Source organism: Pogoniulus pusillus, chromosome 2 (assembly GCF_015220805.1).
Source record: "Pogoniulus pusillus isolate bPogPus1 chromosome 2, bPogPus1.pri, whole genome shotgun sequence".
In the NCBI taxonomy this organism is placed as follows: Eukaryota; Metazoa; Chordata; class Aves; order Piciformes; family Lybiidae; genus Pogoniulus; species Pogoniulus pusillus.
The window spans coordinates 14127384-14199472 of NC_087265.1; the positions used below are offsets into that span (position 1 = coordinate 14127384).

General features: G+C 40.8%; 1 long non-coding RNA gene across 2 annotated transcripts; it reads left to right on the plus strand.

Annotated features, from left to right (window-relative positions):
• The first annotated feature begins 30469 nt into the window (after nt 1-30469).
• Nucleotides 30470-34254, plus strand: LOC135182644 (uncharacterized). 2 transcript variants are annotated; one of them, XR_010305262.1, is made up of 4 exons: nt 30470-30670; nt 30961-31057; nt 31689-31893; nt 33931-34254. It is a non-coding gene; the product is annotated as an uncharacterized LOC135182644 (long non-coding RNA). The 2 variants fall into 2 exon arrangements; XR_010305258.1 differs by lacking the exon at nt 30470-30670 and having other exon boundaries at nt 30824-31057.
• Nucleotides 34255-72089: the final 37835 nt, after the last annotated feature.

Sequence of the window (72089 nt, forward strand, 5' to 3'; positions counted from 1 at the left end):
TTGAATAATTTTTTGTTTTCCATGGTTAATTGCTTGAGGGAACACATTCAAAAGCACTTTTCATGCATTGTGCTGCAGAGCACTTCTGTGATCATTTTAGTTACTGGTAACTGAGCAATGAAAAGGTATGAAGACAACATGTACTGCAGAAGATGCCAACTGGCACTCATGCTTCAAAAAAAAAGGAAAGTTAGACTAAATAGTGACTTCAGTGATGTAGAATGCTTTTAAGGCTTGGCCTGGATTTCTTATTACTCTATGTGCTACTCATGCTCAGATTTAAAATAAGGTTGATAGTATGAATGTGGACAGGTTTTTAATTAATAATTTACAAGTCATTTCAATGCAGAAGCAAAGCAAGATTCAGAAGACTGTAGTGTGGATTAAAGACAAGCTACAATAAAATCTACTCTAAAACTCAGGAGAAGAGCAAGTATCACAGTATCACACAGTATCACAATATCACCAAGGTTGGAAGAGACCTCGCAGATCATCAAGTCCAACCCTTTACCACAGAGCTCAAGGCTAGACCATGGCACCAAGTGCCACGTCCAACCTTGCCTTGAACTGCCCCAGGGGCGGCGACTCCACCACCTCCCCGGGCAGCCCATTCCAGTGTCCAATGACTCTCTCAGTGAAGAACTTTCTCCTCACCTCCAGCCTAAATTTCCCCTGAGAGCATTTATGTTTGCTTCTGTCTCAATGAGGGAAAATGTTGCACCATCTGACTTGAGTCCTATTCATCATTACAATGTTAGTTCTATCAAAGCATGAGTAACTACTGGAAAATGGTTTTGGCGATAACAAGATGTGAGCAGGTTTATAATGTGTGTCTCTCAGAAGGAGGAGAAATGAAGAAATAGGAAGGAGTCTTTGTTACAGTTCTTTGTTTTGTACTAGGGCATGTCAATCAGAGCTATTAAATTCAAGGAGGAATAGTGTCTCAGAAAAGCATGGACTTCAGAGCTGAAGGATCAGACAAAGGACAGGTAGCTGTGGTGCCTCTGCTTCTGTAGCCAGGAGATGGCGTTTGAATGAGCAAGGCTAACAATAACATAAACAGCCATAAGACAGAAGAACAGCTCAAAAGGGAGCTCTCTCCTCTGTATCCGAAGGCCTGTTCCACACCTGCTCTTTTATGGTAGTCATGAACAGCTTAAGATTTTTCTTTTGCTGTACTGTAAGTAGTTATAAGTTGTTTTACAGTGCATTGGCAGTATTTCCAAAGATTTACAGTTGAACCTTATGATGCCAAGTTGAGAAAAGTACAACTGGTTGGGCTGAGGAGCTTTTCTCAGAGGTAGCAAGCTGGTCATAGAGCTGAAGAAGTGTTCACCAGAACTTTCCAGCTTAGCCAGCAAAGCTGGTTTTGGGTTCTGCTTCTCACTGTACCAGCCTTCAAATATAAGGGACATATGAAATTTATATACTCAACATGAAATTATTACTCCATGTTCAGTAATAGCTGCTGTGAAACACCTCTCCTATTCCAAGGATTAACTCTTTGAGAACTGTCCAGCAGTTGCAACTTCAGTGATGATGGCCAGAGAGAAGACAGAGGAGATTGATTTTTCCTGTGAAGCTGGTATCTGCACTTTCCAGTGATGTGAAAAGGAGAGGAACTCTTTAAACACATTTCATCAAGCTCTTAACAGTCATTTTCCTTTCCTCTTGCTTATGGAAAATAAAATAATTCAGGGTATCTGTATTCAACCCATATACAATTCCACGCTCTAACTTCTTGAGCAAAGAGTGTCTATAATCCTGTTGTCTTCTCTGAAGAGCTGGGGAATGCTGATGGCTCCCTGCAGGCACGAAGGATTGCTGCCTTACTACTGTGTCGAAGTCAATCAACTTCATGCAGAATGAAGATGCTTTATTCACTGAAGTGAGCCCAGTGCTGCACCTCTCTGTGTGTGTAAATAAGCTACCTGGGGCACCACTTGTCAAGTGGCAACATGATTCAGCTCTGTGTGGAATGAAGATTGTGCAGCTCATGAGGCATCTTGCAAAATGACAGCAATTGCTACTGGTAACCTCAAGTACCTTTTAAAGTCATTGGCTTACACAGGTGCCCTTAACAAGGGTGCTTGGTTTGGTTTTTTTCACCTAGAATAGAAACATTTCCCTGGTTAGAATCCAATTGGTTAGGCCAGAGAAACAATAAAAAACAAGCATGTGTCACTTCCAGGGTCTCCCCATTTAAGAGGAATATTAAAAGTCTGAATAGGCCATCCAGGACACATCTGCACACCTACCACTGCACCAGAACCAGAGGAGCTGAGAATGCGAAGTCATCTTTTAGGTATTAAGGACACTAGATGTGGAAAACAATTTGATCTAAACACAGAGTGAGCTCTAAACCACCTTAGCTAGGTTGGACTACCTGCATTAGTGATCTATTTCCCATTAAGCTCAAGCAGCCCACCTTTAGTGGTTCGTTATCAAGATTAATACACATACTGCTAGAGGTTAGTGTCTGTCTTCCCCAAAATACAGGGAATTCCTGCAGTAATTTAATTGCATAACAAAATCCTAGAGTTAATTTTCCTACAGGCAGTCAGGGATATTCAGTAGTTATGAGTTGAGGCTTTTGCCTCTAGAGCCTCAGGCACAGTAGAATCAGACAAATAACAAATGAGGTCTTACTGCTGAGCTTACTTTAGCTTATTTGCTTCCAAGGTGATATGAAGAGTGACAGTAATTTCCATGACTTCTTTTATGATTTGAGCTGTAACTGGACAGGAGCCTGAACAGAACAACCTGTCCTTTTCCCCAGTGTTCAACTACTGTTATGTTTGATCAGGTCTTTCTTCAGCATTAGAGAAGTTTATGCTTCTTCAGTATGTGCACACATAGTACATGAACTGAGAAATCTTTTTCATGAAGAAGAAAACAGTTTTCCTAGGTTTTTAGTCTCCAGATTTTCTCCCAGCCTGTGAAAATGGACTGTTCCTGCAATCTTGAAGGCTTTTAAATGTACTCATCTTACTTCTTTTCATCTGTCATTGCAGTGTTGGCAAGGGAAAGGTACCTCTCTGTAAGCAGTCTGCATCTTCCCTTACAGCCCTGTTAACATGTAACGGGAGTCTTCAAAGGCTTCCCTGTAAACTATGGTGCAAGTGTGAGGAGAACATTCATCAGATATGAGTTAGTCAATCCCCATGGTCATGCACTGCCTTTGCTTCCAACACTTGACAGAAGCGTCATGGTCTGGATTTCTGGAAGAAAATCATATGTATACAAGATATATCAACTACAAACATCAGATCCACACAGATGGTGTGGTCATACCTAAATGCATCTTCAGTGAATGCTTTCCCATGCTGTTTGAAGATGAAACACCAAGCTGAACTGAAAACCAACTGTTTTTGCAGACATACTCTATTTATTAGGACAGAGTGGAGATACTATTACTCCATAGGGTCTCCAGTCATACTCTTAACTGTCCTGGTCACACTCAAGACTTCAGCCACAGTGCATAACCATGCAACAACTCCCAGACATGAAGTAACATCATAAAATCATTAAGATTGGAAAACCTCTAAGATCTTCAAGCCCAACCTTCTTCCCAACACCTCCATGACCACTCAACCATGTTCCAAAGTCCCACATTGTCTCGGTTCTAATTTAAATTCCAAGAGACTCAAATATATTTGATAGAACCAATACAAATTTTTATGGAGTGCCCTTCTCTCTTCTCCCTTCTTTCCCAAAGGAAGGAATTAGATGGAGAGAGAGAGGAAAAGGTAAGCACACAGAAGTAAATAATCTCACTCTGATTTGGAAGTTAAAAGGAAAATTTAACAATAAATTAAATATGTATCTGAGGTGGGGAAGTTACAAAGGTATAGGGAAGGGAAAACAAATATAAAATGTGTAAACACAACCAGATTTTTGATGGTAATGGGTTTGTCTGCCTCGTGGGTGATGGCCACGGGGTAAAACAAAGAGAAGCAGGAACAGGATGGTGATGCTGGTAAGCAGGGAGGCAGGGAGCACAGAGAGAGAGAGAGAGTAGGAAGTCCCCCTGCTTTTATAGACCTTTAGACAGGGAAGAGGGAGTGGGCTAACCATGAATCACCTGATGGTGTTCAGACCCACCCCTGGAGAGGGGTCAAGACCACCTAGGGTCAGGTTCAAGGTCACTCCCCCTGGAGGGTTAACCCTGTACACACATCTGCTCGTTCTTTGAACACATCCAGAGATGATGACTCCATCATCTTCCTAGGCAGCCTGTTCCAATGCCTCATCAATCTCAATAAAGAATTTTTTCTTAATATCCAATCTAAACCTCCCCTGGCACAGCTTGAGGCCATTATCTCCTGTCGTGTCACTAGTTACTTGGAAGAAAAGGCTAACACTGGCATCACTGCAACCTCCTTTCAGGTAACTGCAGAGAGAAGAAAGGTCTCTTCTCATCATTCTCCAAGCTAAACAGTGCCAGCTTCATCAGTCTCCCCTCATGAGACCTGCTCTCCCAACTCCTCACCAACTTTCTTGCCCTTCTCTGTACCCATTTCAGCACCAGTGTGTCATTCATAGACTGCAGTGCCCAAATCTGAGCACAGTACTTGAGGTGCATTCTCACCAGTGCTGAGGACAGAGGCAAAATCACTTCCTTGCAAGTTCACCAGCAATGACATATGCTGCAAATTTCCTTTTTGCAGCACGTGAACATCCATTACGGAAGTTTTTACACTGTGCTCCAAAGACAGCATGAAAATTGTGCTTCACTGAGTGGAAAAAGAGCATCTTAAACTGGTTAAATTCTAGTGGTCATCTGTGCTACATTTACTGTTATGTGGTTTATAGGCCCTTAAAGCCTTTGCATGTTTAAAAAATACTTAAAACTATTATTTTGTCTAAGATTCTTGATTTGTTCAAACCCATGATGTATTCTGACTACTTCTCTGCTACAATCATACAGCCAAAACATATATTTTCTTACTGCCTCCTCCCAGATTCTGTTCTGTATTTAGAAGTCTGCAGTGATGGTTTTAGACTTGCAATTATGATATTAAGCTAAGTTTAAAATATTTTTCTTGGCATAATCTAGAACATAAATAGCTTTAATATCAGTTTCAGGTTCTCAATTTTCCCCTAGGGAATGGTAGTCCTCCTTCATAATTAGTCTCAGAACTAAGATCATCCCAACATCGCCCTTGCCCCATCATCCCCTGTCCAAGACACACAAGTAAAGCAAGGACAAGAACTCCACTCTGCCCACCAAGACAATACAGAATCACTGCTCTGCAGATGTTTCCACACATTCCCTCAACCTTCAGCCCCCTTCCCTCCCAGTCTGCAGAGATGCTACAATTCACCAGGACACTGAGCTCTCTCAAACACTAGCATTGTCTCCAACGAAAGTTTGCAATTCGAGGAATTTTTCACCATGATTTCTTTTATGTCTCACAATAGCCCCTGGCCAGGCCTTGAAATTTAAGAGCTGCTGATTTTCACTTTCCTTCTGTAAAAAGCACAAAGGAAAGTTGACATTCACAGCAGCTTTTAAACCATGACCTTCTGTGTGAGAGACTAGTGGAGCCTTCTTGTAAGTGATGAAACTGAAGTGATTCTTGCAACAGCCACTGACTAAGGAATGACAAGCTCATCAGATTTTGAAGGGACTTCTTTCAAAAGCACTTATTTTTTAAAAGCCTATTAATCATCAGTCCCATTTGCTCAGTGTAATGTATACTGAGCAAAAGTAGGCACTCACCTGTTTAAGCTTCCTAGTTCTTCCCAGAAACATTCCTGCACAGAGTCCTGCAGCTACTACTACGTTGTTTAGAAGCCTCTGAGATGCTCTACCTCAAGGGGTCACATATACCTGCCTTCACTCTGTAAGTGTAAGCACCAAAGCTGACTTTGATGTCAACTGAGACAACAGCTGGCAGTGTGTGTATGGGCTGAAGAGTCACAGCCCAGCCCCATTCATTCACTGTTTGGTGAACCAAGCTAAACACTCTTGTGTATAATTGTCTTTGCTCCACTTTTGTCTCTGCCATCCCACAGCCTGAACCTAATCCTTGAACAAGGGGTTGTGGTGGAGGGGCAGCAGCCCCAAAACTGAGGCTTTTCTATGCCTCTGCATGCCCAGACATGTTCTTCTGCCAGGACCCATGAGGCAGCAGACAAGTTGCATAACACACACACACACAGCCCGTGTACCCTTGAGGTCCGGGCAGGTAATCCCCATTGGGAGGGTCCAGGCATGTCTCTACTGCCTATTGGGGCAAGGTTTGGCTTACGGCCAGCCTGATTGGTCATTTTAGATGTCCAACGAGCCACGAATCTCGGCCCAGAGCCTATAAAGAGGGGTGCATAGCAGCACCACGTGTTCAGTCTGTTCAGACGGTCCAGACTGTTTACCAGTTCAGAAGCTTAGAGCATTTTAGACTCAGCTCTGATCCACAGCAGCATCCTGCTGCACTGACCTGCTTGCATTGGCCTAGACAAAGGATCAGACCTCACTCACCTGCAAGCATTACCAAGGCCCAGACCTCATGCATTGGTCTCAAGGCGCAGTCACGCTACCTGTGAGCCCTTTGAGAGGCAGAGCACATTCATGCCTGCACCATACATATATGGGGAGCCAAGACCCCTGCCTAAAGCCTAGAGCTATCTTGATTCACCTACCGAGTTAAATCTCCCTGCAGCACAGCATAGACCCTGCTTGCCCAGCATAAATACTACTTGCCAGCTTTTCTGTAACTCTGGAAAGACCCAGAGCCAGCAGACCCCTTTCCAGATGGTCTGCAAACCTGCAAACGCAGCCTGCTAGCTACCAGACCGTGTCAGAGGTTACACGGGCAAATCCTTCTCCTGCACCTGGAATCCTGCCAGCTGACCATCCCTGGACACACGGCTTCCAGAAGCAGCAGCTCTGAGGCACAGATCACCCCAGGAGGAAAGGCTAGAGAAACTCTATTTACCCCAGAGATTGGGAAGACTGGGAAAACCTTTATCATCCCTGCAAGCTGGGACAGACTCCAGCTTCAAGACCCCAAACACTGGGCACACGCTGAGACAGATTCCCGGGAGGGTGTTCAATGATTAATACTTAAGAGCAGCACACCTAAGTAAGCTTTGATACCTTTGTAATATAAGTTATCTCTATCTAAAGAGCACACACAGTTACAGCCCTTGCTGGGCAAACACTAGAGTGGTTAAGAGGCATTAAGCCTAGGAAAATATTTCTCTCTGTCAATAATTGTTAATAATTTGATATTCCCATTTAATAATCAATCCTTGTAAATATATCCCAAAGCTATTTTCATAACTTTGCATAAGGAACTTGATTTCATAGTGGTTGGGGGTGGTACAAGTTTGTAAATATTAATTTAAATAAATAATTTTATAAAAAATCAAACTCACCTCAAATTAATTCCTCACCTCCCCCTAACAGAGGAGGAACAGAGAAATCCCCTCCACGACAGGGGTTAATATCTTTGCCTGGGAAAGAACCAGCTCCAGATCAAGGCTCAGAGTGCACTCTCTACAATCAACCCTCTCTCCTGGCAGCTGGCTGTGGCAGCAAGAGCAGGAATCATCACCACAAACCCACCAAAGAGCCTCAGACACCATTCATCCAGATTCTCTCAGGCTATGTACGGAAGAGCTGCTATTGTTAGTGCCACTCAGGAAATATTCTAGGGAGTGTGTAATTGTTTACACTCAGATTCTTTATCAACACATAATTAAGTGCAGCTACAACACATGTTCACCATTAATATTTTAAATTACTGAGATTTTAAAAAATCTGTTCTTAGAAACTTCCACCAAAGGTTCCAAAACTGATAGGACATAGTGCTGCACTTGCAGACCCTTCCTGCTCAAAGGTCTTCAAGTATGGTCTTGCATGGCTTCTACATTTCATGCCCATGACAGTACAAAAGAGAACATTTCTAAAAGTTATCTGATGCTGATTTAATTTTCTTCCTCTGTAAACAGCTCTGGGCATTTCTAAAAGCCAGCTCTTCCCAGCTACAACACAAGCTGTTGTCATCCTGCCATGATGTAGAAAGTGGTTACTTTGGATTTGGCCACATCTTCCAAATACACTGTTTCATCAGTCATTTCATCCCACAGAAGCCACAACGAGAAGAAACATTTTGCTTCTAAGATCCAGGGACCACTTCTAAAAGTCTAGAAATTTCCCCTCACTTTGCTACTTCAGCTGGATCCCCTCTGCTGAAGTAACAGAGCAGCAGCTGCTTTGCCTTTTAAATAGGAACACACCTAGCCTAAATATGCTGAAAGACTAGTTTTCCTTTTACAGAGACCTGGAAGATCTGCAAATGAAGTCCTTTCTCAGTCTCTGGGTTTTGTTGAAAAAATAGCCAAGCCTCTGAAAATTAGCAAAAAAGCCCTTCTCCTTTTGAAGATTACAGGCTTGCAGGAAGATTCATTACTTGGGTCACAAGGCTTGAAACTGATCATTCTCAGCCTATGCTCTAGACAGTCTGGCTGTGTAGTATGCCTAGTCATTAAAGATTTCATACTTGTGGTTTTGCAGGATTTTAAAGGAGTTATTCTGACAGTTTAAGAGGACATTAACTGGTCTTGTTATTCCCATCCACCTCTTGCAAATAATGATGATTAAATCAAGGCTATGACAAATGCAGTCCCTCTGCGCATTATTGCACGTACAGTTGATTAAACTGGGAAACATAATTCCATTCACTCTGAGAAGACAGTTGGTTTTTTTCTTTTTCTGTACTAGTTGTGCATTTCTTGGTCTAATCTTAGCAGTTTCATGCTTATATATTATAGCCTCTCCCTTTCCTTCCTGCTGTGCTTCTCTTCTTGCAAATATGCTGCACATGGTTCTGCTCCCATCTTCTTTCCAATGCCACCTTTATTGGGATAAGAGTCTTCCTCCATTACCCACTGAAGGAAACAAATTCTTGCCCAAATGTTATCTGAATGTCTGTGGATAGTTCAGAATAAATCATGGCTCAAGCTTTCAGCAGCACTCTTATTTCCAAGCCAAATTATCCAAAGAACACTCATAAAAGTCTGAGTGCTTAATATCTGTGTAAAGATCTGGGCTCTAAGCCTGCAAAGGGAGTCTGCATCTCAGTTTTAGCATCAGGACATGTATTTGTTGGATTATTCAGTGATTACATTATTTAACAGAGAAATTAATAGCTGAAGGAATGCTTTGACTAAGCTCACAATTATTCTGTTCTTACTCCATCTATAATGGATAATAAACTGCAATATTCTCATCCTTCCATTACAATATATTTACTGAATCACACAGAATCACAGAAACATTCTGGCTGAAAAAGACCCCCAGGATCATCAAGTCCAGCCATTATCCCTGCTCTACAAAGTTCATCCTTAAACCATACCCTCAAGTACCATATCCAAACAACTTTTAAACACATCCAGGGTTGGTGACTCAACCACCTCTCTGGGCAGCCCATTCCAATTCCTGACCACTCCTTCTGTGAAAAAATGTTTCCTAATGTCCAGTCTAAAGATACCCAGTCACAGCTTGAGGCTATTCCCCTTTGTTCTGTCTCCAGTTACCTGTGAGTAGAGACCAGCATCAGCCTCTCCACAACGTCCTTTCAGGTAGCTGTAGACAGCAATGAGGTCCTCCCCTCAGCCTCCTCTTCTTCAAAATAAACAGCCCCAGCTCCTTCAGGCACTCCTCATAATATTTATTCTCCAGGCCCTTCACCAGCTTTGTTGCCCTCCTCTGTACTCACTCCAGCACTTCCACATTCTTCTTGTAATGAGTTGCCCAACACTGAACACAGTACTCAAGGTGTGGCCTCACCAGAGCTGACTACAAGGGGACAATCACCTCCTTACCCTTGCTGGACACAGCATTTCTAATACAAGCCAAGATGCCATTGACTTTCTTTGCGACTTGGGCACACCACTTGCTCATATTCAGTTGTTCTACTACAATCCCCCAGGTCCCTTTTTGCCAGGCAGCTCTCCACCCACACTTCCCCAAGCCTGTAATGTTTCTTGGGCTTGTTGTGGCCCAAGTTCGGGACCTGGCATTTGACCTTATTGAAGCTCATTCCATTAACATTGGCCCATTGATCCAATCAATCCAAGTCACTCTGTAGAGCCTCCCTACCTTCCTGAAGATCAACACTGTCACCCAACTTGGTGTCATCTGCAAACTTACTGATGACACACTCTATGTCTTCATCAAGGTCATCAATAAAGATGTTAAACAGAAGTGGTCCCAACACTGAGCCCTGGGAGACACCACTTGTAACTGGCCATCAGATGGGTTTAACTCCATTGACCACCAGCTTTTGGACCCTTTCATCCAGCCAGTGCTTTATGCAGCAGAGCTGTGCTCATCCAAGCCATGAGCAGTTAGTTTGGCCCCAAGAATTCTATGGTGAACAGCGTCAAAGGCTTTTTGGAAGTCTAGGTAGACAATATTCAGAGTCTTTCCCTCATCCAGTAGCTGGATCATCTTGTCATAGAGAGAGATCAGGTTTGTCAGGCAGGACTTCCTTTGATCTAGAGAGTATTAAGGCTGCTATTAGAAGGATATCTAGATTTTAATGGAAAGCAATTTTTTTTTTCCACAGACCAGGAATTACTTCTGAGACAAAAAGATGTTCCAGAATATTTAAGCAGAAAGGTTCAACTCCATAGTTATTATCTGTCCCGGTACTAATTTTAATTTCCAGAGACTCCGATAAATTGGATAGAACCAATAACAATTTTGATGGAGTGCCCTTCCCTCTTCCCCTTTCTTTCCCAAAAGAAAGGGATTAGATGTAGAGAGAAAGAGAGAGGAAAAGGTAAGCACACCCAAATAAATAATCTCACTCTGATTTGGAAGTTAAAAGGAAAATTAACAATCACTTAAAAAGGTATCTGAGGTAGGGAAGTTACAAAGGGTATAGGGAAGGGAAAGTAAATACAAAATGTATAAATACAACCCGATTTTGATGGTGATGGCTTTGTTTGCCTCATGGGTGACAGCCACATGGTAAAACAAAGAGAAACAGGAACAGGATGGTGATGGTGGTAAGCAGGGAGGCAGGGAGCACAGAGAAACAGGAAGTCCCCCCCCTGCTTTTATGGATCTTTAGACAGGAAGGGGGAGTGAGCTAACCATCACCTGGTGGTGTTCAGACCCACTCCTGGGGAGGGGTCAAGACCACCTAGGGTCAGGTTCAAGGTTACTCCCCCTGGAGGGTTAACCCTGTACATTATCTTATTTTGCTGAGGACAGGAAATATTTTATCTACAGATAGAGCACAACCAGCAATAATCACCACGCTGAAATCTGTGCACCCCTTGTATGTGTGCTCTGTTGTTTGATTCAGAATCACTGTGTTATCCTTTTCTCATCTCTTCCCCAGAGGGAGCAGTACCAAAATGACATTTCCTGATCCATTTCTTAAGAGATGGAGCTTTCCTATATACAGAGGAGGTTAACACAAATTAACAAACACCTGAGACTTTGTGATAAATGCAGGTTTGTGTGTCTGGTGCTTCTAGAACCAAAGAAGCAGTTCACTAGTAAGAAATGTATTTAAATCAATCATTACTTACAAGAATGATGGATTGCCTCTGCACAGCCATTATGAATCTGCTCTCAACGAGATCGAACACTGATACTTAGTGAAGCTAATTATGATGCAAAAAAACTTAAGAACATGAAGCATGCCTTTTAAATAAAAAGCTATCTTACCCTTTTCAGTTCTGCACTATCTATAGCCAGTATCTAGTAACAGAAAACCAGTTTTAAAGGGGTACTGTAAAAAATCACCTTTGCAGTGTGGCATCACTCTTACAAGCAAGAGAGTTTTATTTTGGGGGTTTGAAGACAAAAGCTGCTTTCCTGGCCACATACTCTGTCAAGTAAGACATATGCAAATTACTAACTATATAAGGACAAACACAAATTACTACCTCAACCCTGATGACTGAGATAAGCTCCTTGAGTACTGTGTTCAGTTCTGGGCCCCCCAGTTTAGGAGGGACATTGAGATGCTTGAGCGTGTCCAGAGAAGGGCAACGAGGCTGGTGAGAGGCCTTGAGCACAGCCCTACAAGGAGAGGCTGAGGGAGCTGGGATTGTTTAGCCTGGAGAAGAGGAGGCTCAGGGGTGACCTTATTGCTGTCTACAACTACCTGAGGGGTGGTTGTGGCCAGGAGGAGGTTGCTCTCTTCTCTCAGGTGGCCAGCACCAGAACGAGAGGACACAGCCTCAAGCTGTGCCAGAGGAAATTTAGGCTGGAGGTGAGGAGAAAGTTCTTCACTGAGAGAGTCATTGGACACTGGAATGGGCTGCCCGGGGAGGTGGTGGAGTCGCCGTCCCTGGGGCTGTTCAAGAAAGGACTGGACGTGGCACTTGGTGCCATGGTCTAGCCTTGAGCTCTGTGGTAAAGGGTTGGACTTGATGATCTGTGAGGTCTCATCCAACCTTGCTGATACTGTGATACTGTGATAAAGATAAGTATATATTAACAGTCAGAGCAAATGAGGTTTCCTCTTCCATATTTCAAAACTAAGCCATTGAAACATATTACTATATCTCTGAAGTGCCTTTATACATAACTCAAGAATACATACTACTTTTCACTAAAGTTATATTTCACTAAAGTTATATTACAGTGTATATTATTACTAGTGAAGCAAAGGCTTTGACAATTAAACAAAAACCCTAGAAATACAGAATGAGTGATTGAAAGGATGTTAAAATCCTTACCTCTAAAACAAGCCAAGAAAACATAAAAAAGCTTTAACTGCAGCAACCAATTTCTGGAATTTAAACCTTCTTTGACCATCCCTACAAAATAATATATAAAATAAAGCCTAGAGTATCAACTTTGTGGGTTTTTTTGTTGAGATGGGTGTACATCAAAACACTTTCACTCCACCACCTTCTTGGACTGGTAAATGCCAACATCACTACAGGATCCCAGGACTTAGCATTCAGCTACTCTTGGTAATTTTGTATTACTGTAACTAAGGAATTCTGTCAATATTCCCACTTTTTTCCAATTAGTCTAGGCAAGGAATTATTGTGAATCTCCTTGCTGACCTCCAGCTTCTATGTCTCCTGTCTCTACTTAAAGAATTTTCAGTCTGACTATAGTGCTTTGTGCTAGTTTGAGGCTAGCTAGAATGTTTTGATGAGAAGAATCAGCTTACAGGCTGTGGAAAGGGAACAATGGTGATGTCTACTTCACTCATAGGATTACTGAGATGTAAAAGAACAACATAAATACAGATAACAGAGTTGCTCTCTGGGCTTTGTGGGCTGCACTTCTCTCTAACCTAACCTGCCATCTGTGTGACTAACCCATCTGCTTCCTGACCCCCCTATCTGACTCTCCAATCTTCCTTGGGCATAAGGTAACATCTTGAGTAAGGTAGAGGGGTGGGAAGAAGGGGTAAGGGTGTTTGAGAGCCCCTCCTGAGGACTCAGGTTTCTGGGAGGGCTGCTGTGTTTCTGTATTACCTTTTACCTTGTGTATTTCTGTATATAAATGTATATAATGTAAATATCTGCTTGTATATTGAGCTAAGCTGTAAATATAAAGCTTCATTCAATTTCCAGAGCTGCTGAGTCTAGTCTGAGTCATTTTCCAAAGTGTGGGGGGGTGGGTAACACACAAACCATCACATGCTTCTGTGCAGCTAGTGGTAGATACTGAATCATGAGTTTATCCCCTCTGTGTGCTTATACAACCCATAAGAAAAATAGGTAAATTCTTAATACAAGAGCAGATAGCAAATTGTGGGTGTGTTTCTTTTAGTCTTTTGGCTTCAATGATACAAGACAGTCATTTGGAAACCATTTATATTCTGTGGTAACAAGTGGGATTTTGTTAAGTTATAACTAAGTTGCCTTGAAGTTTTTGTTGCTATTCTGTAGTTCTACACTGGCAGGCAAGATAATAGGATAGCCTGACATGCTTTCTTTGCCACACACATAATTTCACAATCCTACTGTCCTTTCTTAATTGCCTTCTTTCTGGACTGCATACATGCATTACCACATTCAAAGCAGATTAGAGAACTTGAACAGAAATGCTAAAATTTGTTATTCAACTTTATTGAAGTCAAATGATAAAGCTGATAAAGATTGTGTGGGAATCATAGAATCATAGAATCAACCAGGTTGGAAGAGACCTCCAAGATCATCCAGTCCAACCTAGCACCCAGCCCTAGCCAGTCAACTAGACCATGGCACTAAATGCCTCATCCAGGCTTTTCTTGAACACCTCCAGGGATGGTGACTCCACCACCTCCCTGGGCAGCCCATTCCAATGCCAATCACTCTCTCTGGCAAGAACTTCCTCCTAACATCCAGCCTATACTTCCCCTGGCACAACTTGAGACTGTGTCCCCTTGTTCTACTGCTGGCTGCCTGTGAAAAGAGGCCATCCCCCACCTGGCTACAATGTCCCCTCAGGTAATTGTAGACAGCAATGAGGTCCCCCCTGAGCCTCCTCTTCTCCAGGCTGAACACCCCCAGCTCCCTGAGCCTCTCCTCATAGGGTTTGTGTTCCATGCCCTTTACCAGCTTTGTTGCCCTTCTCTGGACTTCTCAGTTGCAGATGGAAAGCCTAAAGCCTCAGGTAGAGGTGTGTTCACAGCAGTGAGTCTGCTAGTCCTTAGTCAATTTTCAATATACAATGAAAGCAGGTATACATATAAAGATATGTGGATTGAGATCTGTTAGATTAATTTATGTTTTTAACCTATCATTGCATTTGCCTTAAGGAGATTAACTTATTAAAAGGCACATTTCCATTAATAAACTCACTTGTCTATGTGTCCAGATCTTTAGACACATAACAAATTATATTTAAATGTTCTCAGAGGAAAAAAATATCTAGAGAAACTGCTAAAGCCTTTAGTACATGATTTGTTGCAAATCATTTAGTACTTGAATGCCTCTGCTGATGAATAGGAGTTTGATCTGAGTCTTTACATTGTTCTGCTAATTACTTAAGGCCATTTTTCTGTGAAATCAACATAGCCATTCATAGAATCATAGAATCAACCAGCTTGGAAGAGACCTCCAAGATCATCCAGTCCAACCTAGCACCCAGCCCTAGCCAATCCATTAGACCATGGCACTAAGTGCCTCATCCAGGCTTTTCTTGAACACATCCAGGGATGGTGCCTCCACCACCTCCCTGCACAGCCCATTCCAATGCCAATCACTCTCTCTGGCAACAACTTCCTCCTAACATCCAGCCTATACTTTCCCCAGCACAACTTGAGACTGTGTCCCCTTGTTCTATTGCTGGTTGCGTGGCAGAAGAGACCAACCCCCACCTGGATACAGCTTCCCTTCAGGTAGAAGTCTGCAAATTACATTCTGTTTTAGGAGATCAGGGATATGTATAGATGAAAAGACAGCATAAATCTTGTAGTCCTGGTATCTAGTACAAAACAGTCAAAGAACATGTGTAATTAATGATTATTGTAACCATTTAAGAACAGGGAAACTGAGATACAGAAAGCTGCCCAAATCAAATTACATTGTAGGCCTGCAGTAAAGAAATTTAAATGTTTCTTGAGCTGCATAGCTATGATGAAAACTTCAATGTGATTAAACTGCCTCTGGTTTCCCATATTCAGCTAACATGAGAGACACATTTATGTCACTAATGAACTCGTACTTCAGGATAAAAGCAAGATGTGCTACACATAAACATGTTAAACAGTTCCAGCTGAAAATGAAACTGGCAGCAGAACATCTATGCTGAAGGTTTTTTATTTTTTCTGTTGTGTTTTCTGGTGGTAGTTTGGGGGTTTGGGGGGAGTAGTTTATTTTGGGAGGTGATTTTGGAGTAATTTTTTATTGTTTCTAAACCAAGTCTTTTGGATGTTTCAGGGTGAGGTGAATGCAGTAGTTTAACTTAATTATGAATGTTTTCCAATTTATATGTGCTCAGAGAAAGACAACAAGTAGGAAGCCCCTCCATTTTTCATTAGGGGGTAAAGTTGTGTCTTAGAGTCAAGTATAGCCCAAAATTCCTCTCCCTCTGTGGTTTGAATGGGAGAGGAAAAGGCGCAAAAAAAATGTTTCTTCCCCCTCCCAAAATGCAAGCATCTGGCCAGCCCTTTCTCAGCCAGCCTGACTCACCTGTGAGTAAACTTTTGGCTCAACCTGATTAATAGTGGAGAATGCTATGTTTAGTGGCTTAGCCTTTTCCAACTCCTGACTTCTAAAACCATCAAATTTATCTATGGTACCCTTGTAAGATCTTCCCTATCTAACTGAATCTGCTAATTAAAACTAAATTAATTTCTGTATATGGTTTTGGGGGCAGGTTTCAGGAAAATAAAACAATTCTATTTTTATATATATTCCTGACTTGGCCACATTAATTCCCTGCCTCCACAACAAGTTGTAACTGATTTTTTGCTGTGGGGTATTTTTATGTCTACAAAGGCATTGGGAATTGTCAGATCTGGAGGCTGGGAAGGTGGCCCATAAGGGTGCTAAATCAGTAGTGCTAGTGAGATAAGTAGTCTGAGCAATAATCCAATTTAAGAATAACTAAGATGTACCAGAAATACTTCTAGACCTTAAATAAAGGCCTACATAAAGCTATCAAGGTACCTTTCAGGAGACAGTTTCTGCATAGAAACACTCTGCATTACTGCGTGTGGAAAAAACACCGAATCTCATTTGTTCCAGCAAGCACACTGATAAACAGCCATACAGTACCATAATTTCTCTGAATCTGACACCTTTACTTTGTCTCATTTTGAGACTGGTTTTATTTCTTCATCTTTATGGCAGACTTCTTGCAAAACTCCAGGAGAAACATTGATCCTGAAGAAATGACACCAGAGGTCTGAGGGTTTAAGAAATCTGTGGTTAGTACATACCTGAAAATTTGAGAAAATCCTAACAGCAGTGTTTGTTGGGAGAATATTTTATGGTATTTCTACTTGGTTCTGCTCCACTCCTTTATGTTCACCAAAACATGTTTAGCCCTTTGAGCTGTCACAGCCATCACTCTTCAGATACTTCAAGCTCATTCAAAAGAATTGTTTTTAAAAATAATAATCAGAGCTGACATTTGCAGTGTAATGGCATTTTAGTCTGTTTTGGAGGTCAAAGAGGCAAACCAGCAGCCTTTTTCCAGATTAAGATCTGGAAAGATCTCAGTCCTCCCAGGCAACCAGCAATAGAACAAGGGGACACAGTCTCAAGTTGTGCCAGGGAAGGTATAGGCTGGATGTTAGGAAGAAGTTCTTCACAGAGAGAGTGATTTCCCATTGGAATGGGCTGCCCAGGGAGTTGGTGGAGGCACCGTCCCTGGGGGTCTTCAAGAAAAGACTGGATGAGGCACTTAGTGCCATGGTCTAGTTGATTGGTTAGGGCTGGGTGCTAGGTTGGACTGGATGATCTTGGAGGTCTCTTCCAACCTGGTTGATTCTATGATTCTATGATTCTCTACTTGTTGACTACATAGTGCTTTAGTGCCAAAGACAGTCACACACATGTATGTGTATTTATGCATGTATGCAGCTAGAGACAAATCTAACACCCACAACATGTTTTTAAAAGACACTAATATTTTGTTAATCCTTATGGAGAAATAACAAAGCACTCGTCACAGTTGGGTTTTTTTTATCAGAAGCACTTCCAGAAACAAAAATCCACAAAGTACACACTTTGACCAGAGTCAAATTCTAGCTCCTCTAGCAGGGATATACACTGAGTGTCTTAATGAATGCCAGGTATGGAATACCTACACACAGCTGCCTTCCTTTCCCAGCTAACAGCTTGTGTTGGAGCAGCATCAAAGCTGGCTACAGGCATGGAGAATGTAAGCACCTGCACAGAATAATTACCAAAGCTAATGCCAGAATGTATTAGCTTCAGTATTCTTGTAAAAAAAAAGTATTAGCTTCAGTATTCTTGTGGAAAAAAAGTATGGATTAACTCACACAGCATCCAGCTTATTATAGCTGTCTCACTGCACAGTTTTTGTGAGCAATAATAAAGCAATATGTATCTATGTCCCTTTTTTATTTCTGGTGATGGAGTTCTTCAGCTGTGACACTGGAGTGTACTTCAAAGCTGCTCCTTTGCTTTTCTCCCTCTTCTTCTAATTTCAAACTCAGCACTAGTTTGCAGGTTACAGATCATATCTTGCCAACAACTCATACATCAACTGATCTATTTGCAACTTTTACATGATGTCTACTTTTTAATGTCTTAGTGCTCATTTTTTCTTCATCATCTGGTTAGCCTCAAAAGATGATTTGGAGATTGCTTCTAAAAATGAAAATGGTTTTGACAAACAGTGCTGTCTGCAGTGAGTATCCATCTAATGAGAACTGACACCTGTGATTTTTGATCAGTATTGGTCTATAATGGAATAAATCTGGCAACACAGAAATGAAAAGCTGCTAATTCTGTAAACATTTGCTTGATCTGTCCCCCAAACCACTTAAAACTATTTTATTGTGAATTAACAACTTCTTTGTAAATACAAAAATAAATTTCAGCTCTAAAACTCTGCCTGCCTTGTGTATGCCTGTTTTGTCTAAACTGTAAGCAATGAGAACCAGACGCCATCTGAAATGTTCATTTTGTTTATTAAGGAAATGAAGCTTACATAATCCTGGTATCTGCCTGTGTGCCCTTAATGACTTTTGAACTCACTGTCTGACAGAAGTGGGAGAACAACAAGATAATTAAGCTACTACAGGTTTTGTGAAAATCAGAAGCTGGATTGAAGAGTGAAAAGACTGTAAATGCCCTGGAAGCCTGCTGTAAGAACATGTCTGTAGTCTGAGATTAAAGCATCTATACAGTAAAGATCTCTTATAAATTTTCCCTCTTCAGGAAGAAAAATCTAGAATCTGAAAATGCAGTTGGTCAAGAAATACAAATATGCAGCAACCCAAGCTTTGTTAGTTTGGTGCCCAGGGAATATATCTGCTTATCTGCCTAAAACCAGCAATGCATCCTGTGATACACAAAAGGAACTAGCATTGAAGAGTGACAGGGATCAGATTGTCCTGCTGCTGGGCTGAGGATGTGCCACAAAGGCTGGGGTGAGCAACCTGCAGAGCTGGTATAGCTTGGACCAGACATCAAGCTGCATAAAGGCTTGAGGTGAGGAGAAAGTTCTTCACTGAGAGAGTCATTGGACACTGGAATGGGCTGCCCGGGGAGGTGGAGGAGTCGCCGTCCCTGGAGCTGTTCAAGGCAGGATTGGACGTGGCACTTGGTGCCATGGTCTAGCCTTGAGCTCTGTGGTAAAGGGTTGGACTTGATGATCTGTGAGGTCTCTTCCAACCTTAGTGATGTTGTGATACTGTGATAAATAAGAGTGTTTACTGTAAGTGTAGTTGTTGAATTTGGCTGCTGAAAATTGTGGAACTATAAGGGCATAAAACTGCTTGTGACAAAATGTAGTCCTTGTGATCAAAGGTGACATGAATACCCAGTGTTTCACTGCAGGGCTGCAGAGAAAAGAGATGCCCACTTTGATGTGTAGAGATTCCCCACTGCAAGGAAGACAAGCTATTCTCAAGACATTTTTCTTATCACGGGTGAAAGGAAGAGCATAATTGGTAATATGAAGCTGGTCCTAGATCTGTAATTCAAAGTGACATTGTACTAGAAGAGCAGTGCTGTGAGTCAGTGTGAGTAGATATGGTATATTTTACACAGAGCATGTGGGATGGGACTATAAAAATGAACAGACTAAAATCTGAGGGAGGAAAAAAAAGTTACATTTCTTTTTGGTACTATGTCTGTCTCTGAGCTTTTACTCATTTTTGTCCTCGGTCTCTCTCCATTTTCAGCCCAAAAGTTCAGGGACACTCTGAAGTCATTCTGTATTTAGCTCAAGGGTGAACACGTGGCAAAGACAGCTGCTTTTCATCTGCTTTCCTTCTCCCTGGGGAGCCTTGTTCAGCTTATAGCAGAGAAAGGAGCCCTCCTTATTAAGATGGAGGAGAAGGTCTACCTTCAGGTGTGAAACTTCAGCTGTACATAACCTGATGGTATTTTGCCAGGCTTGCAGGCTCATGAAGTAGCTCGTTAGCCCCCCAAAAAGATGCTTCCTAAATGTTATATTAAAAATGCAGAAGCTGTGTCCCCTGTGACAGCTAGCCATATAATAATAATTCTCACGTAGAAAGCTCTGATTGTTGTGATTTTCTGGGAGATGGAGCTCACCGATCCCTTCTGTCAGCCAGTTACTGACTTGGACGTTGTCTAGACAGGGAATGATTTTATTTAGAGTATAGTTAATTAATTTTCTACCCGTCACGAAAACTAGCTCGCCCCATATCATCTTCAAAGCTCTCTGCCGATGTAACACATCCTATCTAGAGGACCACCTTGGTTTTAACCAAGGCTTTTTATTCCATCGGTCAGGAGAGGGCACTGTTAAACGTCATCTCCTCTGCGTGAGAGACCCCTTGCGAGAATATTACTGAGTTTGTAGTATCTTAATGCCTTGGAGCTATGGCAAACAGTTCTACTTTTTAAAGTCATGATTTAGACCCACCTCCTCTGGTGGTGCAAGATGCTGACAGCAGAAAGAACCAGTAGTTGTGTATTTTCAGCCCTACATCCAGATTCTAGGCATCTGTTAACCCTCCTTAGGGAGAGGGGGGATGGAATAGGGTGTTGTAAGAAGCAAAATTTAAGCCAGCATGTACTACCCTTCTGATTATTTTTCTTATAAATGTATTGGATGGGCAGTAGCCAGTATTAGTTTAAAATACATTTTCCCAACACAAGGCTAGATTATGGAACTCCCTGCCACAGGACATGTTGAGATCAGAGAATCAACATGACTTGAAAGAATTTATATGTGCCCATGGACATCACCAAACCCCAAGCTTTCAAAATTAACATAATTAATACTGTAAGAGTATTAGTAATTATTTTATCATTTAAGACATCTCTTTAAAGAAGCCACATAGGGGCTTGCTGTTTCATGTTGCTTAGTGCTGCAGTGGCAGACTCTCTACCCAGCTCTTACTTTATAGTGCAACTTAAGCAAACACTATATCCTGCATATCCTTCTTTTAAACCTCACACCTAGACCATCACCTCAAAGGTTCTGAGGGTAACAAATAGGGAACTGGCACCCACAAGTTTCTAAGGAGCCAGATTTGTTTCCTGGTTGGTAAAATTTCCTTTCTGGTGACTAAACTCATAATGCAGAGTAAGATCAAGTGAGTTCTAGATATTAAGCAAAAAGAAGCAGGGGCCACAACATTCTCTATTGCTTTTACTTCTTATTATTACTAGTTCTCATTTTAACCAACTGAAATGCTGTTTATACTACTGCCCATGTGCCAAAGTTCTTAAGTAGCTGCTTGTTTGTCCTGTGAGCAAATGGAGGTCTTCACACTTAGCTCTCCAAGTGCTTTCTCCTCCCTCATTCCCAATGGATTGCATATGAATAAATCATACAAGTGTCCACCATAAAAATGCTTTGGAAAAGGTTGTGTTTAGTATGGCAAATGGCCTCACTTTAGGCAATTGGTTATTTGTGCTGCAGGAGACCTGTGAAGCCCTACCAGGCAAGGTTTCCATTTTCACAGGGCTAAAGAGAGGGCTCTGCTTTGGATGGAGCTGGGGAACACCTTGTGTCTTGTTTGTGTTACAGCCTAGAAGTGTAGTTTGACTCTGAATTGCCTTTTTTTATTTGAAGTTAATAAGCTCAGATAAGTGGTCATATTATAATTTTCTTTGGTCTCCCAAAACTTTCCTGTAGTTATTTCCTTGCTTCATGTCTCCAGACTATACTGACACAAATAGGATTAATTTCTGGCTTCTGATGGTTGCTAGCAGAGCTGAGAATTGTGTATAATGCCTTTAGGGCTGCTATGATGGTCTTACTCTTTCAATGAATTACACTGGTTACTGTGCTTGGCCATTCACTGCATGAGAAAAAGTACAGTAAGTAAACAGATCATGGCTTAAAGTAGATGAAACTTCATCTTCTAGCTATAAGAGGAAAACCTGTGAATGTTTGTAAACATCTTTTAAAGAAAATCTTGATCCTGCAGATGGAAGCCAGAGCCCAAAATAGAAAGTAAGTGGGAATTTTGAGGCGGGAGGAGTCTCCAGATGGACTCTCAACTTCTAACCTGCTCTCTAGGTTTGAGAATTTATGTGTCTATGGCAAGTGTTTGCTCACTGGCTACAAGCTTCTAAATGTTGTTGTGGGAGAAGTGGATTTCAAGCAAACATAAAATGTTCATGTTCTTGTGTAACTCTTGGTATGCTGGCAGAGCAGTAATGAAAATGAAAGGCTGTTTCAGCTGATCAGTTGGAATACAGATAGAGAATGTACACATGGTAAATAGATCTGCATTCACTCACTGTCCTACCACAGACTGACTGCAGACAGGACAATTACTCTGTGCCTCAGTTCCCTAATTTAAGACAGTAATATTCCTTTGTCTGACTTCTTTACTTATATGAGATGCTCCTTAGGACACTGATTGCATCTTAAAATGTTTAGGGTTTGGTGGCTTTGTTGTTGTTGTTGTTTTTGTTTTTATGTTTGTTCGTTTAACAGTTCATACAAAGCAGCTCTGATTATCTGAGTGCTACTAGAATTCTGTGGCTCCTAATCAGAAGTGGTAAATTAGTAATTTGTTATCTCAGGATTCCATTTTTGTTTTCTTTATCTAATCTTGGAAAAAATGGTTTTATTCCTTGAGTAACAACATGGCATGGTACTTCAGTAAAACTGTCTCACATGATGCCTTTATTTCTCTTTAATAACATTCCATCAAAGTTGAAGAATGTCTGCAATGGCAGTCCAAATTCCCATACTAAACCACAGACAATTTTTTTTCTTAGACTAACATTTTTTTTTCATATATAAAAACCCCAAATATGATTGTCACTGCAGAGCTATTTCATTGCCATTTAGCACCCTATGCATAGACTTGTTTTCAGAGTAAATCTGAGATGCCAAAATGTCACTAACCTAGGTAAATTTAATGTGGTCTCTTGTGCATGTGTGTAATTCACATTAAAACATACCACCCTGGCACAGAAGCCACTCAGGCTTACTTAAAAATGTTTTACCCGATAATGAGTAGACCTAACAGTCACTGGATGCATTTCCAGCTTGGGATATTTCATTAGACCTTATGACTGAAAATTCTTAGGATCTTCTGAAGATCAACATTCCAACATATTCCTAGTTATGTTTGTTAAATATTCCCTTTTTTGGTCCTAAGTGTGAATGTTTGGGGAGAATGTTTTAAGCTAATATAACCCACTTGACTACACTGGCACATTTTACAAAAGGAGGAAGAAAAAAATGTGGAAGCCACTGAAAACTAAAGTGTTCTTGCTTTGGAGAAAAACAAAGTTCAAGTCAATGCTACAGACTGGTTGGAACTCTTCCACAGATTGAAAAGGGAAAAAGCCTATTGAAGACTCTCTTCACAAAACTTCTTTGCTTCCTTTGAATAGAAGAGGAACCAAGCACACTTAACACTGTGTAAAACACATTTCTTTCAGAGAAGCCAGCTTTATTTTTCAGGCCTCAGCTGGTTAATCTCTTCAAACTCATTTTTACTTAAAGTCTCAGAAATTTGACACACCACAGGGACTTAAAGTTTTTAGTCTAAATGGAATTTGCTGACAATACTCTCAGCTGAAGCACTGATAGAGTAGGATTGTTTTCTCTCATGTTTGAAAAGAAGGAAAGGCCAAGTAAAGAGTTCATTTTCTCTCCCTCTAGATCTGCCTGGCAGATACATCTGTATGGCATCTTCAGATGCATAAGCCATACTTGAATGATATGTAAATATACATGCTCTGGAACTGTGTGAGAAACTGTGAAACATACCCCATCCACAAGCTGCAAGCTTTCATCTGCTCTGCAAGGTCTGGCTGCAAATCCAGAAGGCTACATATATCTACAGTGTAATTTGGGTCAGTTTCCAAAATACAGATAGTAAACTATTTGTGTGGGACTCCTGCTGTGGGTGATTGGCAGTTCCAGATGTGGACTGGGCATGGTCAGGCATGTTTTGCATTTCCAAACAACTTGCATTTCTGCTGTTTGAGTATTGGTCGATAATTGCAACACAATTTCCTTAGGAAACATTTTAGTTACAAATTATACGTTACTCGCCTATGACTGTTGAACTTACCTGATCTGAGTCTGTCAAATAACAACTTTATTGACATGAATTAGGCAGCCTTCTTGATTTATCATGCTTACTTCTTTAGAGTACAGAATCTGTGCTATAAGAGACTTACTAGCATTTGTTTCTGTGACACTGCTCTTACCTTTCATTTCTAAGGGTTAGAGTATTTGTATGGGACTCTTAATCTTTGCAGCAAGAAAAAAAATTAAACAAACAAAGGGCAACAAAGGACAGGGAAGAAGAAAAAGCAAGGATACTGTGCATCTCTGTAATCATGCTGTACCCATGTAGCCATTACCAGTACTGCTTTCTTTAGGCTAGAAATTGAGATTAAAGACTGAAGGTTGTAATAAAAGTAAATTATACTCTGTAGCTTGGTTGGTCTCCGTACAGAATAGAAGTGGGCACTAACTGCATATGTAATGGAATCTCCCTAGTTTTCAGCTCTTACTTGAGCAGAATGGTAGCATACTCTGTTAGAAATGGCTACAAGCACATTTGCTGAATTTTGTGATTAATCTCAAAACCTTCCTGTCAGGTTGAGCTCAGTTATGCTGCAATGAATGGTTGAGGACAAAAAGCCATGTCTTCCCTATATGTGCAGGTACTATCTTCTTTCCATTGCATGAAGAAAAGGATAAATTATGCCAGATGCATGATGCAGAGTAGCAATACTGTCCTTCTGTTGGTTGTTTATGTGGATCCATTCATTTGTAGGGTCAGTCTAGCCTCAGTTGGTACCCATTTCTCAATGTCTTTATACTGAACACAGAGTAACTGCTGCTTTTGTCCAATCACTCAACAATAGTCAATAGTAGTCTGCTGATGGATTTCATTCAGCAAGTCAGCAGTAGTTATTGTTTCCAATGTTTTAATATATGAAAATGCATTTCTATGCCATGCCACTAGCTTTAGGAAAATGATGGTGCAGAATATTTGAAGTCCAACCAAATATTTGGTCTACTAGTCTGGACTGTTTGTTTGAAACACAAATTGTACATCTTAGCTGCCATTAAAACCAGTGAACTTGCTGGCTTTTCTTTGTTTATGTCACTAGGTTATACATCATTTCAGCCTCTAAATATAAGAGGATAAAACAGCTGCTCAGCTTCCAAATCTGTAATTTCCCTGACAGCAAAATGCTTGCAGTCTTGTTGCCTTTTTCCAACAAACCTAAAAGTGTAAAAACTCAGACACCTCTACATGTTACCAGATATGTACAAACTGCCTATATGGTCTTTTGCTGACACATCTAATTGATTTTTTCTTGCTCCTGAGCAGAATCAACTAATGCTGGCCTGAACATTATATGTCAATGTTAGTACTACATTGTGTTTAACCTCTTGGCTTCCTCCCTGTTTAGGTACTCAATCTCTGTTTACAGCACAAAACTCACTGGCTTCTCAATGGTTTCTGTGTTCATGGTCAGCAAAGACCGGGGGGGATGGGGCCTGATAATGTAGTCTGCCTGCAGATTTGGGAAGATATTATAGTGGCTGCCTTTTAGAAGATTATCTTCTAATCTCAAGAAGCTGCATTGCTTTTTAAAATGAGTACTTACATTATGCAAAACCAGGCATTTACATGCCAGAAAGAGAAAAGAAACTGGCTCTGGGAAACAGATGAATGTGTTCCTTCCCAACAAGCTGGCTTCCTAAGCAGCTGATCCTACCAGTTTTCCCGCCTAATAAGCCATCATATCCAGAACAAGCCTTATACTTAAGCAATTTCTGGACCAGAAGTTGAAGTCAGAGGAAAGCACACATAACAGTGCAGCTGTGTTTAGGCACCTTCTGAACTTTATCCTGAAAGGAGTCTGAAAGATTTTACAGAAAAACTGCAAGAGAGAGAATGAATCAGGAAGAAAGCACAAGGCAAAAGAAGAGGTTATCTTTACTCCTTTCATGCAGCTCTGCTTCTTGTACTCGTAATCACCTGATAATCATCTGAACCCTATAGCTCAGCTTCAGCTGAGCCAACTTTTCCAAATACTTCAGCTAGGTAACTTCATCCTTCATTTGTTTCTTTACAGAAGCTATACAAGCTCTCTGAGGGTTTTCCTGGTTCCAGTCTGTGCCTTGTAAGCTACAACCTCTAAATGCAGGTCAAGATGAATTGAAATCTTTTTTATACAGACAGATTTTGTTTCCTAAACATGTCCCTGGAGCAGCTGCATGAAGGATGTTTACCCTCAAGCAATAATGCACAGGATTATTTTAGCTGGTAGCATTCATTAATGTCATATTTGAACATTCATTATCTTGAGCTTGATCGGTTTAGTGTAAGCATCTAAAGAAGTGGCACTATTGACAATCAGTATCTTAGAGGGTTCTGGAATAGAAAGGCCCAACTAGAAGATAAATAGTCGATTTATCAAGGACTCTGGTGACAAAGTCTGACTGCATATGAAATGTTATGTCATACTGGCTTCTCCTGGGATGGGAGATCCTTCACTGTTGGTTGGTTGGTTGTTTTTTTTTCCTTCTTGATCTGACTTGTGCAATCAAAAAAAAAGGGAAAAAGAAGAAGGAAACGTGAGCTGTGTTGAGAAGGAGTAAATCCCTTGAAACCCCTCTCTCATTTTAGATCTCAGTCGCTTTCATCCTAAGTCTTCTACTTCTCCCTCTCAGCTGAAGGCAGATATGGGATCATAGGCAATACTGAGCCTTGCTTTTTGTGAGTGTTTAAGGCCTGAACAATCATTTCAAATTGAAAGCAGAGAGGGTGATGCTACCACAATATTGTCTAGAGCAGTGATTCCCAACTGGCAAGACATAAGAACATTCACAAGTTGTTTCATGAGGTCTAGACTTGAAATCAGAAAAAAAAAAAAAGCATAATTATGATGCAGAGCAGCATCTTCTCAGACTGAACTCTTACTCTCCCTAGAAGGTGTTGCCAGTACAGTTGTAAGGTGAAGAAGGTCAAAGCAAGCTTGTGCCAGGTTCTGTGTGACCATCTAGGAGTTTCATGTTCTTTCTGTATTCTAGTGGCAAATAAACATTTCTCTGCAGAATGCTATGTTCACATAGCAAGCACATTTCTTTTAATAACTCATGTGCCAATGGTTGTTGGATTCTCTGTGTGTGCACTGCCACTGGAAATCAACTATTGACAGAGAATCATGCACTTCAGCATTTGTTTTGAACTAAAGGCAAACACATCAGTACAGTTGAGAATATGCCATCACCACAAAGGAAAAAGCCTATGAGTATCAGCCTGGATGGATGTAATTCATGTATTATGTACACACAGCTGAATGTGAATTCCATGAGTGGTACCTCACCTGGAGTACTGTGTCCAGGTCTGGAGCCCTCAATATAGGAAGGACATGGACTTGATGGAGTAGGTCCAGAGGAGGGTGATGAAAATAATCAGGAGGTTGGAGCACCTCTTCTAAACAGACACGCTGAGGAAGCTGGGGTTGTTCAGCCTACAGAGGAGGAGGCTGTGAGCATACCTAATAGCAGCAGTCTTCCAGTACCTGAAGGGGGCTCACATGAAGGATGGAGAGAGACTGCTTACAAAGGCCTGCAGTGACAGGACAAAGGGCAATGGCTTCTGACTAGAGAAGAGCAGATTTAGATTGGATATTAGGAAGAAGTTCATTACTATGTCAGTGGTGGAACACTGGAACAGGTTGCCTGGGGAGGCAGTTGGGGTCCCATCCCTGGAGATATTCAAGGTGAGGCTCAACAGGGCTCTGGACAACCTGGTCTAGTAGAGGATGTGAGTCAGTCCCTGCTGACTCTAGTGGGAAGTTGGGCTAGATGACTCTTGGAGATCCCTTCCAGCCTAGACCATTCTATGATTCTATAACATGGCACCAGATTACCTGCGAAGCAAATTGACTAATAGCTGTCATTAAGATTTATCTGCGCCATGGAAAAGAAAATCTAAACAAGGAGGTTCAATAGAGACAGTGAGAAATTAAGTTTTCAGAACTTCTGAAAATGAAGGAGCTTTTCTTTAGGACTCCCATTTAAGTGATTCAAGGTTCTAAATAATTTAAATAATACTACTACTTTTTAAAAAGTCTGTATTTATCTCTTTTTTCCCCCAAAGTCCTAGAGTCTTTGAAACAAGAAAAGCATCTTGTGGTCCTAATAGTCAGTCTGAAGGAATTAGGAGTAAGAAAAGTAGCAGCAGCAATTCCTCCTAGTTCACTCACTTCGCACTGAATGCAGAGGAGAAAGACAAAAAGGGAAGGCTATAACTTTTCTGTACTCATTCTAAGTGCTCTTAATCCTTTAGTGTGCCTTGTGCTCAGTAACACAAACTATGTACGAAGAAAAAGCAACATCTTACACTGTGTCCTTGCACAGCCTACTCAGGTTGCAGGACACATCCTTTATCAATAGCTCAAAAATTCACCTCAGAATCAAAATGAAAAACACTGATGTCACATTGCTGTAGCAAAGTAACAGCTTTGCTGTGATTTGCTTTTCTTGGTAATTTTTTTTCTGAGTTGACTGCTATTGAATGGAAACAGAGTGAGGGGAGAGACAGAATTAAAGCCTGGACTGTGGTTTGCTCCATTACCCCTGGAGGTATTTTAGAGCTTTGTGAGGAGGCAAGTTCTCTGCAGCTTGTGCATTCTTCAGCATTTTAGAACCACATTTTAAGATTGTTGTTAATAATTTGATCACAGTACAGAAGAATCGCAGAACGTTAGGGGTTGGAAGAGACCTTGAAAGATCTTCTAGTCCAACCCCTCTGCCAGAGTAAGAACATCTAGAGTAGATCACACAGGAACACATGCAGGCAGGTTTTGAATATCTCCTGAAGAAGAGACTCCACAACCCCCCTGGGCAGCCTGTTTCAGTGTTCCATCACAATCACAGCAAAAAAAAAATTTCCTCATGTTTCCATAGAAATTCTATGCCTCAGTTTCCACCCGTTGCCCCTTGTACTGTCATTGGGCATCATGGAGACAATGCAAGATGACAGAAAGGAAAGGCTTTGTTCACAGGACCTGGGATACACGTGTGTGTATGATCTGGTGACAAATTCACATCATAGAATCATAGAATCAACCAGGTTGGAAGAGACCTCCAAGATCATCCAGTCCAACCTAGCACCCAGCCCTAGCCAGTCAACTAGACCATGGCACTAAGTGCCTCAGCCAGGCTTTTCTTGAACACCTCCAGGGACGGTGCCTCCACCACCTCCCTGGGCAGCCCATTCCAATGGGAAATCACTCTCTCTGCCAACAACTTCCTCCTAACATCCAGCCTATACCTTCCCTGGCACAACTTGAGACTGTGTCCCCTTGTTCTATTGCTGGTTACCTGGGAGAAGAGGCCACCCCCCACCTGGCTACAATGCCCCTTCAGGTAGTTGTAGACAGTAATAAGATCACCCCTGAGCCTCCTCTTCTCCAGGCTAAACAGGCCCAGCTCCCTCAACCTCTCCTCATAGGATTTGTGCTCCAGGCCCCTCACCAGCTTTGTTGCCCTTCTCTGGACATGTTCCAGCACCTCAACATCCTTCTTGAATTGAGGGGCCCAGAACTGGACACAGTACTCAAGGTGTGGTCTGACCAGTGCTGATAAAAGTTTGGTTTGTTTTTTAATCTGTAAATAGAAACTTTTAAAAGTACTGGAGTAAAAAGGCTTCAAGCTTGCAATGTACCTTGATTTTCCTCCCCTCCTCCTTCACGCTATAAAACAGGAGTTCTAAGGTCTTAGTATTGAAGAGGATTCAGTCTGCCTCCATCTTTCAATTGCTCTTCATTCTACACTACTTTAGCACTTAACACAATTAACTGTAAACGGTTTATTAAACTAAATCCCCTGCCCTAGATTTGAATGTCCTTAGACAGATGTGCCAAAGCACCAGACCTGGCTAGGCTGTGGCTGTTTGGAGGGGGGGGAGGCAGAGGGCAGCCCGGAGTCCCCTGCGTGCTGGAGTGCCTTGTTGCTGGGGTTCGGGTAAGTGGATGGCAGAGGGGCAGGTCCATACAGACTCCTACGCTATCCGTACATAGTCACAGGAACACTCCAGCAAAGAACCCCTCAGGCATCCCATCCAAGTCCCAGGTACTTCTCCTATAAGCAGGTCATACGTTCACCCCACAAGACACGCGTACATCCCATGCACGTTTAATGCACATTGCATGCAAGCCTATAAGCACACCCTTCTGTGCTTCCCCATACAGTCCCAACACACCCTCCATATGTGCCTACTCCTCATGCACCAAGCGCCCCCGTCTCTATGGGCAGCCGCATCAGCTGGCTGGTGCGGGGCTGGCTCAGGGTGCCCAGATCCTCCCCACCACCGCTGGCTGTGGCAGCCCCACCGCCGCTGCCTAACAAGGTTCCAAGGCGACCGCCAGCCCGCACTGGAGGGGCGAGGAAGGAGTTAAAGGGAGCTGTGCCGACCGCAGCGAGTATCGCCGCCGGGCACCGCTTCCCCCGCGGGCTCCGCGCTTCCCCGGTTCCAGGAGTGCGCAGGGCAGCGGCTGCGAGGCGAGCAGCAGGTGGGCTGCGGCTGGAGGCGCCGGTCTGGAGCTGGGAGAAGGTCGGCGGGTAGGTGGCTCCAGCAGCGCTTCCCCTAGCCCGCGGGGCTCTCTCTGTCGGCTGCGTCCCGGGGACGCGGAGGGAAGCCCGGGGGCGGGCAAGGGCGGGGGTACCGGGGCATCCTCCGGAGGGGGAGGTGGAGTAGGCGGAGAAGTAGGAGGAGGGAAACCTGCTTCTCCGGAGGGCCGAGGTAGCCGCGCTGCAGCTGGCTCAGCGGCGCGGGCTGCGGGCACATGCCGGGGTTGGAGCATCGGAGCCGCGGGTTTCCAGCGGGTGTCTCAAGCCGGCCCCCGTTCCAGCCCCTGCAGGAGCACTCTCTAGGCTCCTGCAGGGAAAAGAGCTCACCTACGGCTCCCCTCCCAGAGCGCGTTAATCCGAGAGCAAGCAACCCTGGCAGTAAGTGCTTGTCATCTTTCATGTGTGATTTGTTAGAGTTTTATTGTTCTCTGTTGGCAGGTAGCAAAGGATTGTTAAGAACATTTATAGACATGGCTGTAATGATCATCTCTGTCTCTCCTTGGGACTTCTGAGCCTTTCAAATATAAGGGTGCATATGAGGAGGCACGTGTAAAAATATTCCTTCACTGCACATCTACATTTTTCGTATTTCAGACAGAATGTATGTCTTTGTTGTTTGTTTGTGGGTTTTTTCACTTCTGCTGTTCTCAACATAATTTGTACTGAGTTGCACAACACACTTAAAGTCTCAAAGACGGATAAACCCTGGTGACACCACTTAGACATCCTACATAAGGATGGGGGAAGGAGACGAATGATTAAAATCATTAACTTGGGGAGAAGAAGGGGAGGAAGAGGAGAGATTGTTTCTCTGTATGCTGTCTCCATGCTATGGAGCAATATGCTTTTTAGGATTCTTTGCCATTTAATCCTCTTTCCTGTATATGCACATCTGGACTCTGGCCTGGCACTGCTCCCTGTGCTTGGGCTGGAAGGGAGTGGCATAGCAGACTAGCAGGGGTTGGAGACTAGGGATGAAAAGACAGAGACTCTTTCCCTTCTTTTACAGCTGAAAGATACTTCTTTGGCCCAGCCTTATCTTCTGCAGAGTAAATCCGCAGGAATATTTCTGCCTGAGTCAGGAAGCAGAAACAAAAGTGTTTTGAAGCCTAGATTATGCTTTCTGCAAAGGGAATGGCTGAGAGGATAATTGCAGATACCTGGTTCCACACACTGCGCTTCTAAGGGCAGCCGAGCTTTGAACTCTATAGAGGGTGAGCTATATATTACATGTTGTTATATGATGTGCAGATAGCATGTTCCCCTGCTAAGATGATCCAAAATTATGCCACCTCCTAGCAGAGCGATAGGAATGCTGTTTCTGTCAGTGAAGCTGAAAGAGAAAGAGTAATTCCTCTCACATTTTAAATCCCAAGCAGAACTACTATCTCCCTCCCCCTACTTCCTGCACATATGACTTTATTTTTTTCCCTAATGACTTGCATTATTATTTGCCAAATATGGTATGTGGCTTCCTGTGCAACTTTATATTTGCTAAGATATTACTGGAACTAGGCTCTAACAGTGCATTTGAGGAGTCTTCTGTTTTTAAACCCAGAATTATATTTACTAATAACTGTCAGATGGCATGAACAGTTAATTTTCATTTGGCACATCTCCACAGTATTTTCTGTTTCCTCAAAAGATACCGTGCTTCTGTAGGTAGTTGCTATGTGTGCTGTAGTTTATAATCTAGTGCTCCCTACAACCCACTTCCATAGTATACCTATGTTACACTTATCCTTAGCATTTTGCACTCTTAACTTTCCAGGACAAGTGCTTTGACTCCAGCAGTAACTGGAGTGACTTGGTTGTAGTAGGAGAATGTTGGCCACCAGAGGACCAGCCACTAGAAGGACAGGCAGTAGTTCTTATGCTGGTGTGTGATCCATTAGTGGCATTTAACCTTTTTAGAGAGACATGAAGAGAAAGAAAATGCCTCACAGCTAGGATTTTGTATAAATGTGGGAGGCTCACACTAGTTAGTATCGCTGACCCAAATGTTATTGGTCATGTAGGGAAATCTTAAAAGGTCTGCAGCAAAGAAAGTTAGAAATCTGATGCTTTGCTGTTGCAAGCATCTCTCCATAGCTTTAGTTGCCTTGCTGCAAGGTACAAAGGAGGGTGAAGGAAAATAAATTAGTAAAGTTCTGTTGGTTTGCTCAAATAATGCTGAAGGGAAATTTATGAAGTCTGAAATAAGCTGTGATTATGTATTGTCATTGGCTTAAGTTAAATGCAAGAGACACATGATTTTTCACCAGTTCTTGATCTGATTTGTGTTCTCCTTGACTCCTTTTAGATCATTAGGACTTCCTCTGGGCTATGATCCTATTTTTACAGTCAATCAAAATCCATACCAATATCCTCATGCAGGCCAAGTACTAGAAAGACTATAAACCAAGAGCTACAAATTACTTTCAGAGCCTTCCTTAAACAAAATGCAGATGTAAATAGACTTCAGAACTGTTCCAAATTCTGTGCCTTAAATTTGTGGATGCCTAAATCTGGAAAGTGTGCTCAGAAGCCCTGTTTGAGAACCATGTAGGGAGATGGCTGGAGACTAGACTCTGGAGAGCAGAGAGCCATGGTTTGTGGTTATTGGACTCTTCCAGATAGTTTGAGTTCAGGCCTGAGCATGGACTGAAAAAGAATCTTGGACTGCCTCATACTGTCTGCAGAACAACTTCTTCATAAACTCACCAAGTTTATACTAAAACATGCTGCAGTTCTCTGCTGTTGTTATACTTGTTTAGGGCTGTACTCAACAGCTTTTCCAAACTTTCCTCCAGAAATATGAGTGAAGAGGTAATGATTTTTTTTGTCCCCCTCATTTTTTTCACCTCACTGGTTAATACCTTAATTTATCTTCAGTGCTAAATTACTTATTTTTCACCTCCCATTGGAAGCTAGGATGTTTTTTCTCTTGCAGCTCTGGAAATATGTTGCTAGATGAGAGGCTGTAGACTTCTGAAAACTTTTTCTAAGCCTGAAAGGCAGCAGTGGCACCCACTGCTCCAGACAGGATCTTAGCAGCTGCCTTCATGCACTTCACTGACAGAAATGCTTCCGCAGTGTACATTAGGATTACATGTGCTGTTTGGATTTCAGCACTGCATGCAGAGAAGATATGGTTAATCTATAATGCTGAAAAGGATTCATTAGTGAAGCCAGATGGATCCAGGTAGGATGGACTTGACTCCTTAATTTATCACAGCTTTAAACGTAATCTGTGTTGTCTCTGGTTACAGAATGGGTTCTGCAAATATCTGGATCTTTCCTGAGCAATTGTAAAAGAGTCTGTTGATTGTGCTACAGCGACATCTGTCCCTAATAATGTCTCTATTAAGCCTCTCTACAAAGAGAAGAGTATACTAATTGCCAGACTAACATGTCATTTGGCTTTGTGAACAAGCTACTGAAAACTACCTTATGAATGAAACTTAGAAGAATCATGAAAGACTTTCCAAATTAAATACCTACATGTAAGAAATACCAAAATGAAATGAAAATGGATTTGTGCATATGTTGTTGGTGTTCTATTAAAGCTGATATAGAATTCCAGTTTAATTTTCCTTGGAATCTTGACTGATTTCTTAAACTTTTTTTCCCCCTGAAGTTTCAGCAGCTGCTCCCTGCATAAAAGCTAGAAATAACTGGTTCTCCTTTAGTAGGAATGAAAGGAGAATGAGCCCTATAGAAATGAGGAGATTAGAGCACCATGAGGCATACACCCATTTAATGCTGCTGGAAACCAAACACACTCAAATAATCTTAACTCTCACTTCTGGTGAGCAGAAATTCTAGGGAAAAAATTCCCTTAGTGACTTATTAACAAAGGCTTTTCAGGTTTACTGGGATTTATCATGTGAGCCTAATCTACCTTTTGTTCATCCAGTTGGCAAGCTTTAAGATTTAAAAGGGTCTGCAGAAACTCCTCCTCCAAACTCCTTATTTAATTAAAGAGGCTTGGTACGTTATTTACCTTTGAGTCTTCTATTTATGTGGGAACAATCAGTTAGGGTTAACATATTGCAAAATATTTGTGAATGCTGCATTATAAGCAGAGACAGGGAAAAGAACTAGAAATTCCATCTATACCTCTAAACTTACACTGATCTATACAGGTTCACACAGGATGTCTCAAAGGCCACACCTACAGAAATACTAGAGTATAAATACAGATGTGTAACTCTGCAACATATTTTCCTTCCTCTGTAGGTGAGTAAAGAATCTGGATGTGAGTTAAACTTCATTTGCTTCTATGGGAGCTCTCCAGAGTCATCAGAGGAACAGAGCAGGCCTTGCACGTGATTCTATGAACGTTACATATATATTGCTTGGTAGTTCAGCAAACAGACTGGCAGCCGTAGTTCTCACAGATTTTCCCAGTTTCTTCTTCTCCCCCCACTCCATTCATGACTGTAGCTGTGGGCATCAAGTTGCAGATAAAATGACTTCTGAGAGAGCAATGGGATGCAGCTCTTGCCAAAGGCAATTAAGTGCTTAGGATTACAGTGTGCTTTACAAAGTGTGTTCTTGCTGAATCCTTTTCCACTTCTGCTTGCTGGCACAAAGCAGTTTCTTGGCACTTACCTTTGTTAGAACAAGTCTGAGTATTGCTAAACTTCACTACAGTGTGTCAGCTCGCTAAATAAATCTAGCAAGCTGCAGTGTCTTATGCTTAAAGGACAGTCTTGCTGGTGATTCTTCAGTAAGAGACAGCTTGACCTCACCACCTCTGCCGTAATTGGATTAAATCTTGCCAAAAACATGGCCAGCTGATGGCACAGGCATTATTCAGACTGAAGTACTGTTTTGTATACTTAGGATTCTTTGTGTCAAAGGCATTTTTAGTGCCTATGATTCAGCCAGTGTGGTATAGGATACAGAACTGTGATTGAGAAGCATCTACAGTTATTTTCTTAATCTAGAAAGCATTAAAGTATCATTTCATGCATCTGTTCTGTTTGAAAGCAGAAGATATAACCTGTGGGAGAAGGAACAGGTGCTCTAGTTGCCTTTCTGTGCATCATTTGCTGTTTCTCCTTGTAAAATGTGATAAATTGCTGGGAGTCCACAGGTAGTTGAAGCTGCAGACCTCCTAGCTGAGGAAAGCAACTGATGGCATGTGTTGGTTTACACATCCACTGCAGTTTATTTCTAACTGTCGTGCACCAGGTTAAGACCAACTCGTCTTTTTACTGCTGCTTCTGTAATTCTTCAATTCTCATGTACTTGTAGAGCAATGAGATGTTATCTGAACTGAAAGATGCACCCAAAATGATACTGCAACTGTATAGCAAAGGACTGTCAAGACATTTTACATACTGTCTAAACCAGTGTAATCCAGCTTCCAGTAGCAAATGCTGTTAAGTAGCAAAAATCATTATCCTGACTTTCAATCTTAGCAAAATATTATGGAATTGAGTGAGTAGTGGGGAGACCAAGGACTGAGTTGCAAATGCTTTTAAAAAGAGGATTAGGATTTGAGTGGCTGGAAAGACACAGTGGTAGTTGGTCTGGCACAAACACCCTCTGAGATGTTCCAAATAATGAACTCACTGTGTTGTGAGTTAGCTGTTATCTGCCTTGGAAGTACTGCAAATTTCCTGTTTCCCTCTAAGGCCTGTAAGAGTTGTGTTTTGTAAGCAACACGAGTCAAAGGAACTACAGCTACCAGGTCATAATTCTGATCAGGACATTACTGCATTTGATTTCAAGGTGATATTGTTTTCTTAAGTGCTACAATAAACAAGGTCAGACAGATTTTAGATTTTCTGTATCTATTAAGTGATAGTCAAAATGTAATTTAGGGTATAAATGTGTAGTGCTTGTTTTAATACTTCATTATAAAATACAGGTAGTTGTACAAAAATTTTCTGCAGTGATAAATCTCAGGAAGTTGCTTGTCCCTTACCAGAATAAATAATTATCCTTCCATTAATTATTTTTAATAATGTAAGCAATTTTTTAAAATATTGTAGTAAAGGGGGTTTTAATTAATGTCTTTTATGTCAGTGTCCTTCTCCCACAGGTTATATCTTCTGCTTTCAAACAGAACAGATGCATGAAATGATACTTTAATCCTTTCTAGATACAAAACCAAAACTAACTAACCAAAAAACTCCAACACAACCAAACAATATCCCAGGAAACCTCAAAAATGAGACCAAAAAAAAATCCCCACCAACCCCCAAACAAACAGAAAACAAACTCCAAACTAATCACTGAGCATCTCTCCTGAAGGAGGGTGAACAGACTGACTGAGTAAAGAAAGTGTGACACATTCTGTAAGAAACACTCATGAATTCAAGGTCAGGGAACCAGTGTTTGTATGGTCTTATGCTGTTGATTATGTCAGAAGTTACAAAACAGAAGCATCAAGCAGGATGTGTGTGAAATACACAGGAAGGAGAAATTTGTCAAATATTAGCCTGCTATTTTTTTTTAGTGACCATAAACTTTCCCCTCCTTTGGAGAAGAAGTATAAAGTCAGTGCCTCATGTATGCAAGCGTTGCTAGCTCTCCACATCACTAGAGTCCACCCTAATTATTGGAGAGAAGAAACTTTTTCTGTCTCATTCAGAATTTACTCTGGCAGTGTCGTGAATTAGGTTGCTGGAATGCGCTTGTACACAGGCTGCTGCTTTTTAAGCACTGGCGTTCTGGCTGCGGTAGCCTCAGGGGGTGTATCTCAGAGCCTGAGACACCACCGCAAAGGGAGCCCTGGCTTTGAAACCTAACAGCTGCTGTAGGGGTGTCTCACCCCCCCAGCATCAGCGCAGTGCGATTCCTCTGACCCCAACAGAGATGCAGCATTCACGGTTTTCAGTAACGTGGGAGTAGAACTGGGCCTATATTCTTTTAACTGGTCTATTTAGCAGCTCTTTTCCATATGCAGTCTCCATGCCAGTGACAGGAGCTTCCTGGAACTGACGGGAGACACAAAAGGCCCTCTTCTCTAAATCACTGGACCTTAAGAATATTGAAAGGATGTTACAACGAGTCTCATAATACACCATTGTCAGGCCCTCTCTGAAGATGCCTGCAGTGGTATCGTACCTCTAAGCTCTCCAGAGCGGGTGTGATGACCCCACATGGAAGAAAACAGAAGAGTAATAGTTGGGGTGGCTGTGAGGAATTTTACGGTGTTACTTACCGTGGCTGTAATCTGAAACCAGCTGGAGGTATTTTGTGCTGATGGAGCTGCTATTGGGAAGAGGCAAGCGAGTATCTGAGTTTTTGAACTGCAGTTGTTTGGAAGATGCTGGCTGGTGTGTCTGTGCGTGTCTGGGTGCATCCTTCTCACGGACGGGAGTGGCGGAAGCAATTTTCTTTCCTGTTCTTCTTCATTTCCCTTGCTCCTTCCTACTCACTTTGCTGTTCCTCCACAGTAGGGCAGTTTTTCATGTTGCTGTGAAAATGTTCATGAGTGGTATGAACACATTTGAATAGAAAAGCCTGCTGGTTTTTGAAGCCTGAACTTTAGCATTTCCAGAGGAGCTGCAGAGTTTGTATTCTGTGCTCCCTTCAGCCCTGCTCGGGGATGTGCTTTAGCACCATGTAGCTACTCCTGCGGGAGAGTCTGTGGCAAACGACCTCCGTGCTGCTGGCAAAACAGGCTTGAAACCAAGCGTTGTTGATTTTGTTACTTTCTGAGCCGTCAATACACACTTCTGATCAGCAGTCCAGATACTGAGGAACAAGACCACCACGAACAATTACAGAGTGTCTTTTATAAAGTTATTCAGCCCTTTTCCTCGTAGCCTCCGCTTGCTGCATACTCACTGCAGGTTGTGGAACTGAGGCAGCGCTCAGCCAAGCTGCCACTCAGTGGTGTCCCTGCTCCTTTTGCTGAGGGAGATCCCGCGGGGTATCTGCAGCCCTCAGCGGCCGCCATTTTATTTCCCTAACACCTCATACCCAGGCACTTCTCCGACTGACAGCTGTTTTGCCTTGCGGGTCAGCCTCTGGTGTGTGTTCATTTTCCCCCACTGGCGCTTCCCCTTGAAGCCAGAGCTGTGAGGAGCTAGCCCGGCCCAGCTCCGGGCGGCTCATGGCTGTTACAGTGTCGTCCCTGCGAGAGGTGGATAAAGCTGAGGCCGTGGGATGGCTGGGAGCACGCCAGAGGAGATCGGCTCACACTGACGAACAGGTGAGGAGGCAGGAGCTCTGCCGTTTGTCTGCAGATGTGGCTGTCCTGAACGGCTACCAGACGGATTCAAAAGCACTTACCACTGTTCTGCCTCTGCCCTGCCCTGCCCTTTGGGACCAAAGCTTTATGGCGTATTTTGCTCATTACCTGTGTAAGTCAATCCGAACGCAGGTACCAGGCTACTTAGTGATTAATAATGCACATCTCACGCAGAGTAAAAGCTAGTCCTGCTCATTAGAAGGCCATTTGAGATATTTTTTTCTTCAAAGCTTAGTCTACTGAAGTGTTGCTGCTCCTTTTGTTTACCTGAAGTTGTGCCATTATCTATTTCATCTCAGATGACTTAAAGTATTTATTTCTTATTCAGTCTGTTTATTTCTTATCTGGTATGAAACACCAAGTTAGATTCCTTCTCCAAAGTACTCCAAGGGAGGTCATTCTGCCCCTGTACTCTGCACTGGTTAGACCACACCTTGAGTACTGTGTTCAGTTCTGGGCCCCCCAGTTTAGGAGGGACATTGAGATGCTTGAGCGTGTCCAGAGAAGGGCGACGAGGCTGGTGAGAGGCCTTGAGCACAGCCCTACGAGGAGAGGCTGAGGGAGCTGGGATTGTTTAGCCTGGAGAAGAGGAGGCTCAGGGGTGACCTTATTGCTGTCTACAACTACCTGAGGGGTGGTTGTGGCCAGGAGGAGGTTGCTGTCTTCTCTCAGGTGGCCAGCACCAGAACAAGAGGACACAGCCTCAAGCTACGCCAGGGGAAATTTAGGCTTGAGGTGAGGAGAAAGTTCTTCACTGAGAGAGTCATTGGACACTGGAATGGGCTGCCCGGGGAGGTGGTGGAGTCGCCGTCCCTGGAGCTGTTCAAGGCAGGATTGGACATGGCACTTGGTGCCATGGTCTAGCCTTGAGCTCTGTGGTAAAGGGTTGGACTTGATGATCTGTGAGGTCTCTTCCAACCTTAGTGATGTTGTGATACTGTGATACTTCCAAGATACAGCTGTCAATATTGAGGGATGGAGACCAGATTGGTAGTTCTGGTTAGCCTGAGCAGAAATGGGGCTTGGTTCCTGACCGGGCCACAGAGACATGCAGAAATCAAGATGTGAAAAGTTAATGACTTGTGTGGCAGTGTCAAGGACAGAAAGTCAAACATGTTCAAATTGTTTTCTAGGTGAAAAAGTGTAGGCCTTATTCCTTTCTGTACGTGCATGATCTTGAGCTTATGTTTGATGTAGTATCCCCTAACTGTAAGCTCTCTATTCTTTTTCCGTTGTCCAAGACAGTAGAAGTAAATATAAACTTGTACACACATTTTGGTACTTGCTGTTACATTGTTTGGGTTTTTTTCTGGTTATACTCTACTTGGCTTGACAGCTGAGGCAACCTGCTTTGAACTTGCTGTGATTGTTCACCAGTGCATGAGAGCGCTGTGCAGGATCCTGTATGTGTGAAAGGTGCCCATGTATTACATTAGCAATGTATAGTTACTGATGTTGCTGTAGGGAACTATAGCAACATAGCCTACTTCTCACCAAATAAATGAGAAGAATGCATTGTGTTTCATGTCTGTTCATGCCTGCTATGTATTCTGTGTTGACAGAATTCTCCATATAGCTTTCCATTGCTACTTCTTTTCTATCTGATTATATTAAAGGTGTAAGGTTTTGAGACAGACTGTGTCAAGAGTAGGCATAAGAGTTAACTTTGTCAAGTCTTGTTAATTTTTGATCTGTGTAGCACAGAAATTTTCCCCAAGAACCAAACAAAAATATTTTCTCTTAACGCTGTAAGAGTTACAAGATAATGAATTAAATAGAACCTCAAAACAAAGGATTTATTTTCTTCAAGACAAACTTCCTATAATTGCACTTCTTGTGAGGTTTGGGTTTGTTTTTTTTTGTCCAAGTATATATTCTACTTACAAGACAGGGAATACAGCTTTGCTGATTTTTTAAAAAAATATAAATATAAATAACTTACTGTCTTCAAAGATGGTGTTCATAACAAAAAAAACAAACAAACAAAAAAACTTTTAAATGAAACTTTGTGATGACTCAAAAATTAAATTAAAATCTTGGTTTACCTGGGTTGGTTCCTAGGGTTGGAATACAGGTAAAATAAAACCTTTCTGAAGCCCTTATAGGAATCTTGGGTGTAGCTTATCCTCAAGAAGTGGTGTGATGTGTGAGGATGCTGAGTCTGTTTGAAAAATAACTTTATAACTACTTAATTGTTCTATTTAGCCCAGCATTGTGTCCTACAAGTTAAGAGAAGATTCTACAATGGCTGTTTTTTTGCAACCACTTCTCTCTCCACCTCTCCAGTTTCCATAGCGCTTGTATTAAGAATATTGGGTTAGATATACTGATTTAGTACTTTGTGTCCATTTATGGACTTGTTTTGTAGGAGTTTGTTTAATCCTTTTTGGAACCCATAGACATCTTTGCTTTCACAGCCTTATGTAAAACAGCAAGTTTCAGAAACTTGTAACCTGCTGAGTAAACAAGTAATTTCTACTGATATGGGTTTAGTACTAGTTTCAGTGAGTACTGCCTTATTCCAGCATTGTCAGATTGGGCAGATAACAGTTCTGCATTCAGCAGCTCATAGATAATTTTGTTATACCTAGTCATATCCAGTCTCAACAGCTGTGTCTCCAAGCTGAGAGTCCTGGCCAAAGTATCTGCTCCATTTCCATTTGGCTGCCTTGTCCTGTACCCCTCTATGACCTTGTTATATGGAAAGCAAATCACAGCACTCGGGTTCTGGCAATGTGTAGATTGCACGCAGTGGCAGATATACATTGTCCTGCTCTCTCTGATGATGGCCTGTATTTTGCTGGCTTTTTATTTTTAATGGACTGCTGCTGAATATTGAGCCAATGACTGCAGAGAACTTTTAAGGATGGCTCAAGCTTCTGAGTAGAAATACTTAGAGCTGATACTGTCTTGTTAAATTACTTGAAATTTCTCTACGGTAAAGCCTACCTGCTTATTTTCCCCTTGTGCCATTAGTAACACCAGTCCAAGTACTGATTTCACCTTAAGAGTCTGTTAAGCTCTGTCATTTGCATTCTTATTCTTTTCAGTGTTCTTACTTTTACTCTGAGTGAAGATAGACTTGCCAAATTGCGCTTCGCAGATTCCCCTATATAGCCCTTCCTGTACCTGGAAGTTACACAGGCAGGATCTGCAAGTCCTCCAGCACAGAGGCTCTGTCTGATGCTGTCTTATGCACCCTGGCTAGCAGATCTGCAAATTCACATCTGAATTTCTTCAGAATCTGTCTGAATATTATTCTGTCCCAGTGATTTATTAACAGCTAACTTCCTTGTTTGGTCTAGGATTTTGTGAGCTTCCTTCAGATTCATCTGACTCCTCTGCCAGATTCACAGCAGAGTGCAGTGGGTGTAGAAATCTCCCCAAAGATTTCAGCAATAAGGGCTGATATAAAGAATTCACTGAGATTCTCTACTACAGCTTTATCATCCCCATCTGCTCATTTGTCATCTTTGTCACCCTGCAGTTTGACCACTTTCCTAGTTGGCTTCCTGTTGTTGAATTATTTAAAGAGCTGTTTGCTAGCACAGAGATCTTTGTTTGCAGGCACTCTTTAAATTGTCTTGTAGCCCTCTTAGTTTCCTGCTTGCCAAGTTTTATGGGCTTCCCTGTCTTTACTTGAGCAATCCATTCTCTGACCTATGCCCTGCAATACTCTCCAAACTCTCCCTGAGGCCTCTTGCTTTTTTAACTGCTCCTTCTTAGTGTCCTCTCTTTTTATCTTGGTGCATCCCATTCTTAAAACTGAATATCTGTACATTGGGTTTGTTTGGTTTTGTACTGGTGCCATTCTCTGTTATTTAACAGGTATCCTTCACAGCTTTCTCTGTTTTGGATCTTATCCCATGCTTAGAAGTATTTTTTTGCATTGTAGAACGGATCTAGAATAACATCTGTCAGTATATCATCCCTTTCCTTTCCACATGGCCAAACATGGAGTATTTATGGATGTCCTCAAGTGTTGTTGACACACAGTATCTATTAGTACTGTAGGACACTCTGGAAGCCATCTATTAAAACTGAGAGGCACAAACCAAGCAGGAAGCTGTTCTGAGTGCTAATGGAGCTATGTAGATTACTTTTTGCATACATGCAGTATATGCAGTGATCATTAGAACTTTACACTTATGAAATCCTGGAATAGAATTTGTATAAATTTCAAAACCTTTGCACTTAAAACATCCAGGAAGAAGACATCCTTGCTTTTCCAGTTTTGCAGACACTGAAAAAAACTGAAGGCAAATGCTCTGTGGCTGAAAGGGAGGTCTCTGTGGTTAGATGAGAGGCTAGACATGTTTACTAGAGCTGAAGTGTGTTCAGTGCAGTTACAGGAAGGTTATACTTCTTCCATAAAGCATGTGCATGCATTTGAAGAAGCAGTGCAGATTATTCTCTACAGTTGCACTTTAAAGGGCTGCTTTTACAGGTGCAATACATTGCATTGAAACAAGATAAGCAAACATATTATTGTTGATTAATATTATTTAGCTAGTCAAAGATAATATTACAGTATCACAGTATCACCAAGGTTGGAAGAGACCTCACAGATCATCAAGTCCAACCCTTTACCACAGTGCCCAAGGCTAGACCATGGCACCAAGTGCCACATCCAACCTTGCCTTGAACTGCCCCAGGGACGACGACTCCACCACCTCCCCAGGCAGCCCATTCCAGTGTCCAATGACTCTCTCAGTGAAGAACTTTCTCCTCACCTCCAGCCTAAATTTCCCCTGGCGCAGCCTGAGGCTGTGTCCTCTTGTTCTGGAGCTGGCCACCTGAGAGAAGAGAGCAACCTCCTCCTGGCCACAACCGCCCTTCAGGTAGTTGTAGACAGCAATAAGGTCACCCCTGAGCCTCCTCTTCTCCAGGCTAAACAACCCCAGCTCCCTCATATGCATAGCTCAGTGAATCTAGAGCTGTGGGGTTTTACACTATTTCAGTAAAATCACATATATTCTTTTTTTTTACCATGGGCACAGGGTTGCAGTTTTGTTTTGTTATCTAGTCCCCATCGAATCTCCTGCTATAGCAATCACCTTGCATTCTATAAATGGAAACACCTAAGCTTGCAGGGCTTGTCTGTTTGGGCATTTGCTTAACTCCTGAATGCTGGATGAATCTTACTTTGAATCTAGCTGTGTCTGTTGCTTTGTGGAAGGTCTTGATTTCAAGACTTCCACGTATCTGCCTGGACCCAAAAGCTATTGAAAGTGTACCTCCCGTGTCTATGTGATGACTTTGCCAATGAGTTGTAGGATTTCCCTATCATATGAAGAGCTAAATAATGAAGCATAATGAAGCAGAGATGCATACTTTAAGAGTTACTGGAGGAAAAGAAAAAAAGGCATTTAAATTATCCAGAGCAGTTGCTTCACAGACACTGCCTGGAACAGCATCTGTGGTAAAAACCTGTACCTCATCACTTTGTTGTAATATAAGCAAGCAAAACATTTTTGTGTCATAAAGAGGAACTGGACTTCATGTTAGAAGAGGGTCCTTACAGTCATGTATCTGACTAATGCATTTTCTTGAGTGGTTTCTTATCAAATGAAACTTCAATGCTTATCAGGATCTTTTGTGAACATTGTGTTTTATGGAGATATTTAGCTGTGGAATTGTTCTCAGTGCCAGGCATCAGAAGGATTTTGCTTGTTATGTAGATATTATGTTCAACTTTACGGTTGAAACCGCTAGGTTTATGTAGCAACTCCAGCCAGTGTTCACTTGTCAGATATTTAGGCATTGATAATTTCTGCAGTCCATTAGTGTATCTTTTTTCCTGCTAACTGTAAACTGCAGTATTTATCATTAATTATTTGCAGGATTTCTATTATAATGTTTTTCAAGCAGTATAGTCAAATACAAAGTTCTTACTACTTTCTTCTCTAGGTTTCAGACCACTTTGCAAAGAAGTATCAGAGGCAAAGGAGTTTTAAAGTACTTCTCTAAGGATTGAAAAAAGGTAAGCAAGATGACCTTCTCATTCTATGTCTGAATGCAAGTTTGTCTTATTCTAAGTATAAAATCAGTTTAGAATTTCACTGAATAGAACTTGAGAGTGAATGTATTTGATTTACCTACAATATAGGCTTAGTCTAGTTTCAGCTTAATGTACTGGGGAAAAATGCAAACAGAAAAGTGACAAATGTTTAGCTATTATGAAATATTTAAATTGTTTGATCTACAAATCCCATACACAGAATTTCTGGAGTTCATTAAAGTATAATTTTTGGGTGACTTTTTTAGCCCAGCTCTCAGCCCTACCAAACTGGTAAACCTAAACAGTTGTAATTTGTGCCTTTAATTTCAGGGGATATTATTTCCTGCTTTTCAGAAGAATTTGTCTTTTCAGTGGTTTTTCATTTGAGAAAGAAAGATAGGAGACCAAAATAACATGCAATATTTCTTTCTGAGTTATTACTTTAAGGATGCTTTAGAAGAAAGGTGCTCTGAAATGGAGATTTTTGCAGCTTCAGTTTCCAGCCCTGTGTTTTGGTATGTCATTCTCTGTGATAACTGCAGTGTCTGGTACTGCTGCTCTTGTGTGATAAGAAGTCTTGTAATTTGATATGTTTTTTGTCTACAGTAAACATATGTACATATTTATGTTTTTCCCAATCTCCAAATCAATGTCATGCCCTGTTTATTTCTCTCCAGATTTTTTTCAATGCCCTTTAAAGACTTTGTGTAACTCTACTGTCAACACAGAAGTCTGTAACTCTTCCTGACACCTGTGTGAGAAGACTCACATTTGCTCCAGTTATGCAGTAGATATTTTTCATTACATGTGTGTACATCAAACTGAGAAGCCTTGCCTGCACTTTGAAGTTCTCTAGAACAGCAGATTTAAATCCAAACATGGGGGGAAGATGCTAGTATGTTTTTTAAAGAAAAAAAAAAAGATGGGGGCAAAAAACCCCAAACTAAAGCAACAAAAAAAAAGGGCACCAAAAAACAAAGGAGAAGAACAATTAACTAGGCCCTGGGGATGGATCTTGACTGTGTCTTATTACCACAGTTTTATCCCTTCCAGTTTCTAAAGATGCTGTCAGTTATTGAACTCTGATGACCTGATTAGTGCATTGGAGGGACGCCTTTAGATTGTGGTATTGATATTGTTTCCAGATGGTTTCCTGGCAGGCAGATTGGCAACAAGTTATCATATCTGTGGTGATGAGGGGCAATAGTGTGGATTTAATTTTTTTTTTTAATGGAGCTTGTCTCAGCAAATAAATTCCAGTCATTGGGTCAATTGCTCTGAAAAACAGTAGCCTTGTGGTAAAGTCAATTCTGTAGATTTATTGGAGTCTATAGAGTAATACAGTACAAGAATACAGTATCTATATTGCTCACAGAGACTCCAAAGCCCTATAATACCTGCTTCTCCTTCAATCAGCAGGCAGCTGTCTTTTGAAGCTGGATGTACCACATGCATGTGGAATCTATGGGATGACCCCAAATATGTTTCTTGGGGCAAATACTGGATTTCACAGGACTTGATCTGGAGACCTGAACTCAGTCAGTACAGCAGACAGAAACTTGAGGTGTCCTTGAGGCACCACTATTTATGAATTGCCTTCCTATATTTTGAGCTTCACCCAGGTAGCAGTGATCAGTCTCAATATATGTGTAAAAAGATTAAACTGATTTTCTGACAATATGCAAGAGGTCAGAATAAATGATAAAACTGTCTCTTCTAATCTTCCTCTGAGTCCCCTTGTAACAAGAGTTTGGCATCCTATCCACTGCTTCCAAGAAAGAGCTTCTTTTTAGTGACCCACTATTTTGTTTGTTCAGTGGTCACATGTACAGCCGGTTCCATTTAATCCATGAGTCTGAAATGGTTTGTGAAGTGTTTTCTTATTTTTATTTTTAAAGCAAAGATTAGCCTCTAGTTTCCTTTTCTTTACAATGGGATTTCTTCTATATTTCAATATATAAAGTGAAGAATTACTGGGAAGAAGAGTAAGCTGGGAGGCTGGCAGTTCCTCTTTTGCATCTGAGTTCTTTCACTCCTAGAAAAATGTTTCATTTCTCTGAAGAGAAAGGAATCAAATTTGGTGTGTGTCCTTATCCTAATACATTGAAAATTATCTTACTTTTTTTGGCAGGATTTACAAGCTCTGTTCTTTAACCATCACCAATTCATTTTAAGACCAGTTCACATGTGTCTAGATGAGCTGTTCTCTGGGCAAACAGGAGTGTACATAAGTTTTGTTCATTGTAACTGTGAGGAATGAGAATGGAAAATTCCCTGGACTTGCATTACTGTTCTATTCCACATCTGCATGAAAGCACAATTCTACCAATGGCCATGCTAGGGTACAATTGTCTTCTTTTTGTATCTGTTGATCTCTTCTAATGCCAGAAGAGATCAAGATGGAGTGAAATTATATGTTTTGCTGACCTCAGGACCCTGTGTGCCCCCAGTGGCTTCCACAGAAAGTGTTTTATTGGAAGGCAGATGCTGTAGCTCTGAACTCTTTATTGTGTGTATTTTAACATATAACCTAGAAACACCATTTTACTCTTGGACCTTTAGCACTAGAAAGGAGTGAGATAACAAACTTCTGTAGAAATAAAAGCCTTTGCCAGAGTTTCAAACTTTAATAACAGCTTTTGTTGCAGGAAGCCCTGAAATTACAGTGGTTCTGAGCCAGGCCATGCTGTAAATATGAGATGTTAGAAACAACTTCTGAGTAAAGTTCTCTGATATTTCTTACAGAAAATGTGGTTTCTATTGCAATATGCATCCTCTTTCCAAGAGGACTGGCAATTGGTTCTGCTACTGCTGGCACCAATGAGGCTGTAACTCTCTTTTTCTCTTAATCATGAAATTAATTTTCTTCTAGACCATGCAGTAGAGCCTTCCATTTGGACACAGGTTTGATAGTAGGTTTAAACTTGCTACAGTCTCTTGGTTGGTAGTGAACAGTACAGCAGGGAGAGACTCGTGATTTTGGCAAAGTGCCATTTTTCTACCTCACTTAAGTTCCCTGTCCTTCATCAGCTGAGTCCTAGCTGCTTCTGTCTACAGCCAGACTAGTAAAAATGCTGTAGGAATTTGAAATGATGCATACAAGACACATCAGGAGAAAGCAACTAAATCCTTAATGCATATCTTGTGTACATCAGGACCTTGTCACTGTCTACAACTACCAGAAAGGAGGTTGTGGCCAGGTGGGAGTTGGAGTCTTGTCTCAAGCAACTAGTGACAGAATGAGGGGGAACAGTCTCAAGCTGTGCCAGAGCAGGCTTAGGCTGCATGTTAGGAAGATGTTCTTTGCAGAAAGAGTGATTGGCCATTGGAATGGTTGTGTGGGGAGGTGGTGGTGTCCCCATCTCTGGAAGTGTTTAAGAGAAGACTGGATGTGGCACTTGGTGCCATGATTTACTTGATTGGTAATGTTGGGTGATAGGTTAGACTTGATCTCAAAGGTCTTTTCCAACCAGATTGATTCTGTGAAATATTTCTACACACTAATTAATGGAAACTGTCTGGAGAAAATCTGTAGTGGAAGGATCACTAAAACTTCCTGTGAGAGAGTTTTCAAGGAAAACCAGTCTTGCAAATACATTTCACCACTTCATTTGTTTTCTGAGGACCCACAATAGCCTGAAGAATACAGGAGCAACCAAGTCATGCTCTAATTTGGATAACAATACTGAATTAATGTGGAGAGAAAATACATATCAATGCCACTGACTAGTGTCTTCCATAGGAGAAGAAATTATTCCAAAATAGGTTCATTTCTATAGATGTTTGAGAGGGGTGGGAAACATCTTGGCTTAGGCTGTATAAACCAAGGAAATCTGAAATAGAGATTTATGTTCCTAGCCTAATTCTTAAAGCTGTGGGCAGAGAAAGAGGAAGAGAAGTGCATTCAGTGGTAGGAGGCTAAAGGCAAACTGCCCAGATCTGCCCTCAGAAATGTAAGCATAACTTTCAGTGACTTCAGAGGAAGCTGCACAACAGAATAAAAGGACACAGAAGTATCCAGCTCCAGTACTGTCCTTGCAGACAATGAGACCCAGTGGTCCAGGGAGTCCGGACCAGCCTTACTTAACAATAGCTATGGCATTCAAGCTCTTCATTCTCTGATCTTTAAGTGGAATGAGGCTTCTTTCTCTAGTTAGTGGGAAGTATTGGGAGCATTCTTCTGATTTCTAACCTAAATATATTCACTGTTCATTTTGCCCCAATAACTTTAATGTATGTGGTTATCCTACTGTCTTGGCTTCTTCTCTGGTGCCGTAACTGACTTCTTGCTGTGCTGCTTTGCTGTCTGTGAAAGAGGAAATTAAGGGCACCTCTTTTTACACAGATAGGTTTGCAGGGAGTCCCTGAAAATGCCTTAATCTTACCCAGGGAAAGGGAAGCTGTGACAAGCAATTAAATTAGCACAGTACTTCCTAGTTCCTCATTTTATATCCCAGCTTTTAAGTTCCTGAGTATCAGCTGTGTGTTCAGTCTTTCAATGGCAAGAGACAATGATGCAGAGTAGTGGCTAACAGAGATGACTTATGAAGGACTATTTGAGAACATAAGGGGTAACACAAAATACCATTTTCTTTTGTGCTAAGTCTAGTAGTTCTTAAAAATAAAATCAGAAATTTCACTGCTTGTTCACTTGACCTAAAACTGGAATGTGTATTACTAAGTCTCTATCCTTCTTTATGTAGGTAGTAGCATTCATCAGAAGCATCTGTGTCCCATTGAACATCAGTGGAATTTGGTATAAAATATCTAAGAATCTCTCTAAAAAACATGTTGTCTATGAACCATATTGCTTTTGCCATGCATATGCCATGACTTTCTGGATGGACAATGCTGCATCTGGGAGCAGGCAGTTCTGCTCTTCTCCTGGACATGGGCTGAAATAGAACAGCCAATTCCTGTTCTGTGTGGAAACAGGGAAAAGGGCTGCACTATCATGGTTAGAAATGTATGGATAGGGGGGGAGGAAATATATTACCTTTTTTAATGGAAGAGCTTGAACATATAAGACTTACTCCTCTGTAAACCAAAACAATTTGTGCAAATACCAGGGGAAATATCACTTAAAATCCATTGCTACCCTATGCCATGTTTTACACCTCATGAAAGATGTTAGATGGTATATTAAGATACAAGTAAAAAAACGTAAATTCATAATATCAGCTCTATAAATTAAACAGGTTTGCTGTGAGGTTCCTAAGAATCCTTATTTCTCTTCAAAACAGTCACTAAACCCCAGTGAGTATTGCTTTTGAATCATGCTGCTCTGGTCCATCAGACTACTTGCTTAATGAAATCATTGAAGTAATGCAGTTACACAGATGGAGGGGAAATGTTTTAGTTCTATGCTTTCAGTTTCACCTTTTCTTAAAGTATCAACATACACATAGTAGAAATTATAAGGAGGTTTTGATTTATTCTTTATTGTGAAGTTTATTTGCACACTTAATTGCAGTGCTTTTGTATTTGTACCAGTCTACCCTGGGAACTAGGAGAGCCACAGTAATCTCTTAGGCTACAGTGTTGCTGTATCTTCTGCTTCCTCAGCCAACTCAAAATACCAAATGTAGTAAGTGAATAAAATAATTTATATTTTTATATATCTCCCATTCTACTCTTTGCAAAAGTCTCATGCAAACTGCTAAGACTCCACCTCCTCCAACACTGAAAGGTACCAGAGATTTCTCTTAAAGATGTCTCTTGTAGTCTTGCTTTATATTACATGTGCCTACTTGGGCAGAGGATTGTAGCATGCATTTCACTTACTACTGCAAAGGCTGTAGCATTTTCTAAGTTTGCAAAAACACTTTTATGACTCTTGCCTGGGCACCAGCTTTAGATGCAATGAGGACAAACTCAGATTTGCCCTCTTTAATTTGTGTAAAGTAACCGTGAAGCTTCTCAGTTCCCCTTCTGTTCTCAGTTCCCTAAAAGTATTCAATATTTGGAATTTGTAAACACAGAATTTGAGATTCCATATGCATCTGGAACTGATAAACTGTTGGTATTACAGAGATGTAACCATTTATACCTTTAACCTAAGAATTCTCTAGAGAAAACTTACAGGCCCATCTGATGTAGATGCAGGCAGATTCCTAGTGGCTAAAACAAAAATGAAAAAGTTACTGTTGAATGAGTGGAATCTTCATTGAAAATCATGTCACTTGTGTGTGGGGAGGAATATAGAATCTGTTGGGCAGTAAATTCAGCCATAATATTTTTGAGAGAAAAACTGAAGAGATGAGTTGTCAGATGGCATTAGTGAGGGAGAGAACCTTTTGGAAGAGACAGGGTAATGAAGGAAAAAAACACCCAATTGAATGAAAACCTTACCCCTAACAGAATCTTGGATTAGTTGAGGTTCAGTGAATGGCTTTGTTGAAAATACAAGAAAAGAATTTAAATAAAGAAGGTCTGGTAAGGTGCAGGGCATCACAGATCTGTTTCCATAGTGACATTGTTCAAAGAGGGGCTTAAAGGAACATGAATACCACTGCAGCTGAACTCTATAGAAGATACCAGTCTTCCAGTAGAGATGCTGGCTCTTGGTTGCTTAATGGTTTTCCCTGTTACTTGGATTTGGGGAAAATGCGCTGAGGGGAAAATAAGGGCTTAGGTAGATAACCTGGCTTGACAGAGTGCTGCTTGCTTCCAGCTCATGCTTTCTGCATTTTGTATGCCCTCTCCAATATTTTTTTTTTTTTTGCTTTAACTGCAGTAATTGTTTTAAACTCCGTTGAAGTGTTTTAGAAAGAGAAATAGGCACTCCCAACCCCTACTCACTTGTGCAGAAGCAAATAACTTTATACCAGTGTGGTATATGTATTTTCCTTTGTGTTTGCCTTTATTGTTTAATAAAATGGTGCAGCTGAACCATTTACTTAAAAGTGAGCAAGGTATGAGTGTAGCACAGTATGTTTAGTATTTCATGTTGTGCACTGTCCTAATCATCCTGCATCCATTGGGAAATTCACCAAGCATCACCTTCTTCTCGTAACTGATGCTTTTCCCTTTGAAAAGCAGGGTCAAGCTCTGGTTAGGAAAAAAAAGCTGTTTCATGTTATGTATGTTGTGGTGTTGAATTTCTTCCTTCCTTTTTTCTTCTCAAAACTGCCATTCTCCAGGTTTTTCTTCTCTAACTATACTCTGAAAATAAGCACAAAGCACTTAAGTTATAGCTGTATAGAACATAATTTAAGATTAAAAGCATACAGGTCATGTCTGTGTCTAAATTGTGATATATTTTCTTAAGAAAAAAAATCTTTATTTAAATAAAACTGCAGCAGCAATTCATGGTTTTGAACTTTTTAATACAGTCTGAATAAGCAGCCTAGTAAGAGAAATTTATGTAGAAAGAGGACAGAAAAAGTCCTTGTTCTTTAGCAGCTTGACATCAATGCACAGAAGATTGGAGCACTATGGAAATGCTGATTTTAAGGAAAATGGCCAGGTTTAGGTAACTCTCATTCAGACATGAGCAGCTTCAATTTTGGATGGATCAACTGGTGCTTATCACTACCATGGCTATTGACTTCTTGACTTCTCAAAGTGCTTGAGACCGTGTGATGTTACTGGAGTTGCACCCAATCTAGATCTAATGATCGTTAGTCTGTTTTCTTCTAAGGACACAATCAGTTTGAATTGGAGACATTCTGTACTGATTGAATTCACTGACCTTTAGAGTTAGGAAGAGTTTCCTAAGGAAGAGTTTTGGCTTCAGTGAAGAAAATGGATTTTATTCCCCCAAAATGATTAGTTGGCCAAAAATTTGAACTGCTAAAGTAATTGAATGGATATTGAAAAATATTGATTTTCTGTATGTTGATTTGCTAGCTGCTTGATGAAGACTTATCCCAAAGCTATGGAAGTGCAGTGTCTTGGCACAAGTATGCTAACTTTAAACATACTATTCTAGTTAAATTGCCTAGTTTTCTTCCATCAAGGCTTGTACAAATGTCCTGTAATAGTGTAAAATTGAGCATATATCTTAGACTGTGATGATAATGGTAAACTTGGAAGATAATTGATTTTTTAGTAGATGTTTCTGCAAAATCTATTTGTTTTGCAATTAAATTATGTAATTTTAACTTTTTTTCCCACTTATTCCATGGTAGAGTATTTTAGTTTGAGGGTGAGTTGGTTGCTTGCTTTATTGTTTTGCAGTCACAACCTTACTGAGTGCAAGCAGGGCAAATAATACTCATTAAATTCTTCCTATTTTCCACTCCTACCTTAAGGGAAAAAAAAAACAAAAACATAAAAGTCTTACACTGAAGTTTATTTAACTTCTTGGAAGGGATAGTGAGCTGAGAATCACAGACAACAGGGCAGAAGCTATTTCTCTGTAAACAGTGTGGAACAAAAAAAGTCACTTTTAACTAAACTGCTTTTAATGAAAAAAGCTATTTTATACTGTGCTGTTGTATCTAACATGAAATTCTGTAAATTAGTGGGAAACCGAAAATTGCACTCTTCAGTCTTGCTCTTTCATTTCCAGAAAGATTTTGTTGGTAAATCTCTCCAATTCTAGATTTTCAAAGATATCATATATAGTCTTGCTACTGAGCTGTCTGTCAAACAGCAGCAATACAATTACTTGAAAGGAAGGTAGGAAGATGAAGTAGCCAAGTTTTTCTTAGTAGTGGCAGGTGGAAAATGAACTTCGATGTCCACAAGGTGAAGCTTGTGTGGCTCACATGGAAGTTTAGGAGGATGATTCAATGCTTGAATTGTTTATCCAGTAATGTTGTGGCACCTCTATTAGCAGTAGTATTCAAGACTTGTCTAGACAAATCCAAAGCTGATCTGACTGGGTGCTGATGCTAGTTCTGTGTCAAGAGGGATGTTGGATTATAGATGTGTAGAGATCCTTTCTGCTGAGCGTTTCTGAGACTCTGCCATTATGTTATCATCTTATTAGTTTTCCATCTTTCATTCTCATCCCTGGGTAAGATAAAGATCTCTTACAGCACCTCCTCAAAATGATGAGTTCTCTGTCTGGGGTCTCAATTCATAGCTGATAAATTTGGGCCACTTATTTGACTTAAAGTTTACATCTGTCATTCTGATTCTGAATTTTCCTTGATGTCGGCAAAAGAATGGTACATTCAGGTCATATTTTTTGGTGGGGATTTTTATGATGTGACAATCTCTTTCATTGAAAATAGAATGTCCTACATCTCTTAATCTACTGCTGTATTCTGTTAGCCTGAAGATGAATGTTCTTAAATGCCACATGGCAACTGTAGAAGATATTCCTAGCTGTTTGAAGTACAAAAGACCAGTGCTCCTGGCTTTAAAGACTGAAATCACATATATTTTTACAAGCAGTAATCTCATTCAGTGTTGTGTTCCTCACTGCAGCATTTTTTTCTTGAAAGTCCTTTTCCAGAAAGAATGTAGTTGCATTTAAACATTCTGCCCATCTTTGTGCAGCTTCTGCAACAGTTTGCTTATGTAATAGGTGGATAATGTGTCTTTGAACATGAAAGACTCATTATGTTTTTGACTGGAATCAAAAGGATTATTGCTCAGGTTGTCTCTCTGGAGTTTGCCTTAATTCTTCATTAATGTCAGCATGACTCTGTGGGCAAACTCTTGTCTGAAGAAAATACATATTGAATTATATAATTACATCTGTAATCTATCATGAAAGTTTGTTACTAAGTGAGCAATGCCAGAAATAACTCATGTAATGGTTTAAGTTAGCTTTCTGTACCATTAGAATTGCAGCATTTCCTAGGCTGTCTGACTGGGCTTATTGTCACAGGCTCTGTAGCTGGGGTTTGTTGCACTCCATGCAAGGAAGGTTCCCTGACATGACCACTGTCAGTGTGATTCAATGAAGGTGTTCCCTGTCTTTATGGACATTGGAGAAGTGCACTGGAAAGCTGGCCATGTCAAGCCCATTGTGTTCTGCTTGTTTTAAGGCTAATGACTCCTTTCATAAGAATGGGATTCCCTTTATGTTTAAATAATCCTTAAAACATTCAATCAAGTTGTGTTGATTGCAAATACTGATTTTAAAAATCCACAAGACATAAAGCTATGAGAAATATTTTTATAAAGATATAGGTGACAAAGCTGAGAAAATCATATTTACCTGCCAGATCAAACCTCAAACAGTTGTCTAATACATATCCACGAAGGAGAAACTTGGGTTCATGCAGCTTGTGGTTTTATCTCTGCATTGTCTAGAATGTCTCTGAGGATGGCAGGTTATTTGGCAGTCTAGTAGGAGGTAATTTTGCCTCTCCTCACCACTATGTGGACAGTTTCTGTGTTGGATGTGTTATTGTTAGTTTGTTAGGCCAGGCACTGCCACCTACATTTTACCAATCTATTATCAAATTATTAACTCACTGTTGGTAGAATGTTCTATGTATCCTGAGTAGTGTATAAAACATATTTCATGACCTGAATGCTGAACCGTACAGAGATAGATTGGACGTTAACCTGGCATGCTTTTCTAAGACAGCATGTAGGCAGGGATCTTTGAAAAGTTGCATCTTGGAAGAGAGGAAGATATTTGAGCTCCAAATTTTGGTCTTTCTGAATGTCCTGCGATTGTTTTGCTTTCAGTTCTCATCCAACTCCTCTTATGTTTGGGTGAAAGCTGGAGTTAGTAAAATGAGCAAGAACAGGAGAACATAGTGTGGGGAAAGGGAAAGATATTAATGTTGCAACTGATAGCAGTTGATATTTAAGGTCTGAATCCAAGATCTCCACAGACAGAAGATTAGAAATATGCTAAAGATTTTTCCACTTAAACATAAAGGTCCCATGCTTTTACAAGCAGAGATGGGGAGTTTTGTCATGGAAAGATGAAGTACTTGACAAAGATCACTGTAGTGATCACACCAACTTATAGTGACTCAACATGTGTCTTCCAAGTCCAGAGTGTTACTGCCAAGACACACTTTTCTTTCTCTAATGTTTTCTAACAGTCGAGACAACAAAACAAAGTTGGTTACCAGGGAGCTGGCAGAGATCTTCCTTGTGCTATGGTGAGAGTGTTTGTGCACATTCTATTCCTAGGATAAAACTACAACTGTTCTTTCCAAGAGCCTTTGAAAATAATTTTCTCTCAACCTGCTATCCAGGTAAGCAGTATTCAACCTGTGGATTTGGTACCTTTCAAGTATCCCGAGCCAGTTGTTTTGGGAACACAATGTTGTGTGGACAAAAAACCTGGGAGGTCTCTGAGTCAAAAAAAGCAACCTTTTCTAAACACTCTTTGAGGTATATGCTGAATGGTTAGTGTATAAGAGTGGCTTAATATTTGTTAATCTTTGTCTGAGTTAGCATTGAAGAACTACTGAATTCATCTACTTCCAAAGGGATCTATATTGGTTTTGTGAGTTCTGATTGTTCAAAATGAGAAAATTACTTAAAGTCATGTTATGAGGGGAAAAAAAACAGTGAATAATTTTGCAAAGGAAATTTCCTACTCTGAAACCTGACACCAGTGGCCTTTTTTTCCCTGCTGTGTGGGACTTATATAAGTTTTGGCCTCCTACCCTTTGTTGCTGCTCCACTTTTAAGTGATGTGGAAAATAGTGCCAAAAAAAGAAGCTACACAAAATATTGATAAATGTGGGAACCACTTACTCAGAACAGAGGCAAATTAGAAGGCAGCTGGTTTTCATCTTTTTTGTTGACTTGGGAGGTGGGTGTGTGTGAAGAATTGAGGCTACTGATTTATGTCCCACTATCACACATTTGAAGATGAGGAAAGAGACTTGAGAGTGAGAACTGAGTAAACAGCATTTCTTCAGGCTTCTATTCATTCTACACTGACTTCTAAGAAATGCCTTCACTTCTTTTTAGCAGGTTTTTTATTTCTCCTTTATGTCAAATGTCGTAAGGGATGATACAAGACTAGTATGCTTTATTCCCAAAACAACTTTCTACTTGGACATTTCTCTTACATTTGCAGAGTTCTCTTACATTTGCAGAGTTGGGGAGCTGTTTTGGTGCTAAACATGATGTCTGGGTTAATTCTAGATTGACTATCAGAGAGATATTGTAGTAATAAATACAACTGAGGATTGCAGTATCCCACTGCAATATGTAAATGGAAATGAAATTGAAATTCTTATGAAGAGTAAGTGGTTTTGGCATTACCATGGATAGTTCTTCCAAATTGTGAGTTACAGAGGGGGCCAAATATCAAAGTAGGGAATTATAATACACAGAATAAACCAGAAACACTTGTTCTGGTATGTTCAAAACTTCTATCTGTCATTCTAAGTCAGAAAGGCTTGATGGGAATAAGCAGAATTCAGAGACAGGCAGGCCAGCTGGAGGTTTGAAAAAATCTTGCTTGGATGCTAAGTGTGCCATAAAACTCAAAATTGTGTGGACAAGTTAAACAAGGATTGAACAGTCATAGTTTCATATGAATACAGGGGGAACCTCAGTAAAAAGACAAAAAGCTTAAAAGAAGTCTTATTTTTTTATTTTATAAAATATAAGGTGTGTGCAATTGATAGCAGAATTCACAGCAAGAAAATATCAGGAAGGATAAGATGGGTTCAGGAAGAGGTTAAATTTGTAGAAGTTAAACTCAGGGACTATGAAACATGATGGTCTGGCTTCTTAAGTCCATAAACTTGTGATTGCCAGAAGCCAGGAGAGTGTATTTGGGAAAGAATTGCTGTAAGCTTACTCTGGCTTTATGTGTTCTTTCCCAAGGCAAGTGCTACTGATGGTCACTGGAGATAGGACATGCATAAGAATGAGACACTTGGACATTTTTGTGACTTGTTTTCCAACATCTCTAGCTGCTCGACTCCATTTACAGACATACTATTGTGGTATGGTCCACTTAATGATCCCATTGCATCCCTGTATTTGTTATATGCTTTCCCCTTCATATATCAAGGCATACAGTAGTCCTGTCTTCAATGGAGTCATCCAAGAACTTGAGTTACCTGTTCTGTATGACTTCATGAATTCAGGGAGAGTGATTGTTTTGTGAGGTGCTGATCTTAGTTCTGTTTTGTCTCTCTTGCAGCATTTATACACTCACTGCATCCTCATTTGCTTTTGCTTTAATCATATTTGAAGCCTTTTTCATTTCTGTTTAGCTATTGTGTTCCAAGCTGAGACCCATTTTTCATTCCAGACGATCTTTCTGTTTGTCCACTTTCAGTTTTAAGCATTCCTCCCTTGAAATAATGATGGGGGGGGAGGGGATTTCCTGCCTTTGTCATGGGAGAAATGGAAATATGGTGCTCTGGTTCATGTTTGTGATTTTGAAGGAAGTGACAGTATTAGCTGTTATTTCAGTAAAGCTCCTTTGACAAGTGACAGACAATTGCACTTCACATCGGCAAAATGCATGTGAGGTTTTATTGTGCTGGATTTTGCTTGTTTAATCCTGTAACAGCCGTGAGTGAATTCCAGGTCAATGCTAGTGTCACATTAGCAATGTGTTGAGTCAGTGCAGTGAAGCTGCAGGGGCACACTGATTGGTTAACTTCTGTAGTGCTATACTCAGAAGTGTGTATATTTTTGCTGCTGTCCCAGAGACTGGGAGTGGGAACTTGGAAGTTTCCCACTATAATCAATAGGAAACCAGCAAATACTTAGGAATGAGAATTGCTTTCCTTTCTGGTATCTGGCCCATTGCCTATTTTTGTGGTTTCTGTAGTATTCCAACTTTCACACTCCCCTGGGTGCACAGAGGTGACCGTTTTCTTCCCTGGCCATGCATATTAAAATGCAGCATGCACATAGCGTGAACGTATGTGGTTTGAGGCAAGCTGCAGCAGAGGAAATCTTTGTGCCTTCCAAAAAAGCGCATCCTGCTTAAAAATGCTATCCTGAGGATCATTAAACATCCATGGCTTAAACAGTGCTACTAAATACAGCAAAGGAACTCTAAAGCTGGTGCTGGTTTTAGAAAGCAGGCTGCCCTTACGATTCATCACCGGACACCAAGAGGGATCATTCCACCCAAGTATGTACCCAGACAAGCATTATACAGAGAACATATGTCAGCATTCTAAGCATATTCACTAGTTTTCTGAGAACTAATTAACATATTCATACATTTCCTTGGAACTCACTAATACATGCAACTGATACCTTGCTCATGTTCCTTAGGTTGTTTGGCATGATTCTTATACCCGGTCAGCCACAAGGCCAGCCTTAACCAATTTGCTTCCTCTTATCTTTCTGTCCTTACATTCTTGATTGCACAATTCCCTTTCATCTTGTCAAGCTCAGTAGTCCTTATCCATTCAGTATAATAAGCATCCCTAGAAGCATCCTCAGTTGTTCTTTAAGAATTCTTTGTATTTTTCTACATGGTATCAACAAGACTTTTAAACCAATAAGGCAGGCTTCCTCAAAGAGAACTAAAGTTTGGCACCTAGACAGATACCACAGTTACATTCTCTTTCCTATGACCAGAAGTTTTCAAACTAACTCTTTAGCTTTTGCAATTGTGAAGAAGCCTTTCACAGAGTGGATTAACTGCTGCAGCTGTTGTAGCTACCTGAGTTGGCAGGCAGCTTGAGACAATAAGCCTTGAGGTGTGAATTCCTCTCATTCATTCAATGGACGGCTAATTCGACTGGCACTGATACAGCTTTAGAGGTGAACATTAACTGTTCCACCATGCATCAAAGCAACTAGAAAAAGAGGAGAGTATGTAATGACGATGAGTAGCATTTACTGCACAGGGTGAGATAACACTTGGCTTCTGATCATGTGTGCTGTAGTCTCTGCTCAATTAAAGAAACATTAGCTGTAGATAAATAGCAGTAAACAAGAAGTATGAAGTGAATAAGGAGAAAGGAGGAAATAGGCCTTTGCCATAATTTGCAACTGGAGCTAGTCATGTATTTGCCTGCTAGCAGTCTCATGCTTACCAAATTCTTTGGCATCCCTGGCATGCAAGAATATTTGCCTCCTTGCCGAGTTTGGGGTTGTTGCCTGTCTAGCCTAAAGGAGGAGAGAATAAGTATGCTTCCTATCTGATAAGCAATTTGTGAGATAGAGAAGTGAATACGCCTTTTACTGCCAACATAAGGAAAGTGTAATTTCTATTAGTTTGAGAGGGAGAGTGCTGTTGCTATATAATCTGTCTCAGGAGGAACTGGTGTGCTTTTAAAAATGGTTATGTGCTCACCTGAGTTAGAGAACATGGAAGATATTTACTGCATAAGCTTTTATTTTCTCTGCATTTTCTCATTACAGATTGATATTGGTATTTTTTTCAAATTATGCTGTTGAGGTTAAGGACTTCAGTGTCATAGTCTGGGGAAAAGACTGCTAGCCTCAAAATGCTTTAGTCTGGAAAGAGCTCAAGTGGTGTGAAAGTAGAAGAGGAAAGTGTTAGAGCTTTCCAAGATATTCAGTATAAATACATTATCCAGGAACTCTTGGATTCACATGGAAGTCAGTTCTGCAGAAGTTAGGAGCAGATAAACATTCAAAACTGTTAACAGATTTTGAATATTTATAATTTGTTATAACAAGGTCCTCTTAGGCTGTGTCTTCTCTTTACAGAAGCTTGTTTGAAAGCAGATTTTCCTTTGCCAAATCTGTTTAAATGTTAGTGTCATAGTAGATTTTTGCCAATAGGCCTACAAGTTCAAATAGCAGATCTAGTACAAAATAAATTTTCTGGACAAAATTATCTTATTTCTAATCATTGGGTCTTGAACTCAAGTCTGCAGTTAACCTAGGAAGTTTGAATAGTTTCTGGGTTTGAATTAACCTAGGTGCCCAGGTGCTGGGTACTGGTTTTCTAAACTTAGGCTGCAGGTTTTTCCATCCCAGCTCAATGTGCTTTTTAACACATGTCTGATTTAGTTGGGGCAATTAACAAGGCAGGAATTATAAAATATGTAGTTAATTTTATTTCCAGAAATCCCCGCCCACAACTCTATACAAATTAGTTAAATTTGGGTTCTAATTCAGTCAGGAAAATCTTCACAAGGATGTTTATGGGCAACTCATTCATTTAAGAGAACCAGAAAATTGGTAGAGTTTAGCCACAAAATAGCTTTGCCCCACTTACAAATAGGTAGCCTAGAGCCCTAGGGAAAGTCTGCTCTACTCACTGTGGTGGAGTAGAAATTTCGAGATAGTCCCTGGAACCTTTGTGGCAGTGTTGGAACTGCTTGGCCGTTGAGAGGCTTCCAGATCTTCCCAGGGTGCTGGGAGAGAGGCAGATGGTCTCTGCCCCGATCCTGGTTCCTCTTGGCACGGAGGTTTGCAGAGGTGCAGGCAGCATCTCTTGAAGATGTGCAGAGAGCACAATGTCAGTGGCACTTTTTGACATGTCATGAGCCACTTAAACACCTTCTTCTGGGAGACTTGAAGCACTTAAGTTTCCAGGTACTTCACGCCCAAAACATCAGGGCTAAGCTGGTCTGAAGCACGAGGCAGAAGTGAACGTGTCCAAGAGCAGTGAGGCAGAGGCAGCAAGGCAGAAGCAGCACAACTGCTTGCAACTTAGCTCCATTTATGTTACTTGCCTGAGTGTAATGGCTCTTTTGTCCACAGAGATTCACCAATGAGAATGGCATTTGCAGAACTGACCAGATTAGGTGAAACCAGGGCTTGCTCACCCTTATTTGGACAATTCACCAATATGTACCTAAACACCTATGGGTACCTGTTTATCTCTTTGGGATGGAACATAATGCCCCAAGCCTTTGTTTTCCTCCTGTCCTTGCTTCCCCATCAGCAGAAGGGTGGGGCAAGCCAGGGTGTCTAATAGGCCTATTAACCTTCCAGGACAATGTCTTACCTTTTAATTTAAAAACTCAAAACACAGGCAGTGTAGCTGTCATGTATATGTTATATGTGAAACTATTTCAGTGCCACCTTAAAATATGCCTAGTTTCACGCTCTGCCTTGAATCATTACTTTCCCTGGTGTATCACATGTACATTCCAAAGGAAAGGACCAAATGCTGTGGATATTAATGGAACTGTTTAAAATCTTTCACCTGTTCTATGTTCCACTTGTTCCTGATTTTCTAAGTCTCTCTACAATTGATAATTCCATTCAGTCTGTCCCATATAGTTCTAAGGAACTCATTTCTAGATCTTTTTTCCATTGGGCTGTTCTTGGAGACTTCTGATGTTGTTGCCACAAAATCCTAAACTGGTTCATTTCCCTGATTTGGAAGAGTTACAAAAATTTTTTTAAAGTTGGGCAATATTTCCTAAACTCTCCATTTCCAATGCTGACAGCTGACAATCTCTTTAAGCTGCTGCTAGCATCTGCAACTGCTTTACTAGGTTCTGCTGACCTTACCCAGCTATCCCACCTTGGAGATGGCTGCACTGTAGGGCTCAGTGTAACAATTCATACATAAAACTACAATACCTGGAAAGCAGCTTGGGACAAAAACGGCATGTGAGCATGTCAGGTATTAATATCAGTGTTCCTGGAGGCCCTACCATCTTCCCAGTAAAACAGGTACAGAGACTGGCTTTGTTTCCCTGTGGCGGAATTCAGCCAAGATCATTCCTATCCAACTTCTTAAGTGACTTGAAAATGCTGAAATGAATTGCTTTAAACTCTAATAAGTAATTTCTATTACGGAGTGTTCACTGCCAGCATGGTCCTGGTGCTGAAAGTGGATTACATTAGCCTTTTGTTTAAAATCAATTGAGTTTACAACTCCACTTCAAAGTCTGTAGAGCTTTAAAATAGAGCCAGCAGAAACTGTTTAACAAGTCAATGCTGCCCCGGGATTTGCATTGTTCTATCTTTAGTTGTGAGAGGGAAAGACTTAATTTTCCTGCACTTTCACTTCACTTAGGGAGAGTGGTGCAGAACAATCAGCAGTCTACTCAGTTTTGCCTCCGCACTGATTTACTACATTTTACCTGGGTGCAGATGCCTCCCTACACAACAAACTGCAGTTCCTGAACAGTTTCAGAGTACTGTCACTTTGAAACTTGATTTATTGTTAGATCACACTGTCTTTTTTGATTGTTTCACTTTTCAAAACTAGTTATGATGAATAATCCTTTAAAATGTGTCTCTGGGAGAGTGGAGCTTTTTTGGCTTCACACGTTAACAACTACTTCCCGTTGTACAAGAGGTGGCACATTCTTTCAGTGACCCAGGGAAAACAAGATCGTTGGTTTAAATGAACCCCTACCATTTTAAATCCGTACATTTCTCAGTCGCTGTTAAGTGTTCTAGTGAAACTAACAAACCAGGAAGTCTTAAGCATGAGCTGATGCTTCTGAGATGGAGAAGCATTTTCTGTAAAATAAGGGCTTCTTTTTAATCCCCACACAATGAAAAGACTTCTCTGATCATAAGTAGCCAGAAGGCGAAGCAGAAGGTGAGTGGGTGAGTACCATTGTTTCACCAGATGTTTGTCTTTGCTTCCTCATTTGCGGCTCAAGCAGCAAGGAGGCTCGATCAAGCAACAAGGTGTGTTTTACCTTAGTAAAAAGACTACATCAGCCTTAGCCCAGCTTTTATCCCTTCCTTGTTCTGTCTTTTTTCCAACTTAGGTGCAAAACTTCTGTATTTTTCAAAGGCCATTGATGTGGAAAGAAGTGAAACATAAACTTTGTGGAAGAACAAATCATAGCTGTTTCCTTTAAGACTGATGTAGATTAACCTCCTGGGTGATGAGAAAATTTGAGGACTGGTTTGCTCACAGTGTCCATCAAATATGAGGAGCAATATGCACTCAAATCAAGCCTGGTGTGCCGAGCATGCAGATTTTCCTTTGATTCTGCCACAGAAGGAACCCTGGACAGTTCTGGCTGTCCCCCACCTCTTTCTCTCAAGGATAGTTTCATTGTATGCTTACAACTAAAAGACTTTTGAAATGCATTGAGATGCTTCCCATGCATTAAGTCAAATGGAGAACTGAGTTTCATAGCTAGTGTCTGAAACAATCTCCCTCAGTCTCCAAATACCTGTAAACTACTGGGTCCCTGACTTCATTGGGGTAAATTAAGCCAGATTTTGCACTATTTGACTGAAAATTACCTCCTTCTGACTAGTCTTTGTCTTTCCAGGAAATCATAGAGTGGAATGTCAGGGCTGGAAGGGACCTCAAAAGATCACCTAGTCAAACACCCCTGGCAGAGCAGGATCACCTAGACCAGATTACACAGGAACATGTCCAGGCAGGTTTTGAGTATCTCCAGAGAGGGAGACTCCACAAATCTGATGGGCAGCCTTTTTCAGTGTCCTGTCACACTCACAGTGGAAAAAATCCTCCTCATGTTTAAATTAAACTTCCTATCTCTCAGCTTCCACCTGTAGCCCTTTGTCCTGTCATCAGGCATGACAGAGAAGAGCCTGGCTCCGTCCTCCTGGCACTCATCCTTTACATATTTATAAACATTGATGAGATCACCTCTCAGTCTCCTCTTCACCATGCTAAAGAGCCCCAGCCCTGCAGTCTCTCCTTGTAACAGAGATGTTCCATTCCCTTAGTCATCTTTGTGGCTTTGCTCTGGACACTCTGAAGCAGTTCCATGTTCCTCTTGAACTGGGGAGCCCAGAACTGGACACAGTACTCCAGATGTGGCGTCATCACGGCAGAGTAGAGGGGCAAGAGAACTTCTCTTGACCTACTAGCCACACTCCTTCTATACACCCCAGAATAGCATTGGCCCTCCTGGCCACGAGCACACATTGTTGGCTCGTGATCAACCTCTCATCAACTAGGACTCCAGTATCCTTTTCTCCTTCACTGCAGATTAGTCCCCAACTTATACTGATACCTGAGGTTGTTCTTTCCCAGGTACAAGACCCTACACTTGTACTTGTTGAATTTTATTGAATTTCTCCCTGCCCAACCCTCCAGCCTGTGCAAGTCTGGCTGAATGACAGCACAGCCTTTTAGTGTGGCAGTCACTCCACCCATTTTGGTTTCATCAGCAAACTTGCTCTGTGCCCTCATCCAGGTCGTTGATGAATATGTTGAACAGAACTGGTCCTTGTGGGACCACACTAGTCACAGGCCTCAAACTAGACTCTGTCCCGTTGACCACAACTCTCTGGCTTCTTTCCTTCAACCAATTCCCAATCCACCTCACTGCCTGATCCTCCAGACCACACTGCCTCAGTTTAGCTGGAAGAATTCTGTGGGAGACAGTGTCAAATGCTTTCCTGAAATCAAGATAAACTACATCCACTGATCTGCCATCATCAGTCCACCTGGTTATGTCCCCGTAAGAGGCTATCAGGTTGGTCAAACAAGACTTCCCCTCGGGAAGTCTTGCTATAGCTGTAACAAAGGTACTATTCTCTTAAGTGGCTTTGCCAGGAAAGTCTCCTCCAGTTAATATTTGATCTTTTTCCAAGGAATGTGAAAGGACTTCATCTGTCCTGTTCTCATGTGTGGGATCTCTGACACCTAACACAAGGTCTTGCCTTTTTGCACAAATAGAAGCAAAGTTAGAGTAGTATGGCAACATGAAACGGTAAAGTTTTGAACTGCCCATGACATTTGCTGCTCAGAACTTCCTGGTTTACACAGCAAATGCACAAAACTCTAGTGATGGAACCAAACAGGTGTGTGAAAATCATAGTTAACAGACAAAGCAGTGTGCCTCCCTCTAAGTGTAATGTATGTACTCAGATTTGTTTCAGCAATGTTTCTCAGGACTAGCAAAGAGAAAGAGGTTTAAATATCAAGTGAGCAAAACTTGAGCTGGATTTTATACTCTGAACTTTTATTTTATGATTTTTACAATCTCTTTGTTCTAAGGTGCATAGGATTGATGATAAGCTGGAGGTTGTGAGCACAGGATGCTTATTTTTGCTTTTTTTCTTGAAGACTTGTGCAAAGGAAAGGGCTTGTGCAATGCAATAAACTCAGGCCTTTGTTCTCACATCTTGGAAAAACATGCTAATATCACAAAATGGCTTTGAAAGACCAGAAACTGATATTTACAAGTGCTTTCTTTTGTTGGAGTGCAATTTGCATCCTAACACAAGCTCTTCATTATAGATGCCAGTTTTCCTCTGCTGGTACAGAACACCCATCAGTGCCTCATGCTGCCAAGGGCTGTGGTTTTTCAAAAGGAAGTAGAAGGTTTAATGCTATTTGTTCAACTCAGCCAGAGATCTACTGTTTATAATCTGAAATATCATAAAATGTGTTTTCAATTACCTTGTGCATATTTTTAAAGAATTAAATTTCCATCAAAGGATTTTGTGAGCTGTTTGATCTCACTGTGTCTAAAAAGGCTGCTCTGACTCGAGATAGTTTTGTCTGAACATACACAGCACAATTACAACAAATATGCTCTTGCAGTTTATGTGACTTTACGATAAATCAGTCCATTTATTAGTGAGAGAGAAGAGGGTAGTGGGGGGCTAATTTCCACTGTTAGCTGTGAAATGAGTACCTAAGACTGGATATGTGAAGGGACTGTGGTTCTTTGTGCTATATGATTGAATTAAGCTCTTTTTTTGCCCCCCTCCGTGTTAATCTGGATAGACTATACCACTTTCCAGACATCTCTAAGTGTGAGACAGAGCCCTATCCTACTGTGAGAACTTGGAAACACAAGATGTAGTATTTCTTGTTGCACTGAAAAAAAGACTGCTTGTGATGTCATTGTTCTAGGCCTTCTAGAAGCACAAAAAAATCTTTGCACTGACTTTGAATATAGGAACAAAAAGATAGAAAAAAACAAAGAAAGAAATGGTCTTATCCAGAAATAGATTTCTGCTGCTGGATGGAAACTGCATTTCCTAAACAAGAAAAGGAAGGTAAAATTTTGCTTTCTGTGTTGATACATCTTCTGCAATGAATCAACTGGAAAAATTAGCTTAAGTCTCAAGAGTGATAATTAGTCCAGTGGATTAGCATGCTCATGTTGCTATTTTAGTTTTGGAACTGGCCTGGATACATCTATAGAATACTGTAGTGCCCTGGTTAGGCTTATGTGAGGTGTAAGAACACCTTTACCATTCTGTTATAGTAGCTGTCGTATCCTCTTTATCAAGGCAGTTACTTAGAAACAATTCTCCTACTGCAGTCAAGCATGTATCTTGGCTTTTGATCTCTCTCCTGTCATCCTTTTATCTTTGGGGAATTCTGACATGACAGCAGAGTTTTTCTTACACATCTTTCTTCTCAACACATACTGCTCACATTAAAATCAGGTCTTGTTTTGGTTTGACTGAAGATTGGGTAGCTGTTGATGATATTGCTCTTTCTGTGTACTAATTTGCAGTTGTCTTTCAGAAAGATAAATTTGTCTTCAGTTAATGAACGAAAATTCATACTGCACCAAGTTAAACTGAAATTAAGTTTGGAACACTTAATGATGTGGTTGTGTGGTAGCATTTGATTCATCTTTTGCTGACATTGTAATCGTAATTGTTATTTAGGAAATGCCTGTGATATCACAAATGAATGTTGAGTAGAAAATAAGCAGCAGTAGGTGAAGCCTACCAAAAACAAAGAGCCTCTCTATGCAAATGTCATCTGTACTGAAGAGAAGGAAAGAAAAAGCCAGACACTCTGCACAGCAACAGCACACTAGTATCTAAACAGAAAGGAGTCTGTTTTTTCCAGTGTTTCTAGCTAGTGATTGTAGAGGCAGTAATGAGATACAGAACTGCTTTCCATCTTACTCTGCCAATGTAGCTCCAATGAAGATGCCAAATAAGTTTCCATTTCTGAGCTTTTGAGTAGAAAACAACTTTAGCAAAATCCATGCTGTTTTTTTCTGCTGAAATCATCTTTTCCAGTTTGTGATATTTGCTACCTGTCTGACTGTCATCACAGTGAAGGGATGGAAGATTTGTATAATGATATGTACGGAAAATCCCCAAATCATTCACTAGCTATTTATTAGGATTTCTGGAAGGGAAAGTAGTGACATCTCTAGGGATGTTTTTTTTCTATCAGCTAAGCCTTCACTAGTGTGATTACAGGTGAAATGCTTCAAATAAATCTGTCACTGGCATCAATTGCATCAGGGGTAAATTTTGTCTGTTTATTAATATGTTAGTAAAAGCCCAGCATTTGTTTTCAGGAGTCAATGGAAATGGATTCATTCAGTACTTGTTTTTATTAACACTGTGTTTCAGATTAGTGTTTTTGTATAACAAATAAGAAACCACTGATATCTCCTTGCTCTTTTCTTCTGCTGATATCTGATAGGAAATTTCCTCATATCAAAGGCACCTTAGCTAAAGTACACCACATTCTGATCTAGGTGATGGCTAAATTGAAGAACTTATTTACACTATGCAAGCATCAGTGAAGCAGAGAATTTATTTTTGTTGTTCTTGGTTTTTTGTTTTAATATTTAAGAAGCTAATCTGGATCATATTGCAAAGAAGAGTCATGTTTGTTAGCAGTCATTTGTTAGGTCATGTATATTGAAGCAGAATGGGGGCACAGAAAATGGGATGTTACATATAAAACAGCAGCTTTGGAAATGTTTTGGGACTACTCTGGGATGAACAAGGATATAAGAACTGTCATTGTGATGTTGTAGGCAAGAGATTTTACTGAGATGTAAAGAAGGGAAAGAAAAGTGAAGGAGGGAGGTGGTGATATTGCTTTTTTATAACACCACAGAGACCATTATATTCTCACTGTATCCAGTTCTAGTAGCCACAATTCACAAAGGGGGCCAAAACCTGAAAGGATTCAGGAAAGAGATAAAAGAATGATTCATTGTCTATAAAAAGTGCCATAAAGCCAGAGACTAAGGAAGCTCAATCCATTTAACTGTTCAAAATGATTAAAAATGTGAGTCTGGCTGATTGTAGCTATACCTACCTGGACAGGAGGTTACTGGTGGTAGAATTAGACTCAGAAGTTGGAGTCTTGAAGGAGAGTTTAATTACTGGAATTCAGATGCCAAGAAATTTAATGATTTTAATAACTGAATGGCTTTGGAGACATCGTAGAATGCCTAGGTGTCTTCTCTAAGGGATCTTTAATAAGCAGAAGAATTCTTGCATGGCTTTTGGGCCGATGCCTTGCCAAGCTCAGACAAAATGATTGGAATATTTCAAAACTGAACTGAAGTAAAGTTTCTTAGTTGCTACATTGAATGCAATGCAAACTTCCAGTTTTGTGATCTGGTATGCAGTCTATTTGAAGACTAAGAATCTGATTAGTATTGTGTTATTTTTAGAGGCCAGATACCCGTTATAAAGCGTCCTTATACCTGGCTCCAAGGAAAGCCTCGTTGGAACCTATATGACCTTGATAGCTAGCTTCTTTGTTACCATGCTGCTTTAAGTCCTGCGATACAGAAGGCTTTCTTTCTGTAGATCATGTTGACTCAGAGGCCACCTGCAGGCTAGAATCTCTGCTCTAGCACAAGCTAAAAAAAACCAGAGTGTACAGCCAGCCTTGGAGAGCAGAACAGCGACAGTGTTTTGAGCTTTAATACCACTTTTGCAATTTTTGAGAACTCACTTTGGCCAGAAGAGTGTTGAGAAAGTGAGGACATGTGTGTGTGTGTGTGTGTTTATGCATTTGCCCAGGATCAGAACTCTCTCTGTGTGTGTATGTGTGTGTTTAAGTATTTGCCCAGGATCAGAACTGTAGAATGGTTTGAACTGAAAGGGACCTTAAATTTCATCTAATTCTAAGCCCTCTGTCATGGGCTTGGAACCTTCCACCTGACCAGGTTGCTAAAAGCTTCATCCAGTTTGGCCTTGAACCTTCCAGGGAGGGAGCATCCAGAGCTTCTCTTGGCAACCTATTCCAGTGCCTCACCACCCTCACAGTAAAGAATTTTTTCCTAATATTTAATGTAAATGTGCCCTCTTTAATTTTGAAACCCTTACCTCTCATCCTATCACTGCACTCCATCATAAAGAATTCCTCCCCACCTTCTTGTAGGCCACCTTTAAGTAATGGAAGACTGCTACAAGCTCTCTCTACCTTCTTTTCCCCAGGCAGAATAACCCCAAGTCCTTGTGGGTGAGGTGTTCTACCCCTCTAACAGGGATGCTTAAGTGTGAGATTTGTGTAGAAGAAGCAAGATCAGCTTGTGCTAATTTTTTCTGTGAAACAGAGAAACTTAGGGAAAGCTCAAGGTTAATGAGGGTGATTTGGATTATTTAGTCCACTATAGCTGTGACCTTTAATATTAGTAATTTGAAGAGAACCACAAAGAGCAGCTGGGTAGTATTACTGATAGGTGTGTCAGCCACAAGAAGGCCTTCTGTCTCTTTCTGTCACGGCTGTGGGAAAACTGGCAAACTTTTGAAATGCTTCACTTCTCAGCTCATACCTAAATTGAAACACAAAAGAATAAGTTCTCTTTATCCTCAGTTTCTCTTTATCCTCAGCCTGTCTGAGGAGTCAGCTACTGATAATGAAAACATGCATAATATTGCACAAGGAGAATTACATATTTTATGAGTAATTTGCAGCCTTTTTTTAAAGAGAGTTGCCACTGTATTGGTTTCAAGCAAGCCAATATAATGTCTAACTGAGTATGCATAAATCTGAGCTTGAGAGAAAAGGATGAAAAGCAATCAGGCTATATTAAATAACATTATCAGGAGTAACAACACAGGGCTTCCACTACTGAGTGAAAAATTGGCCTGTGCTAGCACTTTTCATGTTAACATTCTTTTTTCAAGTAACCTTATTTCATGAGATTTGTTTTTATTCCAAAAGCTGGGTAAAGGCTGTAAACTTTATTTGTTTTGATTTGAAATATTCTTGGTCTCACTCAGACACATAGAAATCAAATGGTCTGGTGACTGGCACAGTGGAGGAATTTAAGGTTATAGATTGCACTTACCAATGTCCATGGAAGAAGGATGTGTCTATTTTCAGGTGTTCTAGGGGACACTCTTTCATCAGGGAGCTGGCAAATTCTTTTCTTATGTGTGCTGTCAGTCTCTGCTCCTTGCTTTTCTTGTAGGGTAAGCTATTTGTATGTCTCTTGGAAATATTCAGAACAAGAGATTGTTTTTAAATGTTTTTTTCTTACTGTGCTTACAAAGCTCAAGCATGCAAGCCAAGTCTCAATTTAGGATGTGGATACCTATAGTTAAGTTCTAGAGTACATGCATCTTAAGGTGATTTTGGTTGCTTATGATGGCGTATCATAAATTTAAGACCACCAGGCTTATCTGAAAACAACAGTGATTATTCTGTGATTTCTTTAACATATGAATCTATTGTCTAATGCTCTTTCCTTCTTTATTTGCAGATTGCTCAGTTAGGTATAAAGGATAGTCTGTTTCTGGCCAAGGCATGCACTTTCTCAACAGACAAATTGTCTCATTTCTACTTGTTCTGTTTTCCCTATTTTTTTTCTACAAAATTCTGACCTGAGTTATTACAAAGGGGGAAAAGATGGGAAGGTGGATTGTATCTGTCTTCTGCAGTAGCTGTCAGCTCTCAATGGGGCATAGTACTTCCACTACATTAATCCAAAAATCTGTTCATTAAGAGGGCACCAAAACCAGTCTAGGTTTGACCTGGGGCTAAGGAGAATGGCTGAACCACTGAAATTCAGCAGTGGCACATTGTCTGTGGATGTGACAATTCACTACCTGCTTTGGATATCTTGAAATTTGGAAGGAAGCAGAAGTTCTCCTGTAGGCAGGGGATATTTTTCTAGTTATTAAAAATTTCCTGGGGACTAAGACTCGTTCACATTTAGTGGTTGGTTGTTTTTGTGTGTGTGTGTGGTTTGGGTTTTATTGAGTTTTGGTCTGTTATTTTGGTTTGTGTGGTTTGTTTTTTTCACAGGGAGCATCATATGTTTTTGTCAGACATGACTTAGCTCTGATTAATTTAAATCCTGATTAAAGGAAGATTTACTCTATTTCATGCAACTAAACTTTCCTTCCCTTCCTCTCCCATGCCTCCCTTCAAAGATCCCTCCAGTGCAATATAAAGAATACAGGCTCCCTTTAAGAAGCTACATTAAAGGAACTATACCTCTTCAGAATTAATGCAAGTCATTATAATCCTTACAGTCCTCTCTCATGAATGTCTGCTTCTCAAGCAAATTCAGAAATCCCCAAAGAATTTTAGCTTATACTGTGTAGTCAACAAAAGGAGGAGCAATGAACTATTGTGAGCATTAGACATGAAAATTTTAGACTAAAATGTCTTTGCAAATGATAACCTCAACATTTTTTTAAACTGCTGGAAGGTCTGAGGCTCATATTTTACTCTCTTTAAGATTAAAACCTTAACCTGATGTAACTACTGCCTTCTGGTTAAAGGG